Here is a 72089-nt window from a genome sequence, read left to right as displayed (position 1 = left end):
AAATGAAAAATGTGGGCTCCAAAGGGGCACTTGATCAAACACTAGATAGTTTACTCTCAAGGTGAGGATGCTTTGTTGAATGGGGGGATTTCTAGTCCATCACAAAAGCATGCCATCACCAAGCTTGGAGTGTGTACATAGAATACAAGGGGTTCTACTTGTAAAACATGTCTGTCTATGTTTTTACTATAACGGTGTGAGACGGCTACCTCAATTTGTGAGGATCATTACAAAACATGATGTATGTTTGGTGGGTTGCGCTTGTGGGATATATGTAAGCTTTAACAAAGGATGTTATCCATGTTTGACTTTTCATCTCTCGCGGTGCATTTGGCATGGAGCTTTTTTTTGTAGTTTCATATTTAGTCGCATAGCCATCATTTCAAGTTTTGATATTATTTTTTAAGAGAGTTAAATCATGTTTTTAAAAAATTAGATGATTAACAAAACTGTTTGGATAGAGGGAAACTTGAATTTGAATGTCATAGCACCAAATCTCCTCCTGCGGTAATATTCTCGGTAATATTTACGACAATACTCCCGGTAATATTAGGGGTAATATCCCCGGTAATATTAGCGATAGTATTAAAAGTTCAAAAAATACTCCCTCCGTCCTTCTCTCTCTTATTTGGCAAGCCATTTTGGACTCTCTCTCTACAAACTGCAATCAATGTTTGCAAATTTTCACAATGATGCGTGATTTGCATACATTAAAAAACTATACAAACAACACTATCGCGTTTTGCAGTGATATGTAAAGATTAGGAGAAACTTGGACTCACTTTCGGGACTTTTAGTTCTAGAGAGAGAGTGGCACTCGACCAATGAGGAAGAGGCTTACATTACGTTGAAAATCGGCATTTTGGAGCAAAACTCGTTTATAAATAACGGAGAAAATAATAATTTTGTTCTTCAAATTATACAATGTCACACTTTCAAAGCATAAATGCCATAAGTCGTACTAACTCTATACCGACAAGGTTTAGAACTTGCATGAAGACTCTAGTATCTATGTTCCCCCCCAAATATTGCTTTGAGTAGTTCTACTTCCCTCTCAAAAATGTATTCCCTTTTTCATATTTGCACTAACTCTACTGTGTATTCTAGTGCACACCATGACTACCCCTCGAAGGCCTAGCACTACCATTGAATCTATTTTTTAACAGTTATTCTACAGATGATCAGACATGCATACCATCTAAACTAACTATCGAAAGTTGGGTACTATTGCAAACGAGGAAGAGGAAGAGGAGGCAACGCAATCATTTCGTGGAGAATTTCAAGGGACAAGTTAATGATTTTAAAGTGTGTGCACAAAGCAAGCGAGTGAAAGAGGTTCTCATACAACATGCTTTCCAACATGAATACTTGAGGTTGCAAACATCTCCTCCTAGTTTTCTGCAGCATCGACCCAACCGTAGGTTACTTTGAGCATATATCTCATTAAGTGCATGATTATTTTTTGGGAAAATTACCAAAATACCCCTCTAATTTGTGGAAATTCCCAAAATACCCCTCAAATTTCAAAAATTCCCAAAATACCCTCATATCTATTTTGGTTGAAGTATTGAAGCTTATCATTCCTTTATTCTTTTCTGACAATCAAGATCCGTTTTTGAGTGCTTAGCATGTAATTTGTCACAAATTACCTCGCAAAAAAGGGCAATTATATCTAAAAATAATGAAGCAATTTATCTCCAAAGCCTACATTACCTACTCAAATTCTAGTTTTAGTATCTTGTATTGATAGACAATCAGTCTTCTTATGAAAGGTACAAATTTTTTAATTTTTGAAAAAATTTAGTCTCACAACCAGGGGTATTTTGGGAATTTTGTAAATTTGAGGGGTATTTTGGAAAATTATGACAAAATATCGGGGGTATTTTGGGAATTTCCACAAATTAGAGGGGTATTTTGGTAATTTTCCCTTATTTTTTAAGGTTTAGGGTTGGTATCATGTTTGGTATGTTGCAGATATTTATCCATTGAACACGAAAGATTGGCAACCAATCGAGAGCGTAGTTGGGATTTTGGATGCTTTCCATGCATTTATTGGTGAGAAAATGTACTGAGGAAGACCGCACAAGGAGCTTGCACATAATGGAATTTTTTTAATGATATGTAATATTCAGAACCTAGAGTATCCTTTGGCTGGGGTTGTGTAACTCCTTTTCCACTTCCATCCAAGGATTGGTCTTTTCCAACTTTCCAAACTAGTGAAAGCTTCAGGAATATGTTGTTTCAGGATATACAGAAGTCCCTCAAGTATTCTATTGCTACAAAGATTGTTAGGCTAACTCTATTTATGCTTGTTGAAGTGTTTGTATATTTCTTCTTTGATGATCAAATAAGAACTACCACAACAATGTTCATTTGCAAGTTTGAGAGTTGTTTGGACTTTTAGATGATAATTGGAATAAAAAACAATCAGAGGGCAAAATCTGCATTTTGCAAAAGAAGTCCATAATTTGCAAGTACATTATAAGCTCTCAAAATTTTAGTGTCATTTTACTATTGTAGATATCATCTTGTTAGTGGGCAACTTATTCCACTCGACCAAGATATAGAGTATAACTCTGAGAACAAATGTTTAGCAATGGATATCTACTTTTGCGAGAGCCTACTTATTGTGATGGAGGCAATGCCAAGTATAACTCTTGCACAGCTTAGGGTAGATCTTACATATGCATACCTTCCAATTTTGCCATAAGTGTATGCATTTAGTCTCAAAAATAGAAAGGTACTTAATAAATGGATAAAATTCATGTCTTTAATACATTAAGATATAGATACTAGCTCTTTCTTTTTTCTCAGATTCCAAGACGCAAGGGGAAAACAACATTGTCAAAGGAGTCCCTCTCAAATACACTTCACTTGATTGCTTCCACTAGAAGCTATGTCACATACATTGTGCACACATTGAGTTTTAATGCCATGCCATCCAAGATGTCCACTCCAAAATGACAAATACAAATTTTTGTGCCGATCAAACATTGTTTCAAATTTGTACACTTTGTAAACTTGACACATTGAATTATTTCTTTAAAAATGTGTACAAAAGGGGGTTAACTACTGCTCCCTTTGCCTGCTACTTTTCTCTTGCCCCCTTCCCTGGTTCCTACCACTTCTCCCCTACCCTCTCCCTTGGTTGCTACCACTGCTCCCCTGCCCTCTCCCCCGGTTGCCCCTTCTCCCTAGGGGGATGCTAGTCTCGATTTCCATGTCTCTTCGCTCGAATGCATGGGCCTTCTCCATGGCTTTCGAGGAATCTTGCACTTGTGAAGCTTCGCTCTGTTCTTGCTCCTACCGTTGACGTGTAACCCACTCCTCTACTTTTGTAGCGTTCATATAATATTGATTGATCATGTCTTGCATGTTTCCAATCTTGTTGTGAGTCTGCTAATACCGCTGTGTCATTTTGTCCATGCGGGCCTATTCAAACTCCTCATCTCGGGACTTTTCCTCTCTTGAGCGGCTGTGCACCGAAATTATAATGTGTTGAATAGCCAGTACAAAAAACTTGTGCACATCATAGGGGCTATAGTTATGCAATTCAAGGTCCTACAGATGTGTCAAAATAAGAAAGTAAGTAAACAAGTTTCTTCTTCTAATACAAACATTGCAGCGATTCAAGCATTCTAACAAAATGCGTACTTACGTTTGGCACATCCAAAATTTGACAGAGAAGGATCATAGCATTTATAAATGTCTGCGAGCCACAAATGTATTCATCAATCTACGTGGGTACGCTGATCTATTGGTACTAAGTGGCAACACCTAGATCATGCTCTAGAAAAATGTGCTCGACACAACATACAATTTTCTGGAGGCACTACATACATAAGTGATTCACCTGCTTTAGTAAGGCATTACAAACATGCACTTTAAGCACAAAGAGCTCCTTAAGTCTTCACATGCCCTTGGAATCCCCTACTTTGCCCAGAGTTTCAATAGTAGACAACCTTTGCTTCAATGTCAAATAAAACCAGGCTCCAATGTTCACAACACAGAAACAAACCGTAAGATTAGATCGAAAATCCAACATAGTTTTGTATACTAGGACGAAACTCACCTTTGATTGTATGCAATGACCAGAAAGTGCGCTAAATCCCAATTCACTCTACTGAACTAGCCCAACAATGCCTGAAAGGAAACTCCGTTGTTGTGTAGCAAAGGCGAGATAAGTGGATCTATCACATATATTTTGTCCTTCACGTTCATGGATAGAAGTGAGAAAGCATGCCTAACACACAAAATTGCTAGTGATTAGATTGGTTAGTGGATATATATAGGACATAAGGAAGTGAATAGTGGCCTTCAAAAGATATCAAGGGCCCCTATTCGCTTGGTTCCAAACCCCAATAGTGCAACGACATGAGTCAAAACAAAGCTACTAGGGGCCTTCAAAAGATACCAAGGGTCCATGTTCACTTGGTTGTAAACCCCAATAGCACAACAACATGGGTGAAAACGAAGCAAAAAAGAGCCTTCAAGAGATACCAAAGGTCCCTATTCGCTTGATTTCAAACCCTAATAGCACAACGGCATGAGTCAAAACCAAGCAAATAGGGGCCTCCAAAAGATACCAAGGATCCCTATTCACTTGGTTTTGAACTTCAATAGCACAACTCCATAAGTAAAAAAGAAGCAAATAGGCGTCTAGAGATGAGATCCATTAGCAATGGCATGAGTCAGAATGAAGTGAATAAGGACTTCAAAAGATATCGAAGGTCCCTATTCGCATGGTTTTGAACCCCAATAGCGCAACGGCATGGGTCAAAATGAAGAAAATAGGAGCCTTCAAAAGATATCGAAGGTCCATATTCGCTTGGTTTTGAACCCCAATAGCGCAATGTCATGAGTCAGAACAAAGCGAATAGGGCCCTTTGGAATTTCCAAGGATCCCTATTCGCTTTTTCCTGACCCCAAAGCTTTCATTTGGAAGTGAATGGGGTATAGGAGGGCCTCTTTATTTGGCAGTTTAAGGGAATGCTTAAAGCTTAAGCCAAGTTTGACCAAGCCTAAAAGAGAGGGAAAAAAAGTCTATGCTCAAATTTTAAAAAAATCCATTTCCATATTTTGTATTTGAAAATAGTCTATTTAGTAACCCAAAAGAGAGGTGGATAAATGAATTAAAAAAAATATTTTTTCCACATCTCTTCTCTCTCTAACATATAAAACACTCTCTCTCACTTATATCTCATTAAGCAGGCACTTTTTAGTCTCCCCCTGCCAGAAAAGCAGATTTTCCACATTCTCTCGCTGCATTCTGTCTCTCTCTTTCCCCCCCTTTTCCCTCTTTTCACTTTCCCCTCCCAATCATTAAGGAGACATTCTTTGCTGCCTACTTTTGATAAGTGTAGATCCTCCAAGGTTGTAGATCTGCTCTCTCTTTCTTTATTCTCTCTCTCTCTCTCTCTCTCTCACACACACACACACACACACACACACACACACACACACACACACACACACACACACACACACACACACACACACACACACACATGCTTCTCCCACTCAAGCTCTAGCTTGGAGAAATGGAAAACTCCAGTATCTCTGTCTGCAACAACATTTCTCTCTCATGATCAACCATTTGAATTTGAGTTGCAATCCCTCCCTTTCTTCCCTCCACAACATAATCATTTCCTCCTATCTCTGAGTACTCTCCACTTATTTCCTCCATAGCCAGCTTCACCTGCTTGTAGCATCCCATTACACATTCTCTCTCTATTTTTCTTGATTAGCTAACATAAATGTCATTCCATACCCTACCACTATAAGACATTACTGACAAGACAAAACAATATCGATTAAAGGCTGATTTAGAGCAGGAGTACGCTACGGTGTGACTTGGCACATATAATCCTCATATAATTCCAATGTTGCAGATCAGCTATGAAACCTTGAGTGCAAGGCATTCAACTTATGGGTTGATAGCCATATTTACCGAGGTGATCCAATGACCAATGCATCAGTGCCCTTTCGTAACATCACTGAGCTACAATGTTTTATTGGAGATATGAGAGAGGGATCATTTGGCTACTTGTAATGTATCCAACATTTTGCGATAAAAGTATTTTATTTACTTTTCAAATATTAAAGGTTTGTATTTGGCTGAAAGCATGCAATGGTGGTACAAAAAAAGGATCTTTTTTGTTTGTACCTAGTTGGTACTTGTACAAAAGCAAGAGGTTGTTTCGGAGGGAACCGTTTTTGGCCTCTAAAATTAAATGGTGTAGGAGGGAAGCTAGTAAAAATCAAAAATCCAATGACCACTCCATTTGAAGAGACATCGTGGGTGGGGCCAATGATGGATTGGAGTTACAGCACGTTTGAACTCGTGTGACGTGGCATGTGTGTCCTACGTAGTACCATTGTCTTTTCGTAGTTGTTCTCGACTGCGCAACGTTGTCACAAAGCTCTCAGGCATCACCTTCAGGATTCCCCTATGCAGCTAGCGTGGTCTCTTGTTGTGCACCCGCGCCACAATGAGGACGCCCGCGAGGAAGTCTGCTGCTGCCAAGGGTTCACGTGACAAAGGCAAGAAGCCCAAGACAGTGGATGCAACCTCCCCCCTCAAAGGCACAAAGTATCCCCAAAGCATCAACACACCGAACACTAGGGCTAGCAAGGGGAGCATTTCTGTGGAGAAATTAGCAAAGTCTGCAGCACCTTTTGCCGAGGACGAGAATCGGTCTTCAACTAAAACAAGAGGTTGGTGTTTCTACGCTGTCATGTCCTGTTACAGGATTTGATTTTGTTTCATGAGAGGTAGCTATGTCAAAGGTTGTAAGGTAATTGCATGCAAGTTTATGTACCGTTTCTTGCTCAAGAGCCTTGCATTATGCATTCATGAAAGCATATGTGCCTTGAACCAAACACAATTTTAGGAGAAATTTCAACAATTGCACGAGTGTATTTTTTCATCTATGCATTGCATGTAAGTCAATATTTTTTTTCTTGCTCAGGAGATTTGCATTTCTATCCTTTTTTTTTGCGTTGCATGCATTCATGATTCAAGCATATGTGCCTTTAGGCGAACACAATCTCAGGAGATTTTTCAACAATTGTGAATGTATTGTTTCATCTATGCATCTATGCAAAAGGGTCTTCTTGTATCCCTATAATCATACCCTGTAGGCCAAGAGGGTTTACTAAGAAAATGAGGAAGTTTAGAGTTCAAAATATGGTACTGTACAATGATAACTCTGTATAGCCTCAAATTTGGTCAGTACCAAATTGTGCATTGGCAAGGTCATCTGTGTGACCAAAGGGTTGTTTAGGGTGTAGGGTTTAGTTTGACATTGCTGAAATGTTGCCAATAGAAGGTCATTTAGGAAGCATGCTTAGGTATTTTGGATTGGTGGACGGAGGGCATGTCTAACATTTGAGCTTTGTGTTTCCACATTGCAGGCAAAAACAAAATGGAAGAATACCCTATTTTGACCAAGTTCTGTTATACAACCGAGGAGCTTCATGAAGAGTATGGTCTCAGCATGGAGGGGGTGCTTGCAAAGGATCTTAGGGATGAAGACCTCCCTCACGACGAGTGGATGATGGTGTTCAAGCAAAGCTACCAAAAGAATGCAAAGATCTACCTGAATCACGTGCACCCAATACTCCTTGAAGATTGCAGGTTCCTCTTCCACAAGGTATATCAAGCCCCTCCATCTTGTGGGGAAATCACTGCGAAGTTCGTGCTGCTATGCTTCTGAGAGATGCCATGTGGAAACTAAGGACCCTGCGTGCCATAAAGTCACATGGGCGAGGTTTGGAGAGGCAGTACTGAACATGTGTGCCAGCCACCCGGGAGGGTTAGAGCGGAAGGTCGAAACTTGGCGAAGGGCAAACGGTGCCTCCCACGATGGTTTAGGATCATCTATTAAGAAGAGCCGCCTTACGCAAAGTGGTAGTAACCTCTGTACAGAGGTCGACCCCCCACAACTTCACGTAGAGTCGCCTGATTATGTTATAGAATTTGAAATTATTGTCGAGAGAGTGCCTCAGAAAAGTGCAGCTACATCGGACAGGCTGAAAGATCTGAAATCATCTCTGCAGTAGAACAAGGAAACATTATTGAGAGCTGAGGGTTCCAATGTTGTTGTGAAGCGGATAAAGGATGATATAGAGCACTGTGAAGTGCAACTTGCAAAACTAAAGCAAGAAAACCCTTTCAATGATGAGGACATCAAAGAGGTTGAGGCTGATCTGGGAGCCAGTCGGCACATGCTTCGTCGACTTGGAAACAGTGAGGACATGCTGAAGCTAGAGAAGGAGGTTCATCTACAACAAGTAATTCCCATCATGTCTTAAGAAAGTGATTTTGGTAGTGCATGCAGATTTTTAGTATCTATAAATTCTGCTTTGCTAGTTTAACAGAGTTTGGTGGTTTTGCTTCTGTATGGCAGCTGCATATTCTAGGTAGATTGCTAGGTCCAGGTGGATTTTTTGAATTTCCTCTATGTTATTTTGGTACTTTTTGTCCATACTGGTATCTTTTGGGTTTTTTTTGGATATTCTTTCTTGTTTTGGTATCTTCTATCATGTTGTTTTTAGTAGTTTGGTAGTCTGATAAATCTGCTGTTTTGGTAGTTCTAGTTGTGTTGCTAGTACCACTAAACCCTTACAGGTAGCTTTTGGTAATGCTTTGGTAGTTTCTGGAGTGGATCTAACAATGTTCTTTTGGTAGTTTTGGCTGCTTTTGGGTCGTTTATTGGTGGACTTGGGTGTATTCGTAATGCTTTTGGTACTAACTGGTAGCATTTGGTACTATTCTGGCACTCCCTTTGGTAGTTTATGGTTCTTTTGTAACGACACTACTTTGAATGTATTGGTACTTGTAGGGTTTTAGGGTAGCTTCTTACAATGCTTTTTTGGTGGCTGTTAGGATTTTTGGTACTAATTGGTAGCTCATGGTTATGATTTGGTACTAATTGGTAGCTCTTGGTTATGATTTTTGGTACTAATTGGTAGCTCATGGTTATGATTTGGTACTAATTGGTAGCTCCTAGTTATGATTTTTGGTACTAATTGGTAGCTCATGGTTATGATTTGTTACTAATTGGTAGCTCCTGGTTATGATTTGGTACTAATTTTGGTAGTTTACGGTTGTCTTCTTGCATTGATGACCCGCTAGTTTTTGGTACTAATTGGTAGTATGATGGCTTTGGTACTGTCTGCTAGGTTCTGGTACTGATTAGTAGTATGATGGCTTTGGTACTGTGTGCTAGTTCGGTACTAATTGTTAGTATGATGGCTTTGGTATTGTCTACTAGTTTTTGGTACTAATTGGTGATGGCCTTGGTACTGTCTGCTAGTTTTTGGTAGTAACTAGTAATATAATGGCCTTGGTACTATCTGCTCCTGTTTGGTACTAATTGGTAGTATGATGGCCTTGGTATTGTCACTAATTGGTAGCATGGTGCCTTTGGTACTGTCTGCTAGCTTTTCGGTTCTAATTTGAGACTGTTTGTATTGCTGCTGGTTGACAACAGGCTAAGTATGATGTGCTGGAGGCAACATGGAGGGAAGCACAAGGCCATGTCCTATTTGTGAAGCAGATGATTGCCGATGTTCATCATGGGAAGAGATTTATGTTATATCCTAGGCCCCAAGTTGTTGATTCGGGGGAGATGATCCATGTGTTTGGAATGTGTGTTGCATGTGGTGATCTGTTGGAGTGTGCAGGAGTTGTAGGAACCTTTATGCTTGAGTGCTGACATCAATATCACCCCCTTTTCTTTAGTGCTTTGCTACTAAGCAGGGATCATTGTGTCAAACCTGGTTGTAACATGGTGATCCCCGAGGTGGCAAAGTCTTGGGTCGGTGGGCATCGTGGTGTGAAGAGTAAGTATGTGTGTGTTCTGAAAATCATATGCTTACCTGCACTGAATGTGAGGTTGCTGTCTTTATCTGTTTTTGGAGAGGAAGAGGATGCTGCAGCGGTTGGGCCCGGTGGGAAAAATGGACAGGCAATCAAGGATGGACGAGATGCTAGAAAATATGCTACAAGTCATGCATGGGAGGAGGATGAGGATACTGCACATATAAGGGATGTTCTCCGGGATTTAAAGCATGGTGGTGTGGAAGGGAAAGGGACATCATTGCGATACCATGCGGGACAGCGAAGAAAACAGTGACTGTGAGGACAACGATGCTAAAAGGAATAAAGACAATGTTGGAGGTAAAGTGCCTCACATAGTGGAGCTGGATGGATTAGATTCTGCTGCCAAGGGGCTTGAGGATCGAGTCACTAGCGAGGACAAGAACAGGCAAAGGGAAGGTGCAGGGGAAGATGCCACTATGGGGGAGGAGGACAAGAAGGAGGTTGAGGGGGAGGCCAAGAGGGGGGTGGAATCCAGGGATGACAAATGTGAAGAGGATGCGAGGAAAGAGGATGACGGGGAGTTTTCCAATGCTACACTTCTACAGTGCAATATAGTGCCCAATTTGGTACTGTACAATACCAAATTTGGTATTGTATAGTACAATGCAATTTTCCAATGTTACACTGCAGTTTGGTACAATGCAGTTTTCCAATGTTACACTTCTACTGTGCAATATTGTACCACAATATGATACTGTATAGTACCCAATTTGTACTATATACGATTAAATTTGGTACTGTATAGTATCAACTTTGGTACAATACAGTATCAAATTTTGTACTTCTTGTGTCATAGTGGTGCTCTTTTTTTTATATAATGTTCGCATTGTATATTTTCCACCACTCATTTGGACTGTTGGTATTGTAGTAAGATCTTGGTGGCAAGATGAGACACAACCAAACACAACACTTGCGGCTGATCTGGCTAGTAAACCTGGCCTGTTGATTGTGCTTGACCTAATGGGGTCTTATTGACAAGCTACATAGAGCTACCAGAAGGCCTTTGGGTTTTGGCTGATGAGCTCCAACCACGGATCATCCATGTCAATAGCTCGCTGGTTTGTTGTGTAAGGCCAGATGCTGACGAGTTCATACAAACTCTTAAGAAGAAATCCAAGATAATTGTGTGGTCCCTGCTGTAGAAGGCAAAAATTGATAGATATGTTGAACGCTTGCTTCCCCCAGCATGTGAGGCAGAAGTATTTTGCAGGTAACAATGCCTTGAGTGCTTTAGATGTTAAGCTACTTAGACTTCTAACCGCCTTTATGGCATGGCATGTATACTATCACAAGAAGACTGTGAGACCTCGTGGCAGAGTATGGCGGAGGTGCCGCACGTGCCCGACGATGTGGCCAAAAATCCTATTTTTCTGAAGAACCTACGAACAGTGTGGGCAAGGCACCCCCATTTTGATGCTAGCAACACAATACTGGTGGATGACTGCAGATACAAGTCGCTGAAAAATGACTATGAGAATTGTCTTATGAACCTCTGTGGTTGAAAAAGATTACCCTTTTTACCTACTGGACCGTATTTTGCCCTGGTTGCAAGGATGGATACATGATCGGTACCCAACAGCATACACTCGCAAAAACCCAATTTTTGACACACAAGAAGATGTCTCTCCATACGTTGCTGATTAATTCATACAGATGAAGGGGTACTCTTACAGATTAGATCCCCTTGACCTAGGAGATTCCTAAAGTGTTGTACTTGGTGAACTTGTGTATCATGTCACATAAAATGTAATGGAGATTCCTGAACTTTGGTACTTGAACCAAATTTGTATCTTGTCGTGCACATATATAATGGAAACCCACTATTTTTGTACACTATCTTGGAGCTTGAACTATACTGTCTTTTTTCTGGTGTTGTCTAGTAGTTTCTAGTCTACAAGCATCTTATTTAAGATCCCTGACATTGGTGTTAATACAATGGTATTAGTAAGTACCAGTACTTTGTGTATCTGGGTGTTACACAGGACCTGATTTGGTACTCACAGTACCAACTTTTGGTACTTCCTGTCCCGGGGAGGTCACCTAAAAAAATGTAACATATCACGTGAGTTCAATAGAAGGGTATTTAAAGTTCTTGAAACTTACAGAAATATATATATTGAAAGGCATTATTTTTTCAAATTTGAAAAAAACTTACAGATTTTAAAAGAAAAGGGTACAATATATTCTTAACAAAATTCACAGATAAGGGGTTTTACAAACATGTCTTGAACGCACGTGATATGGTAGTTTTACACATAGTGAACCCCCCGAGCTTCCTGTCTTGTGATTATGCAAAGTTGGCTAAAGTACCAAATCTTGGTACTTCTTGTCATTATTTTGGTACTGGTTAGCACCCTTTTGGTATTGGTTAGTATAATTTAAGTTCTGGTTAGGGGCAAGTCTTAAGAGACAATCAGTAATTGGAGACCCTGCTGTGCATACTTGTATTTTGGTAGCCTAGGGTTGCATCTTGGATCCATAGTCTTGTGATTATGGAAAGTTGGCTACAGTTCCAAAGTTTGGTACTTCCTCGCATCACTTTGGTACTGGTTAGGACCCTTTTGGTATTGGCTACAGTACCAAAGTTTGGTACTTCCTGGCGTTAGGACCCTTTTGGTTAGTATTATTTTGATACTGATTAGGGTCAAGTTGGTGCATATCCAGGCAGTTATTTTACATCAATCTCAAGTACTGAACAGACGAAGTGAAGGATAGAAAGAACAACAGTAAACCATGATGACAACAAGATATATCCAGGCAGTTATTTTACATCAATCTCAAGTAAGTACTGAACAGAGGAAGTGAAGGATAGAAAGAACAACAGTAAACCATGAGGACAAAAAGATATAACCAGGCAGTTATTTTACATCAATCTCAAGTACTGAATAGAGGAGGTGAAGGATATAAAGAACAACAGTAAACCATGAGGACAAAAAGATATATCCAGGCAATTATTTTACATCAATCTCAAGTACTGAACAGAGGAAGTGAAGGATAGAAAGAACAACAGTAAACCATGAGGACAAAAAGATATATTCTAACCAAGAGGAAAAGCATGGACTTGCCCACTTAGGGGTTTTGGCATTGTGTAACTTCAAGTATCATGGATGCACCATCATCACTATCATCATCATCATATGGCATGCTATTGTATATGTTCTCATATACTTCAGCCGATAACTTGAACTGATTAGGGACTCCAACAATAGGCTCCATCGGGAAACGTATGTCCCTTACAAGATGTGAGTAGATCATGACTACAGGTGTCTGATCCAGTAAGCTATATGTATCAACTTTTCCTTCGACTTGGCCATAGTAGAAACCTTCAACAACCTTCTCGCCTCTAACAATCTTGTTATGCCACATATTCTTTTGTGATCTCACCGTCTAGTAAAACTCCTTCGTGCATTTGATAAGGTAGAATTCCTCTTTAATCTTGGCTGCTTTGACTGCAAAGTTATCCCCAATGGACAACATTTCACATAACATTTCAGGGCTTCCTTCATGCAACGACAGGTTAGAAACTTGGCTCATTGGCACAAAATCTGAATATCTATCATCCTCCTCATCATCCTCTTCATCATACCTTCTTGTATTTACAGACTCCGGCAGTGGTTTGATGGAAACATATTTCCATTCTTCTGTGTAGTCTATTTTTGCATCTTCTCCATAGCCCACTCATACATGGATCACAGAAGCATGAAAGGGTTCGAAAGCGCACATCACATGGGTTGTCCTTTGAATACCCATCAGCACAATGAAATGAGCGGGAGCCCACAATGCGCTCACAGTCCCATTGCAGATCGTGTTGCACATCATCCACGCCAATAAGCCAGAAGATTCTCTGTGTAGTACACCTGTGAGACTGATCTCTTGGGTGGCTGAAATGTTGCGTTCAAAAATTTCACCTCATCAGCAGCACACTTCATAGGCCAGCCATCTCGTTTCAATTCCTCATGTGTCAAGGTTCTCTTGATGACTGCCCCTGCCCCATCATGCTCTCCTTTTCCATGCCCGGATGCTGAGAAGTTATGCATCATGTGCAAGCATGTCATCTGATAGTACCTGGCCACAAAATAGTAAGGTCTACGTGCTTTGAATTGTGAAGCCGCACCATCTGACCACACCCAATGGTGCTACAAACAATGTCCTTGCTATTTCAGCCACCTATCATGAAGCAAGAGACAATGTTGTACAAACAACGTATCATGCTGCTTGTCATCAGATATATAAAAGTGCATTGTCTTTTGAACACCACCTACTGCATTTCTTACATAAGTGATGTGCACAAGTATTGTGACTTGGGTAGACCACCAATGTATTGGCTAAATCTCATTCTGAATTTTAAAAGAATAATTCTCTGCAAAGTCAATAATTGATACAACGACATTGCTAGGAAACCTTGAGCAAACAATCCTTGAATTGTTGGGCTTGCCAACAAAAGACAAATTTGTGCTTGATGAAGCCTGTGAGGTGGGCTGAAAACAGGCTAAGAAAAGTAGCACTTTTCATCCATCGCACAATCAAGTCCTTTCTCTTCTTCTCACTCCCACCTGCATCAAGTTGTCTTGTTCCAACATCCATTAAGACCTTCACAGACACCTCCCTGCTATCATCTGGTATCTCATCGGGACAAAATATCAACTTTCGTACACCACATTGGGAGCAGTCCCCCATCAAGAATTTTTTGGCATGGTATTCACTATCTCTTGGCTTTGGGCACATGATGGATTCCCACATACTAGTGATGTGATGACATACTACCTGGTTTGCAAAACACTCTCCTATATCATCACTTCTACAGCACATGGAGCAAGCGCAAAGGTGACCTTTCCCATGATGCCCAAACTTGTTTTTCCGCATCTGATTAAAAGCCTCTTTGAAATAGAGTATCTGCACATGGGATACACAACAGTAGGTATACCGCTCTTTCAACTTCCGAACAAAGTACGGCTTTAATGCCTCAAAGCATCTAAGAGACATGACCACTGTAGGGTGAGTCTTCTTGAATCTTTGGTATAGCTCTACCTGTGGAACCAATACAATAAGAGTTAGAAAATTCCAACTTCATGCAAATGGTTAAATGCCACTAATGTGCAGTAGTACCAAAATTGGTTGTATAGAGTACCAAAGAATATATTGTAGAACCAAAATTGGATGTAAGCAGTACCAAAGATTTTAATGTAGAACCAAAATTGGTTTTAAACATTACCAAAGATAGTAATGTACCAAAATTGGATGTACACGCTACCCAAGCTCGTACTGTAGTACCAAAATAGGTTGTAAATAGTACCAAAGATAGTACTGTAGAACCAAAATTGGATGTAAAGAGTACCAAATATTGTATTGTAGAACCAAAAATTGGTTGTAAACAGTACCAAAGATAGTAATGTACCAAAATTGGATGTACACACTACCAAAGATCGCATTGTAGAACCAAAATTGGTTGTAAACAAGTAGGCTTTGGTAAAATAGAGTGAGGCTTTGGTACTAAAGATTGAGGCTTTGGTGCATGTAGGGACGGAAAAGGTACTATAAAGAGGCTTTGGTACTGTACGTATAGGCTTTGGAATCACTAGTATGTAGCAGACTACCAAATTTGGTACTGCACAGGGGCTTTGGTTCTTTACAGAATAGCTTTGGAACTACATAGGAGTGCATTGGTACTGTATATAACCTTTGTAAGGTACTGCATACCACCACTACCATATAGCAGACTACCAAATTTGGTACTGCACAAGGGCTTTCGTTCTATAAAGGATAGCTCTGGAACCACCCAGGAATGCACTGGTTCTGTATACAACCTTTGTAAGGTACTGTATACCACCACTGCCATATAGCAGACCACCAAATTTGGTACTATCTTGACCAAATCATCCTTAAGAATCACCCAATAAATTACAATTGCTAAGATTTGTTGGTACGTGAGAGTCATCAAGTAGATGCACAGGATGCTTGACAACAATATTCCTTTCGATTCTCTTCTTACATATGTCCTTCTTGTTATGTGAAACTTTGGTTTTTGATGTCCAAAAGGCATACACCAAATCTCTTGTTTCATTAGTGATAATGGTTCCTTGTGGAAATTGTCTCTCACAAGCACTCAATCGCAACACTTGATCCTCATCTTTATTCTCCAGCCTTGAAGTTGCAGAGCAGCTATATTCCTTCGATAGACACCTAGGACACTAGAAATTTTGGATTGGTTTATAGAGGCTACAACTGTACTATTGTTCAAGATCATCGTCAGAGAGGTTCTCTTAACAAAAAGCTCACTTGCTGAGTGCGGGACCTTAATTTGAGCCAAAGTGTTGCGCACACCCGATAGAACGGTGTCTTCGACATTGTTGAAATTTGATTTTTGTAGATCAAAAAATGTCAGGTGGTCCAATAGTTGCTGAAATATTTCCTTTTGCTCATTCCTTGATAGCCTGAGTGTTTGCTTGCGCCAACATCGTGCCACCGCTGCACAAATGTTCTTCCTTGACCTGGCTTTTGGTAATCCAAGTGCAAAAGAAGGATGTCGTTCTTTCCTTCTCTGTTCGCGTTTCTTTGTAGCTCAATAATCACGAAGAAAAGCTTGCTTAGTGACACATGTTTCAATGGAACTGACAATGGGATGGTTTTGTATATGTTCATCGATGCGTGATTCCTCCTCATCCAGCTCATTGAAATAGAGTAGCTGTGAGTCACCCGAGCGGTAAACTCTTGTAGTATTGTCCATTGGCAAGGAGCAAGACACACACACACACACACACACACACACACACACACACACACACACACATGCAGCAGTGGTCAACAAACATCAATTAAAACCAAGGTTTCGTGTGCATCTTTTTGGTGCAGAGAGTGAGAGAGAGAGAGAGAGAAAGAGATGCAACGGCTGGTCAACCAGAGCTCAGATTGCTAATGGAGAGAGAGAAAAAGAAAGAGATATAACAAGAGAGAAGTCCAAGTTCGCTGGCTATGGAGCACGGAAGGTGCACAGGAGCAACACAACCGTGTGGAGAGAGAGAGAGAGAGAGAGAGAGAGAGAGAGGTGGTGTCGTGAAAGCCAATAACCATAATGTGGGTCTAGCCCTCTCCCCCCACCTCCTCTCTTGTAGTGGTCCCTCCAAATAGTGAAACGTCTGAAAACAAAGAAATATATGGCCCCTCTCCATTTCCAATTAAAAAATCCAATTTATACACAAAAGAACCCCCAAGCCCATGTTGTGTCAAGGACAGTCCTTTCTGTACCACCATTGCATACTTTTAGCCATTTTGTTAAGTCTTGAAGCTTTCAAACGTAAGAATCGGATCGAAAATCGGACTCTAGAACTATTAATTAGGACCCTTATTCACTTGAAAACAATGGGTTGATGGGAAACTTAAGCCTCAAGCCTATTTCTAAAGATAAGAGTTGACTCTTAAGAACGAGAGAGTATTTTTAGAAAAAGGGGAGTATTTTCAAAAAAGAAGAGGAGAGAGTCAAGTTTAGAGTTTTTGTCTTGAAATCCAAGCTTCTTCTAAAATTGGAGAATCGAAATCGTGCATCGAATTCCGTGTCCTAAAAATTTTAATAAAAATAAATAAATAAATAAATATTATAAAAAAAAGAGCCATGAACGTACGCAAACTTATCTCCCTTTGCTTCCCTCTATTCTTAGCCTTGAGAGCCTATATAAAGACCCCTCTTTCCTCACTTTCAAAACACAGACACACATTCTCAGAAGCGAAAGCTCTCTTGCCTTGACGTCGGAGTTACCTTCTCTCCCTTAAGCTCTCTCCCTCAAGCTCTTACCTTCAAGCTATCTCCATCTCCATCTCTCTCTCTACCATCATCGTGTTGCCCTTCGGATTCTTGAGTTCTCTCTCTCTCTTTTCCTTTTCTTTTTCGTGTTACGATGGCCCCGAAGCGAGTGACCCTAAGCTCAAAGGATGCTCATGTCGTTCCATCTTCACGGAAGGTGCAAAGGAAGGTATCATCTACTCCAATCATAACTCAAGTGGAGGTATCGAATCCGAAAGAAGGAGAAATCGTCCAACATCAAATACTGGAGGTAATCGAACATGCTACTAATCCGGTAAGACAAATTTATAATTTTTCATTGCTATTAATGTTGGCCTAGGAAGTCAAGCATAGGGAATCCCTTAAATATCCAAGAAACGTGATTCTATCACAAGAAATAAGCATATGTTTTCATAGATTAGTGATAGAACTGTTTGATAAATTATCCATGTTTGTTGAATTATTATTGCTTAATAAATTGTTATTGTTTGATAAGTTGTTACTGATTGATATGAAGAATTGGTTGATCATGTTTGAAGAATCATCTAAAGAGAAGAATTATTGAATATCTTTTTCTTCTAGCGGACAGCGAGATGATTCCGCGGTTAGCGGAGATTAAGCTGAGGTTATTGGCTCTCTTTTGTTTCTCGCGATTAGTGGGATGCCTCGCGCGTAGCGGGATGCCTGGCGGCGGTTAGCAAGATGCCTCGCGGATAGTGAGATGCCTCGTGGTAAGCGAGATGGGAAGGTTGCGCAATTCGTGGTTAGCGAATAAATCCTTTGTAAAGGCTCTGTTGGTTAGACAGAGAAAGTCCGCGGGTAGCGACAACTCATGAGAAATTGGAAAAGTTATTTTTGTTGAATTATAGGGCTGTCTTCATTAGGCCTTGCTTGAATTGTTTCGGTATTGTTTGAAGGGCTTAATAAAAGAACCTGTGTTTGGAATTAATTAAGAAACACTGTTTGTATATGTAAAACAGTGTGGTAGTAATTAGAAAACAAGATAAAAAGTGTGAGTATGGGATGGAAAGTGGGGGCTAGCTCAGGTTGCCAGTCAAGGATAGGTGATCTCGATTAGTCGAGAAACTCTCCACTCCCTCGTATTAAGAGAAGCAAAAATAGAGGCTCATTGTGCCAAGAGTCGAGAGGTTCCAAATATACGTGCCCCTGAAAGCTATGGACCCCAAATAGTTGATACTTTTCACAAGATTACTAGTTAGTTTAAATTAAGTTTCATATCATATTTATGGTTTATGGATGGCGGCCGTGCCTCTTAAACGTGGAAAAAAGGCGTTGTTTATGGATTCTAAATATATCAATGAGATTTCATCTTTATGTTAGAAAGTAGTTTTCATTAGAATCCTTGATTTATCGACCTGGCTTGTGACATATGACCCTTATAAACACGTAAATGATGGATAGAGGACTTCCTCTCTTCTGTTGCTTGTATCTCTACTTTGTGGAAATGGAGTAGGGTGTCCTCAATGGAAAAAGAGAATAAAGGAAGGCCATCTATCAAGTCGCCCCAATCTTCTCGGGGTTGGGGACCTCACAGTACAGTTGGAGATTGTATGCAGCTTTTATCAATGAAAGAAAAGCAAGAAAACATCTTTGTGCTGCCTATTCATCATTGCAAGAGAAGTATGTGAAATAGATTCAACAAGTTAGAGAGGAAGCCAATGAGAAGACAAAGCAGCTAAACGATGAGATCGTGAAGCTTAATAAAAAAGTAGAGCATCAAAAAATGGAGCAAGAGTGTCGTCTAGACAATTACGTTCAGCTACAACACACTGCGCTTAATATGCACCGGTGAATCAATCATCTCACACACATTCATTGGGCTACCACATTTGCAAGTGCAAGAGACATGCGATGTCTATGCTATCTTCAAGTGGTGGAGCTCAAAAGAAACGTATCCGTCAAACTCATTAGGGATACAAATGCAAACTTCTAATTTCTTACTTTTTTTTATAGGTTGCTGTAATATTTTTTCAATATGCACAAACTTGGCTCGGATGATGATGGAAATCGATTCTGATGCTCAAATGACTGGACATACTCTATTGCAGCATATCATCAAGCCAAAGGAGTTGGTGGAGCTATTGGATGATCTATCCAATGTTGTCATTGCTAATGTTTTGTGCCATAAGTATTTCAGTGAGCTAAAGAGCATTGTGTTGCCTCAGGAGATTATGGAAGTGTGTGACAACGTAGGAATAAGTTTCAAGGCCTACGAAGATTTGTATAGAATTGTCACACTAGGTCATAGAGCAAAAGGTTTGTTTAGGTTGCTACCAACACCTTGTAGTGTCAACATTGCAAAAAGATGCGCCAATAATGATGTTGCAAGCTTGTTGGGTGAATTTCAAATGTAGAGGATTCCATGCCATTAGAAGAGAGAAAATCCTTTCGTTACAATGAGCTCAATAATGTCTATGTTGACTTGTTGAAGCTCCGAGAGTCAATGATCAGATTTTATGGGTTGATAGAGGAATAGTGTAATGGCAAAGTTATATATGTGATGAAGCTTGATGAGTGAAATATTTTCAAATGCCAATGGATCAAAAGGGTAAGCGTTACACTTATGAACAGAACCTTGTTGGGGTCGATGCTGAGCTAAATGCCAACGAGAAGGGAAACACCTATTTAGGTGTTCAATCAGAGATGAATATTTGGTGGTTGGCACCTTTTCATCTCCCACACGAGACACATGAGTCCCTCAAATGGTATTTTAATCACACCCCAATCGTTGATGTCATTCGGCAACAACAAGAAGAACAATGATTGCAGGTCTCGGGTCTCGGTACGTTCCAAGGGGAGTGGCATTTGGCAAGAGACTTGAGAACTCTCAAGTGTATGTTAGTGTGCAAGCAAGGTGCGATGACCCTCTTTCCATGCATTTATTGGTGCCATAGCCAAGTCTCATTGGGAACTGAGGGCAAGGGTGCAAAGTCCAACAAGTCAAAGGGCGGTAAGGGTAAGGGTAAGGGTGGAAAAGCTACAGTCAACTCTGTGAAAGGTGTGCCCACTACACAAACAGTGGGTAAAGCACTACAACAATGGTTTCAAGGTATCCTCAGTTGTTGTAACCAGAGTGTACCCCCTAATTGAGACATGGACTATCCAAATTGGGATCCTATTCTATTGATTTCTTTGATAGATGTGCATATATGTGTACACTCTTCATGCCCGTATACAAATTCTTGACAAGTTGCTTATGATCCATATTATCTATGCTTGGAATATGGAGCCTGCAAAAAGAAGAGAAGAGTGTATAAGAGAACTCAAATCTATTCTATCAAGTGTTGGTCTACATGGGGGTGCAGTTGAGTTATCAAAGGACAAGAAGACATCTCGAAGTACACAAGATCGTCCTAACAAAACATGTATGGATGGTAGTAAAGCTAGGCATTTTCTTTTAGACTATTCTGACTCCCAAAGTCCCTATGAGTTTTAATTGTGGAAAAAGGTGTGTGACATTACCACCTACAGAGGTAATGAAGCAGCCCTAGGAATTAAGCGTGCTTGTGTGTGGCAGTCTATATATGATATTTTTTGTTTTCTTGAAAAGGAAAAGCTAACTTGTGCTGAGATATCCATCTTAAATTTTGTAATCAATAGTTTCACAGCGCAAATGGTGGATGCCTGGGGGGAGATGCACACAACACATTACATGGTGGGTTGAACACTTTGTCTTTGCAGTAAAAAAACATTAGTGTTCGAACTAAAGTTTAATTGTTTTTTAGCACATTATTTTTTCACATAGCTCATTTTTTCTCGGCACATATGGTTCATTGGGCATCTTGAGTAGCCAAGGAATGGAGCACTCACACTATCAAGCAAAAGCAATGTATTTTAAAAATACACGGCACGAAGGTGGAAGGAAAAAGAGCAATGCCCTATACGAAATGTTCAATTGGTTCTGCAAAGTTTTAGTAGGGAGAGAGAGGAAGAAGACTAGACTACAAAGAAGTTTGAAATGCAGAATATAGAAAGTGGTTAGCATGAGGCAATTGCAATCATATCATGCTTCAAGTGAAAAAGATCGATTCTGGTGATGGTTGGAGACAAGGCGACGAAATGGCAGGCATTGGGTGGAAAACCAGTAAATTTATGACACTAACTGCTTCTATTGTAAACATGCAATGTAATGCCATGTGATTTATTGACGCCCCAATTAGTGGTTATGTGGGTCAAGTTTTGTCTATGTTAGAGTTTTTTAAAATTTTATTAGTATTATTGAGTTTTTAAGTTTATTTTTAGTACTATATAATTCAAAACTCACAACTTGAAGTTCATTTCTTGTTTGTGTTGAGATGTCGAGCTCTACACCTTGAGCTGGCATCCACTATGGGTCTTGGCCGCTTACGGCAGTTACTCACTGGCGCGTTAGGTGACCGACACGGAGGATCTCTGCCGGTGATTCTACAGCTGGACTACACTTATAGTGCCAGCCTAGTACGCTTCTAGCGAGTTCACACTTAGTGACCGCATGTACATATGTGCTACTTTTCAGCTTTAGCACTTAGTCATTTTGTACTCTCTTTTCTGTGAAGAAGAAGAAGAAGCTTTCCATCTCTGTGTGCTTTGTGCTTGTCTTGTGTAGCTCTCTTGCATCCTCATTCTTTACATGGTATCAGAGCCTGGTGCAAGCAAGAGAGGCTAAGAGAGCAAGAGCATCACAATCCCTTCGTTCGCAATCCACGACCAGATGCCGAAGGCGTCTCGCGCATCGAAAATGTGTTTAGGGGTTTTTCGTACAAGTTTTTGAACAGGTCTCCAAAGTGCAGTACACAGAGATTTACTGTACAAGTACAGTGGTTGTATGTACGCTTGATTGTGGACACTCGTTGAGTGTAGAAAGCATTACAGGTACCACGATAGCATGTTCAGTAGATTTGCAGGTTTTTGCAAATTGCAGCTATTTTGTCTTAGTGCTTCAAGATGTCTGACGGTTTCAGTCAGATTGTTACTGAGAAGCTTGAGAAAAATAACTACCCTGCATGGAAGTTCAGAATAACAAATTTCCTAAAAGGAAAAGGTTATTGGGACTATGTAGAAGGAGACAATGAAAAGGAACCAGAGACTCCCGAGGCAAATGCTACAGCAGAACAAAGGAAAGCTTTGAGGGACTGGCAACAAGGCCACAACAAAGTGATGTATTGGCTTTCTATGAGCATCACAGATGGCATGATGGGCTATCTACAGGATGCTGAAACCCCCGCCATTGCATGGAGAAACTTAGGCAGAGTGTTCGAGGTGAACACCAAGGCCAGGAAGCTTCAACTAAAGTCGGAGCTAAAATAGGTTAAGAGGAACAAACTCTCAATCAATGATTATGCCTTGAAGATCAAGAGTATCATTGAGGCTCTTGGATCTATTAAAGTCTCAGTGGAAGACGATGACATTGTCCGTGCATGCTTGGATGGTCTAGGAGATGAGTATGTACATTTTAGGTCTTCCATGAATACAAGAGACGACATCCCCGTGTTCCAAGATTTGATTTCTATGCTTATTCTTGAGGAGAAGAACCTTGACACATCTTCTTCTCATGGCAGAAATAATTCTGAACAGGCCTTCTATTCTAACTCCAACAGAGGTAGAGGTAGAGGTTGTGGTCGAGGCCCAAGGGGTTGCAGGGGCCAATTTCTGGAAGGTCAATCAAATCAAAACAATACAGGTGGCAGGGGAAACTAGTCTCAAGGCAGGGGGAGTCAAAGAGGTCGTGGTGTAGGATCAAGCAGGCACCAACATACTCCAGATAGCAGAGAATGTTGGACTTGTGGTGAAAGAGGCCACATGTCACGTGACTGTCCAAAAGGAAAAGCAAGTGGAAAGAGAGAACATGGCAACTATGCATCTACTAGCAGAGATGCAGATGACAGCAAAAACGAGCGCATGTTTGTTATGCAGCATGTAATGAATACAATGACTGCAGAGAATTCCACCCAAGATGATGTTTGGTATGTGGATTCAAGTGCCTCTAATCACATGACGTCTTGTGGAGAGTGGTTTAGAGATATGCGCAAACCAAATGTGTCAGGCTATGTGCAGACAGGAGATGACACAGCTCACACCATTGCTCATGTAGGGGACATACCTCTAAATACGAAGAGTGGGAAATCAAAGTACTTAGCATATGTACTTCATGTCAATGAGCAGAGATTGCGCAGCATGCAATCAAAATAGATTGTAAAAGGTTGCCCAAATTCAAGGTGGATGTATGCATAAAGTGTGTGCAGCATGCCAGTTTGGAAAACAGTCAAAGGGATCATTTCCACATGATGCGCAATGTATGTAAAAAGCCACTTGAGGTGGTGCACACAGATGTTTGGGGTCCAAACCGATACTGCAAGTATACATGGTTGCAGGTATTATGTCTCTTTCATTGATGACCATACAAGGAAAGTATGGTCTACTTCATGCGTAACAAAAATGAAGTGTTTGGTCACTTTCAAGACTTCAAAGTCATGATTGAGAAGGAGACAAATATGCAAATCAAGACATTGAGGTCAGATGGAGGGGGAGAGTACTTCTCCAATGATTTTTCAGATTTTCTGCGAATGCATGGTATATGCAGGCAGTTTACATGCAGATATACTCCACAACAAAATGGGGTCGCAGAAATGAAAAACAGACACATTGCAGAGGTTGCACGTGCATTGATGAATGAGCAGAATGTTTACGCTGAATGTAGACATGCCTGAGGTAAAAGCTGCATTATTTGCACAGGGCACAGGTGTTGTGGTTGATGTTGACATTTGGTACAAACGCATTGGCCATGTCAATGAGCAGAGATTGCGCAGCATGCAATCAAAATAGATTGTAAAAGGTTTGCCCAAATTCAAGGTGGATGGTATGCATAAAGTGTGTGCAGCATGCCAGTTTGGAAAACAGTCAAAGGGATCATTTCCACATGAGCGCAATGTATGTAAAAAGCCACTTGAGGTGGTGCACACAGATGTTTGGGGTCCAACCAATACTGCAAGTATACATGGTTGCAGGTATTATGTCTCTTTCATTGATGACCATACAAGGAAAGTATGGGTCTACTTCATGCGTAACAAAACTGAAGTGTTTGGTCACTTTCAAGACTTCAAAGTCATGATTGAGAAGGAGACAAATATGCAAATCAAGACATTGAGGTCAGATGGAGGGGGAGAGTACTTCTCCAATGATTTTTCAGATTTTCTGCGAATGCATGGTATATGCAGGCAGTTTACATGCAGATATACTCCACAACAAAATGGGGTCGCAGAAATGAAAAACAGACACATTGCAGAGGTTGCACGTGCATTGATGAATGAGAAGAACATGCCTCATCATTTCTGGGCTGAATCCGTAAATATAGTTGTGTACATTATGAACAGGACACCTACAGCTGCGGTGCATGATGTAACACCTGAGGAAAAGTTTACAGGTACAAAGCCTGATTTGGCACACTTGAAAGTGTTTGGCTGCATAGCTTACGTGCATGTACCAGATGAGTTGCGTAGGAAATTGGATCCTAAAGCAGAGAAATGTATTCTTGTGGGATATTCCCTTGAACAAAAGGGGTACAGGTGCTACAATCCTACTACACGAGAATTACGAGTGAGCAGAGATGTAGTCTTTGATGAGATGAGCAGCTGGTACAGTAATGCACATGGCACTATTGGGGCTGATGTAAAAGATGATGTGGTTGTACAAAATGTGAGGCCACAGTCACAGGTTTTGAGTGGACTACAAGAGTCCTCTTCTCGTGGCTCTGTTGAGAAACCATGGAATGGTAGACTACGTACGCAGGTTACTCCGCCAACAGGTACAGGGAATGTATCACGAAAAGGAAAGGAAAAGGTTGATGAACCTTCCTTTATGGCTGATGCATCATCAAGTTTTTCACATGTAGACATGGATTCAGATGGTTCTGAACAAAGTCTTGATGAGGAATTTGGAATTCCGGCTGTCAGGACACCTGGTGTAAGGAAAGTACAAGAAGATGCTAAAGGGCAAAGGAGTGACACAGGACCGCGCAGATCTAATAGAGTCAGAAATCCAGTTCAGAAATTGACTTATGATGGGTATCTAGCGCATCACCAAGCCTACATGGCTAAGGTGATACAGGATGTCGAGCCCACATGTTTTGAGGATGCAGTTGGAAATGTGCATTCGGATGATGCAATGAATGAAGAGATGGCTTCATTGGAAGCAAACGACACATGGGAGTTGGTGCCATTGCCAAGTGGCAAGAAAGCTATTGGCTGTAAATGGGTGTATAAAACCAAGCATAAGGCTGATGGTAACATTGAGCGTCACAAGGCAAGGCTGGTCGTAAAGGGTTATGCACAACGTATGGCATAGACTATGAGGAGACCTTTGCTCCAGTGGCAAAGATGACGACTGTGAGATCTGTCATAGCAGTGGCTGCATCTAGAGGATGGATTATGCATCAAATGGATGTAAAGAATGCCTTCTTGAGTGGCGAGTTGTAAGAGGAAGTGTATATGGATCAATCACCTGGTTATGTCGATCCAGGTTACCCAGATTATGTATGCAGACTTCTCAAAGCTTTGTATGGTTTGAAGCAGGGCTCTAGAGCATGGTATGATAGGATTGCCAAGTATCTTGTCAGTATTGGTTTTAGGAGAGCTCATGCTGATCATTCACTCTATGTACGTGAGAGTGATGTGGGTACTGTGGTCATTACCATATATGTAGATGACCTTATTATTGTTGGTGACAATGCTATGGAGATTGACCATGTGAAGGGTCTTCTCAAACAGGAGTTTGAAATGAAAGATTTAGGCGAGTTGCGCTACTTTCTTGGCATTGAGGTGATCAGGACTCCAGAGGGTGTATGGCTATCACAGAGACAGTATGATTTGGACATGTTGTCAAAGTATGGTATGGCTGATTGTAAGCCAATTTCTATTCCCTTGGATGTGAATGCAAAGCTGAGTGCAAAGAAGGGTGATGTTGTTGAGGATGTCAACATATACATGAAGATTGTGGGTAGTCTAATTTACTTGACTATCACGAGGCCAGACTTGAGCTACACAGTAGGCTTGGAGAGTCAGTTCATGAAGCTTTCGAGGAAGCCACATTTGGATGGAGTACGACGCACACTTAGGTATGTGCAAGGGACTCTTGACTACGCATTGTTCTATGCAGCAGATGCACCATTAGCATTGTATGGGTATACAGATGCAGATTGGGCAGGTAGCATTGTTGATAGGAGATCTACGAGTGGCTTCATGTTCTCTTTTGGGAGTGCTGCTGTTACTTGGAGCAGCAAAAAAGCAGCCCACGGTTGCTTTATCGAGCACAGAGGCCGAGTACAGAGGTGCAGCAGTTGCGGCGTGCGAGGTAGCTTGGCTACGCACATTACTTGAGGACTTGGGAGTGCAGGTGGACCAGCAAATTGTCACCCATTGTGATAACCTCAGCAGCATGCAGTTGGCTAGGAACCCAGTGTTCCGTGCCAGGACCAAACACATAGAGGTCCATTACCACTATGTTCGAGAGCGAGTGTTGGCGGGCGACATCGACTTGGTCTACGTCAGCACAGAGGAGCAGATAGCGGATATCTTTACCAAGGCCCTTGGAGTTGAGAAGCTTCGACTTTTCCGGACTATGCTTGGACTCTGCGACATGCAGAGATCGAGGGGGAGTGTTGAGATGTCGAGCTCTACACCTTGAGCTGGCATCCACTACGGGTCTTGGCCGCTTACGGCATTTACTCACTGGCGCGTTAGGTGACTGACACGGCGGATCTCTGCCAGTGATTCTACAGCTGGACTACACTTATAGTGCCAGCCTAGTACGCTTCTAGCGAGTTCACACTTAGTGACTGCATGTACATATGTGCTATTTTTCAGCTTTAGCACTTAGTCATTTTGTACTCTCTTTTCTGTGAAGAAGAAGAAGAAGCTTTCCATCTCTATGTGCTTTGTGCTTGTCTTGTGTAGCTCTCTTGCATCCTCATTCTTTACAATTTGCACATTCTAGAAGATCGGATCGAGCACAAACGAGCACGCACTAATATCTTGTACCACATGGACGATTCACACGAGCACACCACTACGCACATCAATACCACCACAACCACTCACACCACTAAAAATCTGCAACGAGCACCCCATGCAAAATCTACAGATTCAAATCCACATCCATAGCCACAAGTGGATAACCCAATGTCCCAACCTGCTCCAGACGCCCAACAACCTCCCCAACCATCGAATCCAGATGATCAAACCACCATGTGACATATTTTTGGTGATCTTGCACCATTAAATCATGGCAACTGCACATCTCTTCCAGATCCCCCACCAATTTCATCTCTACATAGATCCACCCAAGAAACAAGAGCAACCAAAGAGGAATACCGAGGTCCGTTGTCACAGCACCTGTTGCTCAAGCAATCGTGAAAACCATGAAGCAAAGATTTGGACCACGAGTCTTGAACAAAAGGTAATCAAAGTAATACCATATGCGACCCGGTTTCTCAAGCATGAGAGGCCAAGAGGAAGAAAATAATGAAAGAGATGGAAAATAAATAGGCAGCTGATAAGGAAGCACAAAGAATGCAAGAAGAACAAAGAAGACAGAGGGAGCAAGAGGAATGGAAAAGAGCTGAGACCGAGAGAGATCACTTGGAACACTTACAAGCATGAGTAGAGACATAGAGGAAGGCGGCTGAGGATAGAGCTCAATCCACCCAACAATCACTCAATGGGCCAGGGAGGTGGCTCCTCCACCAGTGCAAACATCACAAAAAAAGCAGAGATGGAGGTCAAGCATAGCTGCTTTGTGGGAGATTCGGAAGTATCAGAGAAGCACTAAGCCCATCATACCCAAAGTGGCCTTCTCTCAGCCAGTGAGAGAGATAATGGATGAATATAGTGATTCCGTTACATGCATACAACACGCAGCCTTATTGGCCCTACAGGATGCCACCGAAGACATTTTGTTGCTACTGTTTCAGGATGGCGTTTCTTGTATGGTGCATACTAAGCGCGTAACATTGAAAAATACGGATTTATCTCTAGCAATCAATTTGCAAAATGAAAGATTCCTTCATAAGAAATAGTTTATCCCATGTACTCTCTCTTTATGAGATTTGTAATCTTTTCATATAATATCAAAGAGTTGAATTTCTACTATTCAGTGCAATTGTTTAACTTGATTTTGTACCAAAAAATTTAAGTATTTGAATTTTTCAAGATGTTAAATTTAAACAGACCTCGACCATGCAAGCATCTGTTGTCCGGGGGCACCTCTCATGGATATTTTTAGAAAACCGAGCAACAAGGGGCGTGCGGAGTCAACGCGACCACCATGGTGCACGGCTTGCTCGACGGGATCAAACGGCGCAAAAAAGCCATGCAACGATCCGCCGGCCGGGGGGACATCTCTTGGGGATTTTTTTATAAAACCAAGCGATGAGGGGGGGCGTACAGAGTCAATGGGACCACCACGGCGCATGGCGCCGCCCAATGGGGTCGGATGGCGCAAAAAAAAACCATGTGCGCGAATGCACGCAGGGGACAGATTTGACAATGTTGACTCTGTACACCCCAATTGTCACCCAGTTTTGTAAAAAAATCCCCAAGAGGTGTCCCCTAGCCAATGGGTCACCAAATGTTTGAGGTTTTGTGCATGTGTTGCGGAAATAAAATTTATTGGACAATATGAATCTTTAAAAAAAGTACATATTACATCATGGTTGATTAGTTTTACTACGAATTACATATGTGGGTATGGAGCGAATGGCTGACTTGCCTCCAAGGTATTTTACAATTTCTTATGGGTTTGTCACCCCTTGAAACTAGGCTCAAGGTGTAGTGGGAGAGGACTGATCCTGGGTGCTTGCCTGTAAAGGCATACAATGCCGCCTCTCGGTCCACCAATACACATTTGTAAGCATTTAGGGTGAGGGAATCTTCAGCAACAAGTATGGAACTTAATACTTTGCACTTGAGCAGCTCCGAAGACCATTCTTGGAGAACTCTATGTGAGCAAATCGAAGAATCGATGGCCCTAGGTAGTGCCAAAGCAAGCTATCCCTACCGATGGGCATGTTGTGTGAACCTCCAGTACGCATTGTGAACTTATCAACATGGTATGCCATCTCCAAAGCATTTTAAATGACTTTAACACTTTTTGTAAGGAACAATAAACAATCGACCAGGTTAAGATATGTTTACCTCAGTTTCTTCATCCTTCTCTTCAAGATTTTTCTTTGTAAGATCGATGCTAGATTAATCATCTCTACCCATCGTGATCAGTGGTTTGTGTGGATGGAAAGCACTTTCTGGGATGCTTTTGTAAAATGAGGCACATGATTTGATTTCCACAAGTTTACTTGCTACTGTTTGCACCAACTTCTGTTCGTTTTCATTGGGGAGGAAAGAGAGGCTTGCTGGGAGACCTTGGTCTTCAAAGTCAATTTGAAATTTGACTTTCTCTTCCTTTCCACTGGGATCCTTCATGCCCGCATAGATAGCAAGCACTGCTAGCGACTCATCTTCTCTGAGTCCTAGTGTTTTGGCAATGTCATCAAGGAACAAAAAGTGACGATCATCCATCACCATTGCATGCAAAGTGAGAATTTGGAGGTCTGGTACTTCCTCCATCGCCTCATCTCCCTCTATCATTCACTCTCCCTTCTTAGTGGAGTTGGACTCTTGCAAGAGGACGAGTGCCATAGATGCTTATGTCTGCTCATCAATCTCTTGGATAACTTCATTTGATTCCTCCACACAAATGGCCTTTGGTTAACCTTTTCCTTTGATTTCCCCTTATCCATGCCCTCAAGCACAAGTAAGATGAGAACCATGTCCCAAGAAATGAATTGGGTGTCTATGCACTGTTACCATATACATGGGTAGTGATGTGTGTGAACACATTAGGACTGCAGGGGCATTTTTTCCCTCTTTAGGAGGTTTTTTCCCCCGTGCATTGTATATACGCCCATCATTCTAGGGCTATCTATCTTTCCATTGCACACTAAGTAATATACTCTCACTTGTGTGCCTTGAGCTTCCTTTGTCTTCTCCAAGCTGTGTGTGTTTCTCTGCAACCCTAATTCCAACAATTGGTATCAGAGCAGTTTGCCTCCTCCCGGGCTTACTCGCCAGCAGCTCCATCACACGCCTGCTCACTTTCTCTGATTTCTGTAAGATTTGGCGAGAGTTCGCAGTTTGACAAAAATTTTGGGTAAGCTCAGTCTGCTCATATTTCTAATTCAGGCTCATTTCGGCCTCCGTTTTCACTACAGGTAGGTCTGCACAGGCAATTTTGTCATTTTGTACCAAATTTATGTTAGTGCCGTTTTCTACATAACAGGTGCCTTACAGTCTTCTACGGTTTGTGCTATATATCACGTGTTGTTCCCGCTTCATTTCTCCTCTTTTCGGGAAGTTTTCACATCAGGTGCATCATTTACCATGGCTGACAACAACACAAATGTGTTCAAGATGTTTGCTCCCGAGGACAGGTTGGATGGGGACAATTACCCTATGTGGTCTTATATGATGGAACATGTTCTTGTGACAAAGGGCGTCTGGAATACTGTGCAGGGAATTGATGTACATCCTAGTTGCGAGGATGTAGGCGATATTGAGGATGTTGCAGGTCTTGCTGCAAGGATTGCTGCTATTAGAGTTGTTTTGCCTACGGGAGAACAAGCTCGTTGGGATGTAAAGGATGCGCAGGCTCATGCATTGATTGCGTTTTCTGTGAAGCGCACCATTGTTCCTCACATTCGTTCAACAAAATCTGCAAAACAGGATTGGGATATTCTAGCAGGTCTTTATGCAAGCCGCAATGAGGCTAAAATTGCTTTGCTGCATAAAGAGTTGGAATCAAAGATTATGCATGAGGAAGATGATATAGACACTTTCCTTGCTCGTGTCAAGGATATCAATGCCACCAAATTTGTTTTGACGTACAAAAATCAAATTGCAACAATGTGAAAGACACCGTTCAATCAGGTGTACGTAACACTTTGACTAAAATTAAGGTCCGGCACTCAACAAGTGAGTGTTTTTTAAAGAGAACCTCTTGGAAAATTATATTGAACAATAATACATGTGAGACCTCAATAAACCTGTCTAACATTGCTAGTGTCCTAGGTATCCATCAAAGAAATATAGTTGCTGCAAGTTCAAAGCTGGAGAATAAAGATGAGGATGAAGTGTTTCCATTGAGTTCTTGTGAGAGACACATTAGGGAAAATTTGGACTCTTAAAGGGGCCCTATAAGGAAGTTTGACTTTTTTTCTCTTGTCCAAAGTGGGCAACCCGATGAAGTACTTAAACGGTTTGTCAAAACCCTAACAACCAACATATCATTAGAAAGATCTTAAAAAGTAGGTTCTAAATCCCCAAACTCCGACAAACTTGGAGTTGATTTATAGAAGTTATGGCCTCCCCAATGAAGTTGAAATGTGGGGAGAGATTCCATTTATAAGACAGAGTTGTCACATCAAAAAATAGAATCTTCTAGAATGTAAAGAATCCGATGGTATGCTATATATCAACGAATAGATCTCAATGAGTACATTCTAAATCCAAATGGTCTGACAAGTTTTGATTTCATTTGTAAAATTTTTACCGTGTGCCCGTTTTGGAAAAAGAGAGAAAGTCAAAGTCCTTATAGGGCCCCTTTGAGAGTCCAAAATTTCCCTAATGATTGCCTCAAGGAACCATTATCACCAACCAAAAAAAATATTTGGTGTATGCCTTTTGGACATCAAAGAGACCAAAGTTTCACCTAACAAGAAGTACATATGCAAGAAGAGGATTGGAAGGAAAAGTGTTGTCAAAAATCTTGTGCATCTACTTGATGACTCTCAGGTACCAACAACTCTTAGCAATTGTAATATGTTTTGTAATCCTTAAGGCTGATTTGGTCAATACCCTACTAAATTTGGTAGTTTGCTATATGGTAGTGGGTGTGTATAGTACCTTACAAAGGCTAAATAGAGTAGCAATTCATTCCTACAATACTTCCAAAGTTATCATGCAAAGAACCAAAACCCCTGTGAATTTGGTGTTCAATTTCATACTAGTAATTCCAAAACCTACCTATAGAGTACCAACGCCTCACTCTCTTTTACCAAAGCCTAATTTATTTAGTACAAAAGAATTTTTGTAGTACCAAACATACTCCATGTATAGTACCAAAGCATTCTTGTTTATCAGCAAAGCATTTGAAAAGTACCCATATGGGTACTCTTCTGCATGGAGTTGTACTATGAGTCAAAAGCAAATAGACAATACAAAATTTGAATTTTTATCACATAGAAATGGTCCTTCACAGTACCAAAGGTCTTTGTATAGTACCCAAGTCTCTATAAACTACCCAATTTGGTACTCTCCTACATGCCAATGGTTGTACATAGTACCAAAAGCCTAAAGACAATACCAAAAACTAATCATTTTGGTACTCTCTTACATGCCAATGGTTGTATATAGTACCACAACCTAAAGACAATACCAAACATGAAAATAATCTGCTATATTATCAAAGGATGCATGAATAGTACCCAAGAATATTTGAACTACCCAATTTGGTACTCTCCTACATTGCAAGAGTCCAAAATAGCACTAAATGCCTAAAGACATTGGCAAATTCAAACCTCTCATTAAATGCCAATTGTTGTTAACAAGACCAAAAGTTTCTAGTTTGATTGGTAAATTTGGTGTTTGGAATTGGAGCTAATCTCTTGAGATAGCTAATTCCAGTGTTAGAAGATTTCGGCTACTGATGATGTGTTAGTTTAGACAGTCGAACCGGACAGAGAATCAAAAACTGAACTGGAATTTATCTACTGGAATGAGAATCAGACTATATACTGAGAATAATATTTAGATTCAGATTCAGAGTACTGGACACAGAGTAAGTGTGACTGGAATATCTGTCATGATTGGAATTATAGATGAAAGATTACAGTATGTATGATTTACAGAGAGAATACAGCCGACAACAACTGCCAATGATTGACAACTTAAGTACAAATGCCGCCGAAATGCTAACCCAAATGCCAACCAAATGCTAACCCGATTACAATGTAACGGGCCCTATTTATACACCTTGGGTTTACCATAGTAATTACCGTAGTAATTACTAACTAATTCGATGCTGTCTCATAAGAGAACGTTCCCACTTAGTGAAGCTATCTCAGCCGTCTACATCCTTCCCTCCTTTCTTGAATTTTGGCAAGATTCCAAAATTTCTGAAAAATTCTCCTGTCTGATTCTGATTTGAGACTAAAAAATCCACCGTCTGGTTTTGATATTGGGGATTGGACTTGCCCAATGATAGAGTGGCCATATAAAGATTGTGAGAGGCAGTTGAAAAGGCCAAGGTAGAGCTCTCATTGTCTACACAAACTGATATCAACCTTCTAGCTGAGGAAGAAAAGTCCCCACTGAATTTTGAGATGGAACTACCCAGTATCCTTCCATTACACCATCTTTCGTTTGCCCTTGACCTGAATGGCGTCTGAGAAGTCCCAGTACCAGCTTTCTCCTTTTGAATTAGTCAGTAAATAGCCTCCTGCTCAAGCTGATCCCGCCTTTCGGTGGTCATCTCTACTTCATAAGGTGTGAGGGAATGATAGGTTTTGGTGTCAGGATCATAAAGCGTGCGTCTGCCTTTGGTGATCCTACTTCTGGCCAGCTTGTGACAATGCAAAGCAGTATGGATCCATCCTTTTGGAAGAGGCTGATTAGTTTTGACCCCAGCTTCAAAAAGAATCTCAGCCATCTCCCTATACTGTGGTGCCAGGCCCGCCTTAGCTGCAATATCCTTTTCAGGAAATTTAGAAGATTTGATAGTAAGTTACAGCAACTGATTAGTGATTTTGGTCAGGCCCCTAAGTTGAGTCTTCCACTGACCCATACACATCCGGATCTCCTCTTTCAGTGCATGAATATTATTGAGTTGGAGAGCATCATTGAACAACGTTTTCCATATTTTCCATTCCACAGTTGATCGCTCATACCAATCCTGGAGCTCATCAATAATCTTGAAGTATGTAAGGCGATCAAATGGTTCTGGATGTTGAGGATAAAGTGCTAGAAAAAATCTTGGCAGCTCCGTCTCTCTTGCTGGAAAGGCATACAAGAGAACTAGAGAATCACGCACAAATTCTAAAAAATTGAGAACAGCCTAGTTCTCTTGCTGCATCATCTTTCTGGTGATTCTCACTAGCTGGAACAATTTTCGGAGAGCAGTTGCATGTGCTCTGACTGACATTCTAGTCTGAGGTCCTTTACTAGTGGCTGTCTGATCCTCAAGAATGGCCCTTACTCTCTGATCCAAGACTCCTCTGGCAATTTGCATCTAAACCAAAACCTCCTTTAACTATTCCCTAACATCCTTCATACATTTGTAAGTTGGTTTGTTTCCCAGCAAAAGTTCTAATTCAAGGGCGAGAGAGCGATAATCTGCAGTAGACTGTCTTTGCAAATGTGGGTTGGTCACTCTCTCTTCAGCAGAGTGATTATCCATTCAGGAACCCTTTCCAGCAGCTGGACTGTGCTGGGATGTGCAGGTAAACAACAAGCTTCTTGATCATGAAAAACCACTGATTTCCAATGCTCCACCATTTTCCTAGCCCCAACATACAGCCTCTGAAACCATTCCATATGAGATAGGAGATCATTATCCTCCAGTTATTGTCTGGTTATGGAAGCCTGCTGATGTCTCAATTGCTTGTTCAGGGTAATAAGCTGCAATGAATGCTGCTGATTAGCCACTAGTCCCTCATCTCGAACTTTGCTTTTCCCTTTAGCCTCCCTACTGAGCTGGGACTAATTTGTTGGATGATTCCTAGTGTGACTGGGATGTTGTTCTTCTGACTGCTGATTACCCCACTGTTGCCCTTCATTCTAGCCTTCCTGCTGGCCCTCATTCTGGCCTGGTTGGTTTGGCTGTGACTGACCTCCTTCAGTTGGCCCTGTACCACCAGTACCAGGTCTTGAAGGTGGGGCATCATCATCATCATTTGAATGCCCTTCTTCTTGGTCATCCTCCTCCTTATCAGCTCCTTCGTCCTTATCTTCTTCTTCATTATCTTCTTCTACTTCATTCAGGGAATTCTGCTGCTCCATATAATCCAGTATTGCTTGATTCATCAGAGCATTATTATACTCAACCACTTTTTCCTAAATCACTATGCATAGTCTCCATGAGAGACTTCAAATTTTTCAGATCAAAGACAACATTGCCTGTTGGATTTAAAATTTCAGAAAGGCTATTATAAATGTATCTGTCAGTGAGGGACGCCTTCAGAGCTGTATGGCGAATAAACAAGAAGTTGAATTCAACTCTCTTCATTTTTAGCATTGTTTCAGCCTGTTCTGCAGCTCTCAACGCTTCATTCCTTTGTCCCTTGATGACCAGCATCTCAGATTCCGCCTTAGCTAGCTTCTTGTTTAATATCTCAATAACCCTATCTGTATGAGCTTCAAGTAGCCTATGTTGCATATTCTGCTCATCTCGTGCTATCTTGAGCTTCTGAATCTGGTCTTCAGCTTCCTTCAAGTCAACTTTAGCCTTTTTTAGTTCATCTTCTGACCCTGCAGCATCCATCATTTGTCCCATACAGTTGACAATAGTATTCCAAGAAGACTAGATGAGGACTGAACATCCGTCCTTTATTGTAGCTGGGTTAGAATCAATAGGCTCATATATTGTCACTGGATCCATATAGGGTAGGGCTGCATAATCAACTTGATGTAGAAGAAGACGCCCCTTTAGTGGATGGGTCTGCATCTGCTGCAACATGTCCTTCTTTACCAGGTGCAAAGTTTGTTCATTATTTGGAATAGAGACACCACCCAATAAAGTTGAATAAGCTCAACCTTTGCCTTTGTCCACTTGTCTTTTGCCTTTGTCCTCACCCAACTGCTCTGCTACCTTCTCAGAAAGTTATGCTTTTGACTGATCTTTGCCAGAACCACTAGCGACTGTACTATGTCCTACTGACTGGTTAAGCACAGTATTCTGAGCAGGTTGCGTCTCAGTTTGGCTCACTATAGCCTTTTCAGTATTCACATTCTTGACCTTGCTCTCTATCTGCTTCAGAAACGCACTACTCTTCGTCAGTGTAGTCTTTGGCTTCTTCGAACTGCCAGCCTATTCTTCGGTGGCTTTCCTTTTCAGACCAGTTGGAGTGGTCTGACTTCCGTCACTTCGTCATATGAGGACAGATCAATATTCTTGGGTTCTCAAACTTGCTTCTCACTCCAAGTCCTTTTTACCTATCCATGAGCCTCTAGAGGAGTGGCCCAATACAAGAATTGCCAAACATACCAAGCTTTAAAAACATTCTGGGATTTTAACTTGGCAATTTACTGGAGCACATTGTGTGACAGGATTTGACAAAGGTTAATAGAGATTTGACAACTGGCAGGCATGCTGTGTCAAATCCCTCAAAGACTATGGAATATTCTTCCATGTGTTGCACCATGCTCAAGAAAGCTTTCAAATGCCTTTACATGAAGGTTGGCAGTGGCCTGTATGTCAATTATCCCGTCGAACACACTAAGTAGTTTATGTGCTCGATCCGCAAGTCCTACCTTTTCTAGTTGTTTGAGAAGTGAATCAGTAGATGTTGCCATGGGTTTGTTCGCGAAGAAGATGTGAATAAATCTTGGAGCTAGAGTTTTGTGAATGTGAGGAATGAAGTTTAAAACCTAAAAAGTCACTTATATACTCAAGGTCACTTTTTAGAAAGCGCTTAAAATTAACGTCAAAATAACTTAAAACTATAATTTTAAACAAAATCGCATGACAAAGCATTGAAAGACATCAACATTGAAAACATTTGTGCTCCACATCAAAGAAATTGCACGTTTCAATCAAAAACTTAAACAAGTAGAGAATAAACAAGTATGCGCAAAAACAAGAATCAAAACACCGTATGTATTAATGGGTGCAAAATCCGTGTTAGTTTTACAAGCTTTTACAAAAATACATTGCAAACACGGAATGTTCACATAGAGAAATATCTTCTCTATTTTGGAGCAAACAACCTTTTCATTGATTACAAAGAGATATTGCTTAGGCAAGGTATATTTGAGATTAAGATACTCGCAAAGGTGACTGAGGTGCCAATCATTATTCATTGCAATGTCGTTCACTGCATCATCATAGAAGCATATTTGCAAGTCAACTAATTCTCTAGCAGCAACATCAGAGTCTAGTAGCATCATCAGCTTCCATCTTCTATAGGGAAAGACCATTGACAAGATTTGCTTTGCAATATGGTATCTGAACACCACTTATCAGTAACTACAGAGTTCTTGATTCTATCTCTCTGGTGGTTGACCACCTTAGTCTCCCATCCAATTGCAAGGAATCCATTGATCCCACTTCCCTCTTTGCAAGTCCTCATTGTTGGTGTCCTGTGAACACTCTGAAGTCAAAAGATAAACACAGACACATGAAGAGACATACACCATGTTACTGTGGCTTTGTGGGAACCATAGGTGCATTCATTGGTTTTGCTGCTTGCACATTCGTCTCGATTCTCCTTTTGGTTGCTACAATCAAGGCACTGTCTGGCTTAGGCCATTCTAGAGTCTCCAAGGTTGGCGAGTGAACCGTGAACCGGAGAAATATTACCATACCCATTTCTCCTAAGTGTGACATAAGTATGATCATAAAAAAAATGTCACATGAGGCAAGCTCAGAGGATGGACAACCACCAGCATAGAGAAACTTTCGGAGGTCAGTGTGGATGGCCTCAAAAGTTCTTGTGAAGGACTCTATTGGCTCCCACTCTACAAAATCGGATGGAAAAACTTCTGCAAACATGAACAAGAAATGGAAATCTTATAGTCATCAAAATCAAAGTACAAGGACAAAATACTAAATAGACAACCTAAAAACTTGAAAGAGGAGTGAAATTACAGTTTCCAGGAAACCTCAATGGAGCCACTACTGTCTCTAGCTTCAGTTGTGAAGAAACATACACATGTTGCACCTTTGCAAGCCTCTTTCCATCTTGTGTTTTCTTGAACTCCATGATTCTTCCCTTCCAATGGTGTGCTCAAGAAGCCATGTGTCTCCTTGAGACCTTGTGTGCACCTCTTGAGTTGGGCTGCATTGTCACGGCGGTGACCACATCATTCTTTTGAACTCCATCGTCACCCAACAGCCATTTTTCGTCTTGTACATTGCTGCATGAAATGGATTCAATGACACTCGTAGGTCATGGAGTACCTGATGATTCCATGGGGAATAGTGGCACAACCTATAGACAAACACTTATGATTAGACATTGCACATCCATGTTCTCAACTATATAAAGAGCAAGATTCTTGATGGTACACAAAGACGATTGATGCCACTTACTGCTATACTTCTCCACCTGCTTGTTGGCTTAATGGAGAAGATAATGTTGCAAATCTTGAGAGGGAAGTAGATCCTCTTTGTAGAGATTAATGGAGAAGGAGCAAAAAACCTTTTGAGGACAGAAAGGGATGATTTAGTAGAAGCAACTTGCAAGGTGAAGTAAAGATAAGTGAGAGATGGTATAGTAGAGAGAGAGGGAGGGAATGATCAACACGTTTATGGAGGGACCACCTTTTAGGAGAGAGGGGGAGAAACTGGTAGCCACTAGAGAGAGAAAGGATTGTTTTTTACCAAACTATTTAGAGAAAAGCTCAATTTTTTGAATTTATAAGAGATTTTCTCTTTATATTTTATAAAAGAGTACAAGTTTGACCTCTTACTTTTAGGCCCTTCCATACCCACCATTTTAGTCCACATGGAATCCACCCATTCGCCCCTTCCATAATCTCCTTTTTAATCCATGGCAAATAAAGAGGCCCCCTTGGACCCCATTCCCTTCCTAATGGATGTGTTGAAATGAGAACGTACTAGAGGACAATGTTGACGACTGCATCCATTGCATTCGCATGGAAAATATTGCGCATGCAAAGAAGGTCTTGTTATCAAAATTAAAAATGGAGTCCTTCGTTGACCTTCCAAGCAAATGAATCAATGCATATAGTGGAGCTAAATTTGACAAAACTTGGAGTTCCTCTTTGTTTTCTTTGTTCATTTTCTCTACAAGATTCCAGCACAAGCGCCTGCTCTGTGTTGGCTGGTACTGGCAAAGGAGAGGCTGGCACTTGGAAAGAAGAGGCTGGAACTTGCAAAGTAGAGCCTCTCTTTTGCTTTTCTTGAGTTTTCTCTGCCTCTACTTGAGTGGGCTCCTCCCTGATACGATACAAATGCTCCTGTAGTGATCAGGCTCCTTTCTGAGTTGCTCGGGCTCCTCCCTAATGGGCTTAGATTCCTCCCTCTCGACCCGTGATCGGGTGGTTCTGTTGCTTTGAACCCTTGAAGGATCTGTTTCTTGCGCACGAGAATGGAGAGGGGGGATGTTAAGGATATTTATAATTCTACTCTATCAGATAGGTAGTGGCTAAAGCAACCCATCGTAGCACAAACCGAGCCTTCGAAAGGTGTCAAAATCCCTAATTGTGATGTGATGGGCTTGGGCCACCAAGATATATCCATTGTTGAAGAACTCAACAAGGTATTCCTTTGAAATATCTTGCAGGCAAAGAAGAGCAATGCTAGCCCATTGCATGCCCACTCTCCAATGCTCACAGATCTCTCGCACTACTCATTGAAATGGAATCCATTGGATGGTTGGCTACATGTGTCTTTCGATCCTTTGAAGCTCTTGTAAGACGCATATGTGCCCCTCGTATTGGTGTCTTCTTGATTGAGCATACAAGGACTAACTTGTTGCCCTTCTAGGCCTAGCCTTTCCACAAGCCATCTCTACAAGTAGCATCACATTCGATAAGTGAATGTCTCTTTCACAGAAGGGGCTCCAAGCAACAAACACAACTGCAAGGAACAATGGTCAGTACCAACAAAATAAGAGCATTGAACACAGGAGTCTCATCCCTATTCACTTGGTACTGACTTCACAAATTAGGACTTCACAAAACAATATTAGCATACATGTGCACCGTGTGTAGATATCTGTGTCAACAAATCGAGGCAGAAGAGGACGCAAAAAGAGGTATGGAAGCACTATAGAGGCAAAAGAGGACGCGGATAGAGCCTTTAGAGTAGTGGAGAGGCCAAAGAGGATGATGAAGATCCTTTAGAGTTGTGGAGAGGTAGAAGAGGATGCGGAAAGAGGGTTGGGAGGACAAGCCCTGCAAGTGGGAGTCCTTGTCCTTTCACTATTTTCTCAATATGTTAAAACCACATCTAAACTTTGGAGGATGTGCCTCTTTAATGAAAATAATTTCTAATTTGATGGCGGTTGGTTGACCATACTGTATGAGAATCTAATTTTGTGCATTGTGTTTACACTAGTTATCCTTGTGAGGACAACCCACGTGCCTTTTTTGAGTTACAGTTTGGCTTCACAAACCTGATCACTGACGAAATCACCATCTCCATCTCTAAATAGGCTAAGCAGGTTGCCATTGCCTTTGCCTTTTTGCGATCTTTCTCTTAGCCACACCTCTCGCAATCCTGCTCTCAGCAACCTCAAAAACGCTGATTCTATTACTTCGGCGTCGCCATCACCCTTGCCTTCACCTTTTTGCAATCTTGCTCTCAGCCATCTCCAAAGCTTTGAGTTTGTTGCATAACGCATCACTATCCACCTCCGTGACATTGGATATTGCAGAGATAGGTTCTCTCTCTCTCTCTCTCTCCAGCTCTCCTTCTCTCTCTCTCTCTCTCTCTCTCTCTCTCTCCAGCTCTCCTATGAATGTGTTTCACTTGTGTTGTCGTCAAACGATGCCAAAATGTGCATAGTTACAAATTGTAACAATTGCTTGAGATTCTCCATGCATACTTGTGCGGTTCAAGGCATAGTTGGAATAATGACTCCTCGAGTGACCATGCAAGGCTATGGTTGTTCATTTAATGCTATGTTTGGGCATAGTGAGTGAGTGGGAAAATGATATGTATTACTGATAAGGAAATGGTCATGCAAGGCTTAGTTATCAATTATTTGAACAAATAACTAAGCCTCATTCTTTGTCACACGGAAAAAGGAGCATAGTTGGGAGGATGGATGAATAACTAAGCTTCGTGTGACCATGCATGAGGCTTAATTATTCATTTAATGCTTTCTTTGTTTGTGCATAGTTGGCATACATAGACATAACTGATAACTAAGCCTCACGTGAGCATGTCCTACCCAAGCCTCGCATCAATGTTCGCAGGAAACCAATTATGTTCTCAACATTGGGGCCTGAACTGTGTGAATAGAGACCCTTAGGGATTATTTAGGCTCACTTGGGTCATAACCAAGCGAGTATGGGCCTTGGCGGATTCTTAAGGCCCTAATTTGACTGGTTCTGACTCTCATCACATGATCGGTTATGTCATCAACAAGTGGGCCAGAACCTAGTGAAAAGAGACCCTGAATAACTCCAGGATCAATATTCGCTTGGTTTTGACCCTCTGTGCTAGAAGGACATGGGTATAGCTCTTCATTGTATTGGAAATATCACTTGGGTCACAACCAAGCGAGTATGGGCCTTGGTGAATTCTCAAGGCTCTAGCTTGTGTGGCTATGACTTTCATCACGTGACTAGTTATATCCTGAACAAGCGGGCTAGAACCAAGAGAATAAAGACCCTGAATGATTCTCCACGCTCACTATTTGCTTCGTTCTGACCCGCTTGGAAAATTCTTAAGGACCTAGTTCGCATGGTCCTGACTCTCATTACGTGTCCGGTTATGTCCTCAACATTGGGTCCAGAACCATGAGAATTGAGACCCTTAGGGATTCTCTAGGCTCACTATTTGCTTGGTTCTAACCCTTTGTGCCAAAAGGACATGGGTATAGCATGAATTGTATTGGAAACATCACTTGGGTCATCATAACCAAGCAATATGGGCCTTGGCGGATTCATAAGGCCCTAATTAGAGTGGTTCTGACTCTCACCACGTGATTGGTTGTCCTCAATAAGCGGGCCAAAACCAAGCGAACAGAGACCCTAAGGAATTCTCCAGGCTCACTATTCGCTTGGTTCTAACTACAAAAACCGTTCAATATATAATGGTGGTTTTGGGTTGGCGTTCCTTTCAAACATGCGGAACATAGTCCTACAGATGGACGATGTAGGGGAGGATACATGTGAAAAAAAAATGTACACGTTCTTGTACATCGCCCGTGCTCATCACTGTGCACCATATCTATCAAGAATGTTTAATGCAGAGTCTATCGAGCGGATCGTTTATTTATCAATTGAGAACGTACAAACAAAGTTACAAGAGTATGAAGTAGTGACAATTCCCTGAAAATTGATGGCACGTGATATGTGCACCTAACCAATCTTGACCCTGAGAAGCGTGTTGCAAGGCGATTGAATTGATGTCTAGAAAAGTGCCCCTCCAATGCACTACTTGTGTAGGAAAGATATCTTAGGCACTCTAAACGGTGTCCCTTAGTGGAATTCAACCATGGTTTTTTTGGTTACTTGTACTTGTTGACGTATGGTCTGTTAGAGACTTCCGAGTCATCAAATTTTGGCAGCTTCCCATTGGCACCAGAGGAAGAGGCAGAGGATGTTGAGGTACAGTTTGACCCAGAAGAAGAGCGGGTAGAGGTATTAAAGGAAACATTTGATGCATGCTTAACTCTTTCTTCTCTTGCGAATGCAGCATTAGTAAGCAGGCAAGAAAGACCAAATGAGGATGGGTCTTTGCCTTTGAATTGCGCTCCCACCTTTTCTATGGCGAAAAACATTCACTACATTCTCCTCACAGATATCATGCATGATCTAAATATACGGAAGGACTACTTCTTAGCTGCAATTGCAAATTTTTGTGAGGTAGACATGGGATTTGTGGAGGATGATGGTGTGGACCAAGATCTCCTTGGTGACACAACTGTCCATGACACACAGTTTACTTCACGGGGGAAACTTATCATAGATACATTCAATGAAGCAAACTCTAGAGAAGCCAAACTGCTAACAAAGGAGTAGTTCCAATCAACCACAAGACAACTTAGCTTGGAAAACATGGGTGTCCATGTGGCACCTATAGCCCAAGTAGCGAATAATAACTTTATTCACTTCTGGGGAAGGTCCATGCTGGAAATGGACGAGAATCAGATGGTAATTTTCTTTAGGGATTCACATGGTTTTGGACATGGTCCAATGATACAATATTGAGATAAATTTTCTTGTTGACAGGTGCTTGTGTATGACAATAGTTTCCTTAGATGAGCACGACTGTCAGGCCAAGGGCCACCCTAGAGGTCAAGGACAGGACCAAGGGCCGACTGCCAACGGAGATAGTATCCTAGGGGCAAGGCCTATAAAGGGGTCTTGGAAAGAGGATCAAGGCAAGGAAGTCCCAGGGCCTCACACTCGTATCAGAGAAGTTCTATTTGGGGAAAGAGGGGTGTGGAGCCACCTACTTGGTTTTTGCATGTTGCACAGAGGCGGGGAGGTCCAAAGGGCGTGTAAGCTCCCTACATAGAGGGAGGAGCCAAAGCTACAAAATGTGCAACGACCCTAAGGGGGAGAAGAACAGGGCATCCGACCTGCACGAACTTCGCCGAGGGCGGGCTTGAAGGGTGCGCGTCACCGGGCTGGGGATTAGCTCTTTAACTACTTTGTTTTTAAGTTGGTACAATTTTTTTTATTTTTTATTTTTTGTAGTTTTAAAATTATGTTGATCTTGTTTTTCACATCGGCATCGGTCTTAATATTGGACCAGAAGTGTCGTTGTGAAATGCTAGACCAGCAGGCACTGTTTTACAACATGTCAATTGTGTTCACTTCGGCATCGGTTCTATTTTGGACTGGAAGTGTCATTGCTAAACATGGTTGGTTACCTTCACTTTATAGGTAGTTCTACTAGCCTTGTTATTATCATCAGTTCTATCATTGGACTGGGAGTGTCGTTGTACAAGCTAATAGACTTATTTCTATGTTTTATGAGTGATATACGTTGTTGGGAAACAAGCAAACTGGAACACCTCTATAGCAATGTCACCCAAGAGCGTTGAAAGAGAAATACAAGAACACCAAAATCTTTGGTAAACCCCTTTGAAAAACCACAAATCCAACAAGAGTAGTCCCCTTGGGAATTTACTGGTCGTCGCCCACCCAAGAGACTATGTCACAAAGAAGGAAGAAACTTGTTTAGGCACGGAATTACTGACGTCACCTACCAATTCTCTTGAAAAAAAAGCTTTCCCCTTCATCAAAAACAACTTTAAAAGTCCCCCTTCAAAGCATACATCACCCACAAGACATATGGGTTTCCACAACTCAACCTTCATAGTTTTTTCCCAAAGCTGACATACAATGTAGGCTGCAAAGAACAGACCATGACTCCAAAACCCCAACTCCAAAAGACATGATTTAAAACTTCAAAAAAAATATCTTCAAAATATGCAACAAAAGTGTTGAAATCCTTCAAATCGAACCCACGCACAACTATGTGAAAAATCAATGCGAACAGGATGTTGCAGTAGGAAGACTAGGTGTAGAGAGAGCTAGTCGAGGGCAAAAAACTGAATCCAAAGGAATCAAGAATCCAGAACGAGATCAAACCTGCAAAATTATGAACTTTGGCTGAAATTTTTTAAGTTTCTGCATCAGTTTAAATTATATACAAGTCTCCCTTCAAAAAACTCACTCACGGGCACTTACAGTAGCCCGATAAAACTGTTACTAGACTAGCGACTTGTAGTGCATGTACATGTGCTTGCTAAAGCAAGCTAAAAAACCCACAAAAAGAAATGCCACACACCCTTTTGACATCGGGTGTCATGTTCGTATGTACAAATTTACAAAAAACAGGGTGGCAGAAATGCGCCCAACATAGTTTGCCACACCCCAGCCTGCTAGATCATTCGTGATCAATAGCACAAAAGAGGTCCTGTAAACCACATGAGGGAGTCTTCACTTCATCTTCATCCTTAGCCACATGATTGGAAAATTCTTCAAAACCAGGCTCATCCTCAATCATAGTCATCAACCTTGCAATATACTTATTCAACCTGTAGCCATTCACACTTGCTTTATCTGGGGTAACATCCAAGTCAGCAAGCTCATATGTGCCATTTGGAAACCTGCTTAAGACCAAGAAAGGACCTTGTCACTTGATTTGCAACTTATTTTTAAAAGTTCTATCAAGCTTACTATTGTAACGAAGAACCATGTCACCCTTCTTGATGTCCTTGTCTTTCACTTTCTCATTTGCCTTTGCTTGATTGTTCTTCAAGGCCTGCTCATAATGCTCAAAAGCCAAGAACCTATCCAATTGTACACATTGCAAATATAGAAGCCTCTCCTTGAATGCATCATTGGGCTCTTCTTAAAGCTTTAGCATCATCTTCAAAGCTGGTATCTCCACTTCAATAGGAAGTAAGGCCTCTTTGCCAAAAACTAGATGGAAGGGAGAGAAACTAGTACCTGATTTGATAGCAGTCCTGTAAGCCCATATAGCACAAGGTATCTCTAAATCCCAAGTCTTTACATTGTTTCTTGTCATTTTGTTTTGTAATCATCCTTATGAGCTCTCCATTAAAACTTTCATTCATGCCATTGCATTAGGGATAATATGGAGTATTAAACCTGCGTGAACATGAAGCTTCTCACATAGATAATCCACAAGCTCTCCCCTGAAACTTGGACCCTTGTCAGAAAGTAAGTGCAATGGCATGTCAAATTTTCATCAATATCCCACTTCTCAAACATCATAAACCACAATGGTGCCTCTAATTTCTGATTTGAGAACCCTATTTGCCATGCTTTGACACTCTTTACAAGACCTGCACCAATGTTGAACATCAGGTTGAATGCTTGGCTACACATACCCCTCCTGCAAGACTTTATGCAAAGTGATCTTTGAAGCATAGTGACCACCACAAGAACCCTCATGATTCTCCTCTAAAATTTTGTTAAATTTCCTCTTTCCAAGGAATTTTTCTCATCACAAGATCAGCCCCATGTATATATAAGGCATCACCAAGCAGCACATACCTTTTGGCACGGCGTAAGAAGGCATACTTTTTTGACTTCTCTAACTCTGATGGAAGCATACCTGTTTGTAGAAACTCTTCCTCCCTCTCTAAAGATTCCCTTCCCAAATAAAGAGGAGAATCAGCCCTTATCATATACAATTGCCCAATTAAAGCATGTGCTTCTTCATTTTGAGACCTGTCCACATGCCTATTACTCCAAACTTCAAAATGCTTAAGCAGATTCTTCACTTTAAAACACATATTTTTCAGCCTTGGATTATTACTTTGCCACACCCCAAGTACTTGCTTAACCACCAAAAGAGCATCACCTCTTACCCTCACACGATGGATGCCAAGTGAATGGTTTAGAGAGAAGGTAGTGCTTAAACCTTCTACATGCATAAATCACACTCACCATGATGAGCTCCACCTCAGTATAGCCTCTTTCCACCTCTAGCTTCACCCTACTAGCACAATAGATAGGCTTCATGTAGTGGGAATTTTTACCTTGTTGAAGAAGCATAGCTCCAATAGCATCCTCACCTACTGATGGATTCACGTAAAACTCCTTATCCCAATTAGGGGCTTGCATAGTAGGAAGAGAACCAAGAACCTCTTTGATACCTTGAAAAACTTCTTCACATTCATTTGTCCATTGTAGAGGATCCAACCTTGCTACTTGCTGTAGAGGATAAAGAAGTTGAGAGGACAAAGGAATGAACCTTTCCATATACTTCACCTTTTGAATGAAAGTAGCAAGTTTCTTTGTATCCTTAGGTGATGGGAGGAGCACCAAAGACTTCACTTTGTCAGGATCCGCTTCAATCCCATTCTCTGAGATCATATGCCCCAAAAACTTCACTCTTGGTTGAGCAAGATGACACTTCTTTGGGTTGAGTTGACCTCCACTTTCATCATATTACTTCAATGCCATCCGAAGATTTACACAATGATCCTTTCTAGAGCTATAAACACAAAATTCATCAATAAGATCCTTCACAAACTTTCCAAGAAAGGGAGAGACACCTTATTGACGTGCTTTTCATACCACGCACAACCATTCGTAAGACCAAAAGGAAGAACACGATAATAACAACATCCCCATGGTGTCATAAATGTGGTCTTCTTTCGATCTTCTAAATCCAAGGTGAGCTGAAAATATCCAGAGAATCCATCACATACACCATACCTCTCATGCCTTGCAATAGAACCAAGTATGTCATCTATGAAAGGAAAAGGGTATGGATCCCTCTTCATAGATACATTTAGAGGCTTAAAATAAACACATATCCTCCACTTTCCATCCTTCTTAGGTGTGACAACAATAGGACTCACCCATTCTGCAGTACTCACAGGACATATGAAACCTGCTTCAAGAAGCTTGACTACCTCTTCCTTTAAAGCATTAAGTTGTACTTGTCCCATTCTCCTTAGCTTTTGGTGTTCATACCGGTTTAGCCACACCGCCCTTTAGCACGGCTAAAGAAATTGAATTCGGCCGAGTTTTCGAGATCAAAACCGTAAAAATCAACCCATCCAGGAAGCTGGACGTAAAGAAACAACAAAAAAATAGCATTTTTCTTATTATTATTGCCACCACCAACCCACACGCATGAAGTAGGCCGCCGCATCTCCTTTTGGCACCAAACACACCCCCTCTCATCTTTTACTTCCTCTCTCTCTTCCACCAAGCCCCGCAGGGCGCATAAAACAGCTGCCTTTGGTTTGTCTTCCAGTGGTGGGCCTCCATGCATGGACAAGAGCCAAAGGCTCTCTCTCTTGCATTATTCATACACACACACTTTCACATATTTTTTTATCTCTCTCTCTCTCTCTTCCCTCCCATCCATACTCTCTCTCTTCCCCTCTTGCTTGTCAACCAAGGTGGGGTGCCGCCATGCTAACTTAGTACCACACACACCCACTCCCTCCCCTCATACACTCTCTCACCACCTCATCAACCCCCCCCTTTTTTGTCTAAGGCGGGCCGACCGTCTTCTCACTACTCCCTCCCTTCACACTCACTCATTCTCTCTCCCTCTCTCCCTACCTCTTCCATCCTAATCCCCTCTCGCTCTCTGTGAGAACGGCCCCCACGGGCATCCTTCTCTCTCTCTCTCTCTCTCTCTCTCTCTCTCCCTCTCTCTCTCTCTCTCTCTCTCTCTCTCTCTCTCTCTCTCTCTCTCTCTCTCTCTCTCTATTCACTTACCCCCCCATACCCCTCATCCCCTACTCATCTCTGTCGGATACAGAGGCGCCACATGACTCTGTGTGTGTGTGTGTGTGTGTGTGTGTGTGTGTGTTCAAGCCCGCAGGCGTAGCCAATTACACTCTCTCTCTCACACACACACCTACACACACACACACACACTCATACACACTCATACACACACACACACTCTCCCCTCCCCTCTCTCCCCAGCGCCCATGCTCCTCTCTCTCTCTCTCTCTCTCTCTCGTCTCTCTCTCTCTCTCTCTCTCTCTCTCTCTCTCTCTCTCTCTCTCTCTCTCTCTCTCTCTCTCTCTCTCTCTCTCTCCAACACACCACTCTCATCCCCCCTTTCCCTGACCCGCTACCCCACCCCGTTGACCAACCCCCCCTCTCGCTCTTCGTCGGCCATGAGTAGCGCGAGCCCGCCATCTCTCTCCCTTCCTCTCTCCCTCGCTCTCTGTTTCGGGATAGCCCATGCAGGGCGCAGCCAGGAAGCCATCTCTCTCTCTCTCTCTCTCTCTCTCTCTCTCTCTCTCTCTCTCTCTCTCTCTCTCTCTCTCTCTCTCTCTCTCTCTCTCTCTCTCTCTCGTGTGTGCGCTCTCTGTGTTCAAGCCCGCAGGTGCAGCCAATTACACACTCTCTCTCTCTCTCACACACACACACACACACCTACACACACACACACACACACATACACACTCTCCCCAGCACCCGCGCTCCCTCCCTCTCTCAATCTCGTTCTCTCTCTATGTTTCCCTGCGAACCACGCAGTGTTAAAAAATAAAAAATAATAAAAATATATATATATTATTATTATTACTCCCTCTCTCTCGTTCCCACACACACACACACACACACACACACACAACCATATACATGCGCACACACATTCACAAAACAAACACACACACTCACATATATACGAGCACACACGCCTAATGCATCCGCACACACTCAAACGCATATGCGTACAGTCACACATACATACACGAGAACACCTACACGCATGAACATAAACACACCGAACACGCATACGTGCACGCACACACTAGAACAATCACATGTACGTGATACACACTCACAAGGAAAGAAAAAAAAGAAAGAAGAATTCGACATCAACAAAGGAGAAACGCCAAAAGCACGAGGAACCGACACCAAAACAAGAAAAGGCGCCGAAGGCGTGCCCCGGCCGGCACCGAAAGGAAGTGACACGTAGCATTTCGGCTTCAGGCAACAAAGTACCAATTTTGGCAGCATTAAACCTCACACTGGCCACCCGAACCATCAACAAAACCCTTGTAAATTCCCCGAACTCCACTCTTCCGTAATAACCTAGCCAGTGGCTAGTGGATTGTAAAAAAACTCTCCCCATCCCAGTCTTTCTCTCTATCTCTACCTTCTCTCCCTCTCTATCTCTCTTACTAGAGAGGCATCGAGACTTTCTACAGTGAGACCACTGGATATTTTCAAGGGCCATTAGGTAAGGACCACCTCTCAAGCCTATATAAAGAGGCCTCCACTAAGCACAAAGAGACACAAGTGAAGGAGGAACACACTAACTCCATGCACTCTACATTTTAAGCACCACTAAACACATAATGCACCTCCCAAGCTAGGGAGCTCATGGCATCATGTTTTGTTGCAAGCATGGGCATTTTAGCATTAGCTATATCACCATCTTCCCCATTCTCCACCACACCATGGTTGAGTTACTAGTCATGACCACTCCATGCACATAAGGCAGTCACTACTCCCCTGCAAGGCAACATGAGCATGCTAGGATTGAATGCACAGACACCATGCTACCCCAGGCCGCTCTCGATGCTAGTGATTGATGTCGTCGGTGGCTGCATCGTCTTGATGTTTTCCCTCAACTAACCTCCCGCTAACTCAGTACTTCACCATGCACCATATGGCACTCACATTCCATCATGCATCCCTAGTTCCAAGAGCCAGGTTTGTAACAGTCCAAACCACCGTTTTTAAGTATCATCATCATTAATAAAAGTGTGCAATGCTGTCTTGATCTTTGGGTCCATTCTCTATTCTCCTTAGCTTTGTTTTCCCACATTTGCGGGATGTTTCATCTCTTGTATATCACTCTTCTTGTGCTCCATCATGTGCAGCCTCTCCAGTCAGTCAGTATGCTCCATTCGGACCTGGTCACATACCTCTCTCATACACACACTCCTGACCATTGACTAGGCATTTTCTACATGTGGACGTTTGGTGTATCACCATTTCATGTTGGTTACCTAGAGTTCATCTCACTTTTGCTACCCTAGGTCATGTATGTGTGCATCCTAGCCGCACTTATGCTAGGTGGTGCCCCCTCTCTAGTGATAGGATTACTCCTACCTTGAGATGATGCTTGGGGATGTTTAGGCTATGTGTGGTGTAGAGGCCACCCCATATGGCATGTCATTTCTGGTTATCATTTTCTTGGCGCCCCCATCGAGGATCCTTTCATGAAACCCTCCAGTGGGAGAGTCAACCAACATGTCAGACTCAGTGGATATACATAGGCCATGTGCCAAGGAGAAGAAGGAGGAAGTCAAGACCATGTCCGCAACCTATGACCAACCCGCAACAACAAGATGGAGGGAGCTCTGCACAATAGAGAATCAACACTATTCTACTTTGAGGATCGGGTAGCTCAAGTCACCAAGGTAATTATCACAATAAGTTTCCAAGTCGCACGTCATGATGCAGCATAGATAACGGAAGCACATGCTCACGCTCTCACTAGAGAGACTAGGGATCTACTGAGCTTGTTTCAAGAAAGAACACCACCGTCTCCCACAAGCTTGGATAGTGACTAAGCACCTCTAAGCTTCAGATGAATCAGTACAACTTACCTCAAGGCAGATCACACATTCCGATACGAGTACGCTCAATCAAAGTAATACTGGATTGGAAGGCTCACTACCAGCACGTCATCGACACCATGCTGGGTGGGGAGCGCTTCTTTGAGGTTCTGGCATCAGATCAGCCATTTGTCTTACCTTTGGTACAAGGCAATGTACTGTTTGAGATTTTAATCTATGTTCTAGTATAAAAAGGGTATACACGCCTCCTTATAAAAAAAAAAAAACTTTTGATTGCAAGCTAAGCAGTGTGTCTTTCTAGCTCTCTCTCTCAGTAATCATGGCAAGTGTAGCATTTCCAACATTTAAAAGAAAGAAGGGGGAGGATTTGGTAATAGATTTCCTAGATGACTTTGAAGTAGCATGTGGAGAAAGCAACAAAGATACAGATGAATCCCGGGTTAGAATCTTTAAGCATCTCATTAAGCTAGAAGCTAGGTCATGGTACCACAAACTTCCACAAGCGACTAAGGATTATTGGGAGCCCTTAAAAACTGGTTTTAAGAGGCTCTTTGGGGGAGGCACCACTTCAAAGAAGCTGTGGGACAAATTGAGAGACTTTAAGTAGGAGGGTCTTTTAGAGTATGCCACCTATGAGTCCAAGTTCGTGGATTTGTGGGAACGCTGGGTTGAGTCACTGGCAAGAGGGGAAGCTACACCCGATTTCCTCGAAAAGGACCGGTTCACGCATGGTGTATGGCCGCTTCTCAAGGAGAAGGTGAAGGGTAGATTCTCGGCTACGTACAAGTTAGCTGTCGAGATTGCTCACCTTAAGGACAAGAAGCTATGGATGAAAGACCATAATTGACCAACTGCATAATTTTTATGTCCACTTGATATAGCAATGAAGGAATAAGGAAAGAGATCAAGACTCGGGAAGAGCACGACGACAAAATAGGGAGTATCACTGCTACAACTACGAAGAAGATGGTCACGGTATGTACTGTTGTCCCAAACCGCGACAAAACTATAATAGAAGAGGTAGGAGAAACCAATTGTCACCCCCTAGAGAGAGAACACCTCTACCCCGAGCACCAGCCCCACCAACACAAATTCTACGTCCACCCCAGGCACCACCAAAAGCACCCATTCCACCTATTCCACCGGCACCACCACCTGATCGCCCTGTAAACATCATAAGGCTAGAGGAGAAAGGAAAGGTTGTAGTAGTGGATCCACCCAGAGTAAAGGAGAGGGATAAGAGTAAGGAGAAGGTAACCTTTGTAGAACCATTTGAAGCCATGACTGTAAAGAGAGCTAGGAGGGAGAAAGCTACACAATCTGATGAAGAGAGAAGCATGAAAGGAGAGACTAGCAAGAGGCCGTCAAGGCCACGACGGAAAATAGGCATCACCAACTTCCAATTAGGGGAAAGTTCTAGGCCCTATGATCTAACATTGGATGTGGCAAAGCAAGGACCAAAGATTAAATGGCCACAGCTGCTACATCTCGCACCAAAGGTAACGCCGCAATGGTCCAACATGGTAAGTACAAGGCGCTCCAAAGCAAAGGTAGCCAGAGAAATTTCGGGATGCAACATGCATGACATCCTTCCAATTGTTGACATCAACATAAAGGGTAAAAGGGTTGGAAACACCTACATTGATGGAGGAGCACAAACTTGTGTGATGAGTGAAGCTATGATGCTTCGGCTAGGGCTCGAGGTTGACAGGACTTCTCCATGCAAGGAAAAGATGGCAAACAACGCAAAAGTAAAATGTGCAGGTGTGGTAAGTGTTGTAAAGATAAAAGCTTTCAACATTGAGCTAGAAGTAGATGTTTTTGTGATGCCTACTAAGGGGGAGGGATATCCATTAATCTTGGGAAGGCCATGGTTGATAGCCATGAAGGAAAATCAGGACTGGGGCACTGACATTCTACGCATGACTGGTAAGAAAGGGAAGACAATCTACTACGACATGAAGACTGAAAAGCAGAAACAAATGGACCTAGAGACATCAACAGATGAAAACACTAGTGAGTCTTCCACTTTTGAGGAGGAGACCACATCCACCAATGAAAGTGACAGCTCCATCGATGTGATGGGTATCATCATTGAAGGATCTACAAAGGGGTTAAGCACAACTGGCGACCCGTCACCACAAGGGCAAAGCAACGAAGAGCAAAGAAAATCACGTGGCCTAGGAGAAAGTAGGTTGAAGAGTATGTTGTCTATGGAGTTAAAAATTGAAGAGAGAGATAAATTTTTGCAAATTTTGATGGGATTTCTTGACCTTTTCATCGACAACTATGAAAGAATCACAGGTATTATAGTAGTGGAACATCATATTAAGCTGAAGGAAGGGGTAAAACCAGTTGTGCAAAAGCTACGACAGCTGGGGGTCATACAAGAAAAGGCACTCTTGGTGGAGGTAAGGAAGCTACTAGAAGCAGGGTTCATCTATCCTGTGGAAAACTCAGAGTGGGTGTCACCCGTAGTAGTGACGCCTAAGAAGAATGGTAAGTGGAGGGTTTGTGTTGACTACAAACCACTAAATGCATCCAAAGAGAGACCACTTTCCTCTCCCTTTCTTGGATGAAATTCTAAATGAAGTGGCTGGTTTTGAATGCTACACCATGTGTGATGGTTATTCTGGGTATTTTCAAATACGCATAGCCTTGGAAGATCAGCTAAAAACTACTTTCATTACGCCATGGGGTTGTTTTGTGTACAGTGTTATGCCATTTGGTCTCACAAATGCACCTACCACATTCCAAAGATATGTCACATATGTCTTTCAACCGTTCTTTGGAACATCCATAATAGTGTTCATTGATGATTTTTGTATATATAGCCCTCGCATTTCACACTTAGAAAAGGTAACTGAGGGTTTAGCAAGGTTGCAAAGCCTAGGTGGGCAATTAAATGTAGACAAGTGCCACATTGGGGAAAGTAGAGTCATTCTTTTAGGGCATGAAGTTTCAGCAAAAGGTATCAACGCCGATCCAACTAAGGTGTCGGCACTCATATCCCTACCTTCACGAACAACCACACGTCAACTGGTCTCTTTTTTACAAAAGATGATGTACTTGAGTAGATTCATACATCTACTATCACAACTTGTTCTACCACTACAACAACTCACACAATGATCAACTTTCACCTGGGACGAGGAGAGAGAACATCACTACAACAAGGTAAAGGAGGTCTTAGCCACCCTACCAACTATCTCACCACCTAAGTGGGATGAAAAATTCTATGTCACCTCAAGTGTGGGTGATGACTCCTTGGGGGATGTGCTACTCGAGAAGGATACAACAACATCTTTCATGAGGCCAATCTACTTCTCTAGTCCAATGATGACAGCAGCAGAGAAAGGTTTCACCCATGTGGAACACCTAGTCCTCGCTCTTAGATTTGCAACTACAAAGTTTAGGTCATATTTGTTTCCTAGGCAATTTGTGATTTTAACCATGGATCAGATGTTTCCCTATGTGGTACAACACATGGAGGTTTCTGCTAGGATTACTAAATGGCTAGTTCGTCTGCAAGAATTTGACTACACGGTACATGTGGAAAGCACAACAAGGGCAAGCTTGGGGGGACTCTTGACCTACCAAAACTTTGAGAAGTCGGTAAAGAAATTTAAAGGGGAAGGAATTCAATCACTTCCAAAGCCACCGATGGTAGAAAGAGCACACTCTCTCTACTTTAATGGAGCCTACAAGCGAGCATCTGACAAAGCAGCTACAGGCATAGTGGTCTTTGATGACAAAGGTATCAAGGTATTTTCGCTTGGCCATTTGTTGGAATCACATTCTAACAATGAAGCTAAGTATGCAGCACTAACTAAGGGTTTATAATGGTGCGTCTCGCAAGGGGTAAAACGCCTTAACATATTTGGGGATGCTCTACTTTTGGTAAGGCAAGTAAATGGAGTATGGACATGCAAGAATCCTAGCTTGAGGACTCACTTAAGCTGTGTAAAAACTTTGTTGGGTAAGTTTGAAGCAGTTCAACTACATCACATCCCAAGGGCTCAAAACCATGAAGCTGATGCCCTAGCAAGTGAAAGACTGCAGGAAGTGGTGGTTGGGGCTATAAAGCAAAAACTCCCTCTATTTCAAGATAGTGACACCTTATCCAACATCATGAATTTTTTGGAATCAGGGGAATGTCCACTGGATTTAACAAAAGGACAGAAGCAATGGCTTACCCAGAAGGCCACAAGGTATCGGCTTATCAATGACGGTTTGTATTGTAAGGGTAAGGACCAACTACTCAAGAAGGTCCCTCTCTCTAATGAAATTACGGGGGTAATTGCCAGTTGTAATGATGGTGTTTGTGGTGGTCACTTTGCCCTAGATATAACAAGTAGGAAAATCTTGCAGGTTGGTTTTGTATGGCCTAGCCTCAATCGTGATGTACACCACTGGTGTAAGACATGTCAAAAGGCCGGCACCAGGTCACTCATGCATAAACCACAGAGTAAAGGAGATGTGCTTGTCGACTATATGACTAGAGGGGCGGAAGCTATAGTAGGATCACAGTTGTAGAGGTAGCTAAGTTTATCTACAAGCAAATATGATGCAAGTTTGGCACACCATTAGAAATTATCTCCAATAGAGGACCAGGTTTCATAGTAGACTTGGTAGGAGAGTTAATGCAAAAACTAGGCATAACAAGGAGGCACTCCTCACCATATTACCCTCAATGTAATGGCCTAGTTGAGAAAGTGAATGGAATGGTTTGTAAAATTATCACCAAGCAGGTTAACAACCATCCTGGAGATTGGGATAAGTATCTACTCCCAGCTTTGTGGGCCTACCGAACCTCACTCCGCACATCTTTGGGATTCACCCCATATAATTTGGTATTTGGCAAGGAGGCAATCTTACCTATTGAGGTGCAACTAGCAAGTCTCAGAGTAATGGCAAGCCAGCTTCAATGGCCCAACATGCATTTGAGAGATCACATCCTCGACTTGGAACGACTACAGCTGGACAGAGAAGAAGCAATCAATTATTATGTGTAATGGAATTTGCCTATTCAATTTGAGAGTAGCGGAATTTAATGAGAGTACTTTCAAGAAATGATTTTGTGAGCATAGCGGGTTGACATAATTGAAGATAGCAACATAATCATAGCAATTAGTTAACTTGGCATAGACAATACTTTTGCAAGAGAGAGAATTTAGAGAACATGACAACAGTTGAGGACCGGATTTATGTGGAGCCCGTCCCCCCTCCAATAGGCATTTGTATTATGATTTCTCCCATAAAGAGAGACTTGTTACAATACATTCTTTGTGTTCCTTGTGACCTAGGTGAAGCAATGAAGATGGAAAGCTTCATGCATCACCATCATAGCATAACCTAAACTTAAAGAAAGCTTTAACTATACCAAGCCTCAGTCCCAAGACCTCAAACACCTTCGAAGGTGGAGAGAGCTAGCAGGGAATGAGGGTAGGGAAGAGGAAGAAGAAACATTTCATACGAGAAAGAGCTAGTTCCTCACTTATCATAACTCTTGTGCTAGCATACATAATAGCATAGTAATGAAGAAGAAATAAATGGAAAGCTCAAGCATTGAAGCATGGCTCTTGGATGGATTTGCACTCCATAGCCAAGAGTGTTGGTGTAGGCTCTCAACCTCTACTTGCTTGGAGAAGGAGAGCGAGTTCTTGCACTTTGCATAGTACACAATGAGAGTGCTTGTGAGTGTGTGTGGGTGAGTATACCCCCTAATCACCCCCCCTAGCTTGCTTGGGTCGACCCCCCCCCCCCCCTTGTACCTCATGCTTGAAGCTCATTGGACCCCTCCAGGCCTAGCCAATCACAAGCAGGAGCCATTACAAGCAACATGGGTAGCCTTGGGACAAGTGTCCCCCTTTCCCCTTTGAGAGAGAGGACTTGATAAATGCAAAATCAATTAATTAAATATCCTAAATTATCATTGGACCCCTTGGGTGGCCAACCAATAGGTTTCAGGCACACCATCAGGGCAACATGAGGAGGAACTTGACAAGTGTCCTTGCTGCCTCTTCAAGCTGGGGCTTCCCTTGTGTGTGTGTGTGTGTTCTCTCTCTCTCTCCCCCCCCCCCCCCCCCCCCCCCCCCCCCCCCTTGTAGGCTCGCCCCCCTCCTTGTAGGGATATTTTTGACTTTGGATGAGCAAGCCCCTTAGTCATCAAGCATGACTGAGCACTTGAAGTAGGGGGTGTTCCCACAAGCATCTCAGGCAAGCTTCTTAAGGCACTTCAAGCACCTTAATCATGCACCAAGTCAAGCACCTCAAGCATGGAGCCAGTCAAGCACCTCGAGCATCTTAATCAAGCACCTCAAGCATGACAAGCACCTCAAGCAGGACAAGCACCTCAAGCACGACAAGCACCTCGAGCTTGGGCCGGGTTCCCACCTCAAGCTCAGCCCTAACTTACCTAAGGTCAAAGGACTTTTACACACATTATTGGAGGTCTTCAATGAAGCTAACCCTAAGGTCTTATGCTCCATTGGTTAGCCTTGCTCTTGATAGACCATCTCCCATTTGGGCCCCTTTACTATTGGCCCCGTGTTGAGATAGATCTATAAGCACATATCTATATCTTAACACTTGTTCCCATTTATTCTCCCACATTAAGTGATAAATTTAATATGAGAAAATCATTTGGGTTGGTTAGATATTAGATTTTATGACATTACCTCTCTCTTGAAATCATAGTCGTCCTCGACTATGAGGTAGAAGAGATAAAGCCTTAGTCATTAGTCAATCGTACTTAGCGGGTAGAGGATCCCTTTTTTACCCTACGACATCTTTCCAAGATGGATGACTAATCCATTTGGTGCTTGGGAGACATAGCTACCGCAAGCATGTCTGCTCTTTAGTCCATTTCATTCTCCCAAAGTAGAGTGACAAATTCTACTTGGTGTTTGAGAGACGTCGTCATCACAAACATGATTCTAAGAATGCATACTAGTTAAATTTGTGCACAATTAAAAAGAGGATTAGTCTTATAAGACAAAAACATGAGTCATTTAAAAGAGAGTTGTACATTTGCTTACTCTAATGTAGCATTGTAAGCATTGACAAGGTTCATACTATCCTTAAGTTGTACTCCTTGCATCCATTTAGCATCTTCAAAAGGATAATTTTTAAACTTAATAAGATACCGTCGGATTATCTTACCATGTCATAGTACCTTGTCTTCATGCCGAAGGACAGCTTCGGGTTGTAGCACCTCTTCTTGGTCTTGAACTTCAGGAGGGTCTTCAATAATTGGTTCAGTTGGTGGCTCTCCTTTGTAGGGCTTAAGTAGGCTTACATGAAAGGCATTGTGTATAAGCCAATGGTTGGGCAACCTGAGTTGATAAGCCGTCTCATTGATGGGCTTCAAGATTTGGAAAGGACCATAGTATCTTTTTTCTAGTTTAGCATAATACTTTTGATGGCCCGTAGGATTCTTGCCCGTCGTTTGCCTTAATCGAGCCTTAGGAAACTTGAGTAAGACCCAATCATTTTCTTTGAACATTAAGGCTCTTCTATGCTTATCAGCAGCAGCTTTTTGCCTTTGTTGAGAGATGGCTATAGCCTCTCTAATCTTTTGAAAAGATTCTTGTAGGTCACGGCTATACTCATCGGCGGCGAAGATCTTCCCATGTACTTTGAGTAGCAAGGGACTTTTAGGTCTTCCCTCTATGATCTCGAAAGGTGCTTTCCCCGTAGAAGTATGTACAGTATTATTGTAGGCATACTCTACTAGAGGTAAATACTTTTCCCATTGTGAGCATTGATCTACTTCGGTAACATAAGTCTTGAGTAGATCGAGTATCGTAAGATTGGCTATCTCACTTTGGCCATCCGTTTGTGGGTGATAGGCCGAAGAGAAATTCAATCTTGTTCCTAGATTTTCAAAGAGACCTTTCCAGAAATTACTGGTCATTCTAGGATCTCTATCTGACACGATGGATGTGGGTAATCCATGGTGCTTGAAAATTTGAGATGTGAAGAGAGTTGCCATTTGATGTGCCTTAATAGTATTTTTGACAGGAATAAAATGTGCTTGTTGCTAAACCTGTCGACTATTGTCCATATTCCTGTATTCCCATGGATAGACTTGAGTAATCCAAAGATGAAATCCATGGATATACTCTCCCATGGTGAATTTAGAATAGGCAATGGCTGGAGTAATCCAGGTTGCTTCCCTCTATCATACTTGGTCTTTTGGCATACTACACATTTTGAAACATACTCTTGTATGTCCACTTTCATGGTAGGCCAATAGAAATACGTCTCTACTCCTCGGAGAATAGGTTGAATACCTCTATGCCTTGCATATGGAGGAGCATGGGATTCATACATAACCTTCTCACGAAGGGAATGGGTAACACATAGCCTATTGCCGTGGAGAAGATAACCATCCTGCAAGGTGAATGGTTCCTCTTTCTTCACCAAAGCAAGGGCTGACATTATGTCTCTAAAGTCAGGGTCAGTAGCATACTCATCTATCATAGAGGATAGATCATTGTAAGTAGCTATAGACACCGCATTAACTTTTGGTCGTCGTGAAAGTGCATCGGCAACTTGATTGTGCTTACCAACTATGTGAGCAATATGGAAATTAAATTGTGAAAGAAAATTTGCCCACCTCATTTGTTTGTCGGAAAGTTTGGTTTGCGTCATGAAAGACTTGAGACTTTGGTGGTCGGTTCGTAGGATAAATGGAGTCCCCAATAGGTAGTGCTTCCATGTATCTAGGGCATGTAGAACAGCTAAAAGCTCTTTCTCATAAATGCCCAAGACTCGTTCATCACTATTGAGCCTTCGGCTCTCATATGCTATGGAATGCCCTTCTTGAAGCAAAACCTCTCCAAGGCAATCACCACAAGCATCACATTGGACCTCAAATGGTTTTGAGAGATCCGGAAGCACGAGGACTGGTTGGGAAGTAAGCTTCTCTTTGAGTTTTTCAAAAGCATTTTGCTCCTTAGCAGTCCATACAAACTTAACGTTCTTCTTTGTTAAGTCGTGTAGTGGTCCTGCTACTTGAGAGAATTTTGCTATGAAGTGTCTATAGTATGCACACATACCAATAAAGCTTCTTAGCTCATGTAGATTCCTTGGGTTAGGCCATGATTTTATTACCTCTAACTTTGATGGATCCATACGAATACCATCGTGAGAGATAATATGACCTAGATATTGAATCTCTTGAAGGAAGAATTCACTTTTCTTTTGGTTGAGAAAAAGTTTGTTTTCCCTTAAGGCTTGAAAAATCACTTGGAGATGTTGCTTATGTTCCTCCAAAGATTTGGAGTAGATGATGATATCATCAAAGAACACTCCAGTGAATTTACGATATGGTCTAAAAATTTTCTCCATGAGACGATTGAAAGTAGTTGGTGCATTAGTCAAGCCAAAAGGCATGACTAGATATTCATAAAGACCAATTTTTTTGCGAAACGCGGTCTTTAGGATATCTTCATCCACTATCCTTATTTGATGATAGCCACTTTGTTAACCCTCACAGCTCACGGACACCCCATCACCTACGACGGACGTGTATTATGTATTTGGTAGAGTCAGGTACCGGGCTTGTCGGACCAATAGGAAAAGGGTAAGAGTGATCACCGATGAGAGGCGCACTCTAACTGGGACATTCAAGGGATTGGTTGGCTAAGCATGGGCGCCCAAGTGTGAATGGGGTGAGCTGATATAAAAGCCAACTAAACCTAAAATTCACTCATTCTCTCATTTGTGCAATAGAAGAGTGCTCTTGCTCCATCTCCATCTCCATCTTCTTCTTCTTCACCTCCTCGTGTGTGTGTGTATGTGTGTGAGAGAGAGAGGGAGAGTGTGTGTGCGATCGAGCATTACGAAGGCACGACGACGGCGAAGCGGTTGAGCGTGGCATGACTGAAGCTTCTTCTTCATCGCGGTGAGGAATCCACCACGAAGGCGAGCGTAGATCGGTGAGTGACACACCCTTTGCTCTCTTGAGCTTACTAGATTAGTCTTGTTGTGTGCTTGGAGCCATTTGTGGCTCGCACACGGTGTATCGGCAATTCCCTTGCTTCGACAGTGCGGCAAGGAGCGCAAATTTTTGGCGCCGCTGCCGAGGAATCGCCCTGCACTAAGCCCAAGAGGCACTTTGTGCTTCTCCTATGAGTTGTTTGTAGTAGGAAAGAAGAGGAAGAGGAAGAGGAATGAGTTGTTTTTCTGTAAGTTGGTAATTTCTATGTTGTCTGCAAGTTCTGTGATTTCTGCATAATGTTGTGTTTTTTGTTTGCACAATTAGTAGTCGTTAGCTTGTTTGCAGTGAATGAATAAGTAGGAAGGCAGTTAGCAATTTCTGTTTGCACACAGTCTGTACACAGTTTTCTGTCAAGGTTTGGTTGCACACAGTCTTTGCACAGCAAGGTAGTGAGAGAGAAAGTAGGTGGATAGTTAGCTCACTGTCAGTAAGCAGTTAAGCAAAAATATTTAAGCGTGAGTGACTGGGGGCTACACTAAAATTTTGATCGGGATCGGGATCATTTTCCCAAGCCCAAGCCCAAGCCCAAGCCCAGGCCCAGGCCTCAGTCCTCAGTCCTATGATATATACTAGACTCACTCTTATATATATACCCTACCCCCTCAAGAGGGAATGAGAGCATGTGGGGCAAGTCCTCCACTCTTCTCCCTTCTCTTCCCACTTGCACCCTTAGACTTTCTAATTTGGGCCTAGTTCCCTACTAGAAACTGACGGTTTTAGGGATTTCGAGGGCATAAAGTGACCAAACGGAGGGCTGTAAAGCACGGCACGTCCCTCTGACCGAGACACTCGTTTTGAGCTATCATACGTTCTATTCTATAACTGGGTCAGAAAAAAAGGACCTAAAAATCAAAAAAAAAAAAAAAAAAGACTTGGGTTGCAAAACACCCAAAATTACTAGGTGAGCAGCCTTCACGGGCCCTCACTGACACTTCTAGGGGATCCAAGTCATATGAACCTATGCTCTGGACGAGTGTTAGAGCACGAGCATATTGGTAGTGCCTCCATTTACGCGGGCACCCATTATTCCTCCACCCTAGGTTCTGGACCTTCGGCCGGGACTCAAGGTAGCGCGACCCAAGATCCTCATATCGCGTCTAGTGATTCTTCCTCTGACTACGAAGTCATGGAGGGGTATCCTACACCAAACCCTGATAGTTCAAGTCAAGACATGCATGCCATGGGCCCACGGCCCGGGTCCAGCGTGTTTAGCCGCTTAAAAGAGACCCTTAGTAGAGCTACTCGCTCCGAACATGCGGTTAATGAAATAAATGAAGGGAGTGGGAAAGTAAATTCGTCATTCATGCCTAAAATGGACCCTATGCTTCTTGAGAGTGTGCATGTGAATGTTCCATCCACTGCACCTCTTGATCCTTTAGGACTATCTCCCTCTGAGGTTTTACTACCCGATGGCAGGAGTCTTGCTGAAGTAGAAGAGATCGAATGCTATATGCAAGCAACAAGGGGGAGGGAAATGGAGAACCTACGAAGGCTAGAACAAAGTCGAGCCCTGAAAGCAAAGGCTCCTATGAAAACAATCATGCCAGCCGAGCAACCGAGTGCTCCCAAGGTAGTAATCCCGAAGGGGCAAGCTATGGGGAGCAATAATGCTTCCACTTCAAGGGAAACCTCCAGCACGCCAGGCCTAGGTGGGATATTCCTAAACGAAAATTGGGAGTATGACCTACAAGCAGAAGCTTTAACTGATCGGTACACAGGACAAACCTATCATGTGGGTTGGTTAGATGTTCTACAATCCACATCGGGTGCTACTAGCATAGATGAGCAACAACAGAAAGTCTGTGATGTCCTCCATAGGATTGTCGAGTTAGAAAGACAGAACACAGGGATCAACAGGCCTAATGAGATTCTTGGATACGGGAAAGGCCAACCAACCAACTCTGTCACAAATAGAGACTCCCTCAGCGAGCCCCATTGATCCTCCATATGTTGTTTTGCCAGGAGCCTCAGTACAATCTGAGCCCACAAGTGGCAGCTTTACCTTCCCAGATCTAGCTCATCTTTCTCTTAATGACACTACGGCTACCATGCATATCCCAATGGTGAGCATGACAAGAAGTACACCATGGAGTTCAGTTGTTAACACTGCGCCGATGCCTAGTAGCACAGTGCCCCCAACTATACCTACATGTATGTATCAATCATGTGCACCTATCGTACCTCAGTCTCATGTAGCTCCTACACCTCCGATTATTCCAAGAGCTTACAATCCAAAATGGAATTATCCAAGATCTTATACAAGGGATCCATGCCATTTAATAATAACATGCCATATCAGGCACCCCCTATGCCTAGGGCCACGCCTGTAAACTTTGGACCACCGTTTGGTACACCACCATACGAAATTTGGGACCCAAGAGCCGCGCGTATGCCAAGGCCAAGGCCAACTCCCATCTCACATGTGGTTCTAGGACCACATACACCCATTATACCTGCTCAAATAGGAGATTTGGCAGAATTTTCTCAAACTATCGGTCACTCTATTGCGGAAAACATGTGTAGTGCACCTGATAGAGAGCCTAGGAGCAAGGCAGTTCAAGTAGCTAAGCTCACACAGAAATTCAGTGGAGACGGAGATGCTAGAAAGCATATGGAAGTCTTTGAACATGTGTGCGATTCCTTGGAAGAGCACAATGAGCTACATAAGTGTAAGGCTTTGAGTTTGACCCTAAGTGGAAAGGCTGGAGATTGGTATAGAACCTTAAGAGTAGAAGAGAAAACGATCTACTCTACTCTTAGGAGACTATTCTTAAAAGAATACATACGAGAGGGAGTACTTTGGGGTGTAGCCTCTCAGCTCCAGAAAGCCCAACGAGAAGAAGGTGAATCCGTGAGAGACTTCATTAGTCGCCTAAAGAATTTGAATTCTCGATGCAATCCAAACGAGCGATTCAACAACAACCAATTTCTCGATAGATTCACTAGGGGACTACGACATGAAAGTATCTATAATGGCCTAGTCATTAGAGGTATCACTACTTGGGAAGCAGTCACCATGAATGCAATCCAATTGGAGGATAATTTAATGATTGCAGGAGAAAGAGTGTCTGCCGAGCCGAAGTCAAGAAGCTCGCAAGCATCAGGGCATGAGCCAATGAAGATAAAGCCAATCGTGAAAGAGCAAACGATATCTGAGATGACTTTGGCAGATCTCACCAAGGCCATCCAAGAAAGCTTAGGGGTAATCGTGCTCCACAAAACACTCATATGTATCCAAGAAGGGAGCAACAATGGTGCTCAATTTGCTTGGGCCAACATACTACGAGTGAATGCCCTACTTTCAAAAAAGTAAAGTTTAACGGGACTTGTAACGCGTGTGGTAGGTATGGCCATCAAGCGAAGGATTGCCTAATGCTTAAACGCATCATGGAAAATAGACCGCCTATAGCTTGGGCAGACTCACCTCGAGTTCCTGCATTGATGCCTACCCCACCCATGGAGCAACAGTTGCCATTACAGCCCATGGTCCCTAGAACCCAAAATGTGGTCCAAACCACACCGTTGCCACCTCCAGTGCTAGGACCGCAACCCCCGCATCCAAGAGTTACACCTATGAACCAAATAGGTTGAGAGTCATCTAATACTTATGTAGATTTCGAAGAGGACATAGACTCTAGTATCACCTATGGAGTCGACATGCTTGAGGAGTGTCCCATGTACTATATGGAAGACCATTGGGGACAAATCAAACCGGTATATCAAGCTACTGCGCTAGCAGCAAGAGGCCAAAACATTAATAGTTTTACCAGGAGACCACCTCTTCAGTGCTACGAATGTGGTGGACCACATCGAGTAGCTGAGTGCCCCATTAGAATGCAAAAGAATGCCGCACTAATGCAAACAAGTCAAGGGAGTGCATTGGCAATGCCAATACTCACTTGTAATCGTTGTGGCATAGATCATTTGATCGCACAGTGTCCTAACAATCCAAACGCACCGAAAATCACACCATTGAACATAATAGAGATTGTTGATGGGACACCACCAACTATAAACATAGCACCAGTGAATGCACTCACACGGTCGATGCTCCAAAAGCAAAATTACATCCTCGAAGAGAGAGATGCTGCATCCATTGGCCGAGCGAGAAAGAAGAAAACACGAAGAAAGAAATCCCTTAATGCTTCTAGCTCAAAACCTAGTTCAAAGACTAACATAGGGACAGGAGAGGATCCCGTGTATATGAATGACCCTGAGGATGACTCAGATTCGATAGAGACCACGGAGACCAAAACTGTTACTACAAAGGAAAAAGCCAGTGAGGAGGATCACGAGAGGGAATTACGACGAACACCAAAAGAGTATTCAAAGTTAAACCACCCAGTTGCGAACCCCCAAGATAAGCCATGAGAGGCAAAAAATGAGGATTGCAAGAGAAATATTGGAACCTATCCAAACCCAACAGTGGAAATTGAACGAGTCCAACAACTGAGGGGTTTGGTGGAAGAAACTCAACGAACATTAGAACGTGAACCCAAACATATCCAAATGTCGGACACAGCGTTTCCCACACAAGTTCAACCTCACAAGAACTACAGACCTCGGAAGTTCGGGAAGAGAGTGAGGGTAGGACATCTGAAAGTGGACTCACACCTTTCCTACTAGAGAGAATGTTTGGTGAGGGAATACTAGAACCCCTTGAGGAAGTGGAGATTCCATCTTCACCATTCTCTTGTCAGGGTCCTACGTCCCACAAGATGCCATTAAATGTTGCCAAATTGATGGATTTCATGTCTTCAGAAGTTAGAACCACCATCATGTCCAAACTATATAAAGACCTCGAGCTAGTCTTAGCTCTTCGAGCCTTCCTCAATGGATAATTACAGGCCGGATTACCACAGTTTGCACATATGAACAAACCTGACTCGGTAATGAATGATGAGGAACATTATGCACCACCATCTGACCTAGCGGGACATGAATCTGTAATTGAAGTACTCGTTAACAAGTTGGGGCAATACTTTGAAGGTGATGAATCTAATGCTACTCTGCCAATCACTACTAAAGGATTAACTGCAAAGGGAGTCCTGGACGGTGGTGCGGGAGTCAGCATGGTGACAAAGAGTTGTTGGGAGTCTATGGGGCGACCTTACCTTGAAGCCACAAGCGTAGTGGTAAAAATGGCTAATGGATCTATTGTTACGCCTATTGGAATGCTAAAGGATCTCAGGATCAAGGTCTTGGGACACAAGGTAAGGCAGACTTTCATTGTTATGGATTTTTCCAAGCATCCTATGTCATTTGAGATGATCTTAGGGCGTCCATTCATGAGGGAAGAAAAAATGGTGCATGACTGGTCCAAAAACCACGTCTACTTACAGTTCCAAGACTCTGTCATTCGAGTTGATCTTTTAAGTGGTCGAACGCATCCTCTAGGAAATAAATTCATCATTGATAATCGATCAGACACAACAATTCACTCAGCTCCATTACAGTATTGTTACACGTGTAACGAAGACACGGATATTGGGGAGAACTCTCCTTATATGGATATCCTACCCGGAATGGCTGAGTCAGACAATGTCGATTGGGTACACCTAGCGGCAACTATAGATACATGGGGAGCTAGAGGAACAACCTGGGTAACACCAGATGGGGAAGAGATACCACACATTGCACCAGTAAACATGTTAGGTGTAGCGCATGTAACATCCGATGATAAGAAAGAGGCACACCTACCTGAGAGTGAAACCGATGATTCCTCAAAGGCTTCAGGCCAATACACATCAGAAACGGAATCTCAGGGAGAAATGGATTCAGAACCTGAGGAAACATCGAGTGACCAAGTATAGAAACTGAACACTCAAGGTCTAGTACGACCATCTATGGTAATTTATATGAGAGTGAAGAAGATACAAGCGAAGACCTATCAAGCGAGTCGAGTTCAAACATTTACCAAAATCAAAACCTTAACAAGAAACAAAGGTCATATAAGAGACGACGATATCGAGCAAATGTGAGAGCTAGGATAAACAAGGAAAGATCTACTGCAGAATGGCTTAGCTATCTAGGGGCATGTGATGCTCATCGAAAGCTAGTAGACAATTGGGGTGAACATCTCCAGAGTGTCATGTGGTGCAGCCCGCGACCCATTGACCTCGCTCAATTGGAGGTTACAGAGCCGAAATTGAGTCGAACTATAAGAAGACGTCAAAACCGAGAGTTAGCACAACAACAAAAGGAGGCAGAACTAAAAGAAAGGTCTCCGTCAGGACAAGAGCCTGCTGACTTACATACGGCTCCTGAACATTTTAAATCTTATACCACGGGGGAGCGAAAGGTTGTGTATGCCAAAGCCCAACGAATACCTACCAATGGAAGCAGTGGAGTCTATGATGGTCCAGCGGTAGTTAAAGAGATAGAATTAGCAGAACCAGGTGAGGAGTCTAAACCAGTCTTTATTGCTCAAGACCTTACCGAAACTGAAGAGGCTGTACTTAAGGAGCTCCTCAAGGAATACAAGGATATCTTTGCTTGGACATATCATGACATGAAGGGCGTTCCACCTTCTGTGGTGCAACATACAATTCCCATGATCAACACTGCTAAACCCGTCCAGCAACGACCCTATCCAATGAATCCTAAGTACGCCAAAATTGTACAAGAGGAGATTGAAAAACTTATCCAATGTGGATTCATATACCCTATTGAGCACTCAGAATGGGTTTCTCCAATAGTCATTGTGCCAAAAAAGAATGGGAAACTAAGAGTGTGCGTGGACCTCAAGAAAGTTAATGCAGCCACTAGGAGAGATCATTATCCCTTGCCATATTCAGAACATGTGCTTGAAAGAGTTGCGGGCAAGGAAGCTTATAGCTTTTTAGATGGGTACTCTGGTTACAATCAAATCACAATTGCATTAGAGGACCAAGCTAAAACTGCTTTTATCACAGAGTTTGGAGTGTTTGCATTTCGTGTTATGGCTTTTGGCTTAACGAATGCCCCTGCTACATTCCAACGATTAATAAACACTGCGTTTAAAGAATTTCTAAGGGAGTTTTGTGAAGCTTTCCTAGACGACCTTTGTGTTTATTCTTCTTGGGAGAAGCATTTGTTATATCTACGAAAAATATTTGAAAGGTGCAGATTTTATCGCATCTCATTGAACCCTTTCAAATGCCAATTTTGGGTTAAGCATGGAGTCATTCTAGGGCATATAGTGTCCAAGAACGGGATATCCACAGATGAGAGTAAGATTAAAGCCATTGCCGATTTGCCACCACCTACTAACTATAAAGGAGTTCAAAGATTTATGGGCCATGTTGGTTATTATCGAAGGTTTATTTTAAACTTTGCCGAGATAGCGCGTCCATTGTACAAGCTTCTTATCGAGTTTCACTGGATGGAAGAATGTCATCAATCTTATGAGTTATTAAAGAAGGCCCTAACAAGTGCTCCAATCCTGCGAACACCTGATTGGAATGTACCTTTTCATGTGCATACTGATGCATCAAATTTTGCTATTGGGTGTGTTCTAACTCAACCAGGAGAACATAAATTGGACTACCCTATTAGCTTTGCAAGTCGCCGATTAAATGATGCCGAGATGAACTACACTACTACAGAGCGCGAAGGTCTAGCTATGATTTACGCAGTAAAGAAATTTCGCTATTACCTTCTTGCTACCAAGTTTGTGTTTTATGTTGATCATCAAGCATTGCTATATTTGGTAAACAAGCCGTGTTCCACGGGTCGAATTACACGATGGTTGTTAATTCTTCTTGAGTTTGACTTCACCGTTGTTGTGAGGCCTGGGAGGAAACATGTCACGGCGGATCATTTATCTCGTATCCCTAATGGAGAAGCTCCTACGGGGGTTGATGATGAATTTCCTGATACTCCTTTGTTCATTGTTGAGACAATGCCTGAATGGAGTGAAAAGATTGTTAACTTCTTAGTTAATGGTTTTCCACCCAAAGAACTGCGAAAAGATATAGCTCAAAAATTAATCAAGGAATGCGAACCCTATTGCTTACTGGCTAGAACTCTCTATAAGAGAGAAAAAGATGATGTTCTTAGACGCTGTGCCCGCGAGGATGAGTATTTATATATTCTACAAAAGGCACACATGGGGGTAGCTCGTGGTCACTTTTCAGGAAAGTTGACTGCCCGAAAGATCTTACAGTCAGGCTATTGGTGTCCCACTCTGTTTAAGGATGCATCACTTTTTGCAAAGGGATGTGATGAATGCCAATGCTTCAACAAGCCACAAAGAAGGGATAGGATGCCTCTACATCCCATCAAGGTAACCCAACCATTTGAAAAGTGTGGCTTAGACTTTGTAGGACCGATTAGTCCGGCTGCACGTAACACGCAATCACAATATATCATTGTCGCTACCGACTATGTAACCAAATGGGCTAAAGCAAAAGCAACACGAAAGGCGGATGCAAAAACAACAGCTAAGTTCCTCTTTGAGAACATTATCACACGTTTTGGATGCCCCTTTGAACTTGTGAGTGACAATGGAACTCATTTTATAAATGAAGTAATAAAAGAACTCACATCAAACTTCATGATATCTCACCACAATTCTACACCCTATTATCCCCAAGCAAATGGCCAAGCTGAGAGTACCAACAAAACTCTCATCTCCATTTTGACAAAGACAGTCGAGGCTCATCGCACAGATTGGGACCTAAAACTTAGATCAGCTTTATGGGCTTATCGTACTGCGTATAAAGTTGCTATTAATTGCACACCGTTTAAGATGGTGTATGGCCAAGAACCAGTTATGCCATGGGAGTTTGTCATTCCTAGTGTTCGAGTAGCTTCTCAAGAAGGTTGGGATGGTAACCCCTTAGTGGAGCGATTATATATCCTGGAAAGGCTAGATAAAGAGAGACAATTAGCTGTGCAAAATGCTCTAGTGGAGAAGGATAGGAGAAAGAAGTGGTTTGATAGCCATTTAAAGGATAAAGACATCAAGGTTGGTGATAAAGTTCTTATGTACGGGGTACGTAATGAAAAGAAGAAATTGAAATACGTTGGTAAGGGACCATATCGAGTGTGTGAAATTACCCCGCAAGGTACCATTCGTGTGGAGACTCTAGATGGATTTGAAACCATTGGATTCCTTAATGGGAGTAAATTCAAAAGATATTATGATCCTCTAAGCCAGGAAGAGTTGCAAGCCATCCATCAAAAGAAGGCTGCCAAGGAACAAGCAGAGCTTTAAAAAATCCAAGCAAGAGTTGAGGCTCGAGAACGACAACAACGTCTTAGACGCCAACGAGAGGCTAATCTGGGAATCATGCAAGCATTTTTCGAGGACACAGATGACGGCTCATTAGAATCTGAGCCACCCCTACGATACCCAATTGAGCTAAATAGCCCCTATGGGAAAGTACTATACAATGCCTTATTAGATACGGGAGCTAAACACAATTTGTTATCCTATGGAGTTTGGTGTCAATTAGGGAAACCGACCCTATCCTCGAGTACGATGCAAGTCAAGGGCATTAATAAAAATAAAACTGCTATTCTTGGAGTCCTTCAGACCCCTGTTGTTTATGACAATGGAAGCATAGTGCAGAATTTTCTAGTCATGCCCGCAGGAGCTATGGAAGGCAACGTAAACCTGGGACGCACGTGGATGTTGGCAACCAAATGCACTATTGATTGGGATACTGGTAGTGTCACGACGCGACCACCGACTCTTACCCCTATCATTCAAGCAATGTCACCTACGTTGCGAACTCTAGCAAAGTTGAAGGATAGCCAACATTCACAAGCCAAGGTGGTTAACTCATCTTTGCCAGCTACCCATGAATCTAGCACTTCAACACTTGTAGTTGCAGCAAGCAGTAATATTGCAAGTACTCAACCTGCACGACCTAAGAGTACATATCAATGGGTCCCCAAGGCCTTACTTCCAACTACCTCAACCCTCCCATCCATTCCAAGAAAGAAATTCTCGGGAAAACCAAGAGCGCTCCCTAGGAGAGTCAAGACCAAATCACGATGGATTCCAAAACAACTATTAGAAGCCCAAGGCTACTATGATGGAAATGAGCAAATTTGGGTACCTAAACCTAAAATGTGTCCTTCCCTATCGACAACAAACCCATATGAGTCAAACAGTGTAACGCTAAAGCCAATGGCAGACCGTGGGAAGGGAAAGATCACAGAATGCTACACACCTAGTCCAGAGCTAGTTTGGGCTCCAAGGAAAAACCAATTTATTCCACCTAGCTCAGAAAGGGGGGAGTTCCATGAAGCTTCTAGCTCCTCATGTAATACATCCATAGAGGTAAAAGCTTCTACACAGCCTCCATCTATAGTAGTGGACCTCCATGAAGCTACAAAAGAATCCACACCTCCCAGTGTTCAAGAATCACCTGATGAACCACTTCAAGTTCGATCCTGGGAGAGTACCTTA

The sequence above is a fragment of the Adiantum capillus-veneris genome, chromosome 11, assembly GCF_014529385.1.
Source record: "Adiantum capillus-veneris isolate H3 chromosome 11, ASM1452938v2, whole genome shotgun sequence".
Lineage (NCBI taxonomy): Eukaryota > Viridiplantae > Streptophyta > Polypodiopsida > Polypodiales > Pteridaceae > Adiantum > Adiantum capillus-veneris.
Note: the sequence above shows the minus strand (reverse complement) of the source record.